The sequence below is a fragment of the Homarus americanus genome, unplaced genomic scaffold (genome assembly GCF_018991925.1).
Source record: "Homarus americanus isolate GMGI-L3 unplaced genomic scaffold, GMGI_Hamer_2.0 scaffold3384, whole genome shotgun sequence".
Classification (NCBI taxonomy): domain Eukaryota; kingdom Metazoa; phylum Arthropoda; class Malacostraca; order Decapoda; family Nephropidae; genus Homarus; species Homarus americanus.
Genome location: NW_024741581.1, coordinates 128057 through 181870, shown reverse-complemented (window position 1 = coordinate 181870; position 53814 = coordinate 128057). Strand labels below are relative to the sequence as shown.

The 53814-nt window shown below is 40.4% G+C and overlaps 4 protein-coding genes across 29 annotated transcripts; 1 reads left to right on the top strand and 3 right to left on the bottom strand.

The window, feature by feature from the left end:
- Nucleotides 1-2830: 2830 nt before the first annotated feature.
- LOC121875942 (probable serine/threonine-protein kinase clkA) lies at nt 2831-18586 on the bottom strand. Of its 11 annotated transcripts, none has more exons than XM_042380725.1 (5): nt 18451-18586; nt 17586-17692; nt 17473-17512; nt 16193-17375; nt 2831-3324 (listed from the first exon to the last, which is right to left on the bottom strand). In XM_042380725.1, the coding sequence occupies exons 1-5, from the start codon at nt 18479-18481 to the stop codon at nt 2949-2951; spliced, it is 1737 nt and encodes a 578-aa protein (XP_042236659.1). In that variant the 5' UTR covers nt 18482-18586; the 3' UTR covers nt 2831-2948. The 11 variants fall into 11 exon arrangements, with proteins under 11 accessions (XP_042236659.1, XP_042236662.1, XP_042236663.1 ...); XM_042380728.1 differs by having other exon boundaries at nt 17601-17692; XM_042380729.1 differs by lacking the exon at nt 17473-17512 and having other exon boundaries at nt 16193-16520; nt 16602-17467; nt 17602-17692.
- Nucleotides 18587-25638: 7052 nt separating this feature from the next.
- On the top strand, nt 25639-29241 carry LOC121875944 (insoluble matrix shell protein 4-like). Its single transcript, XM_042380735.1, has 3 exons — nt 25639-25769; nt 26247-26893; nt 27689-29241. The coding sequence occupies exons 1-3, from the start codon at nt 25736-25738 to the stop codon at nt 28442-28444; spliced, it is 1437 nt and encodes a 478-aa protein (XP_042236669.1). The 5' UTR covers nt 25639-25735; the 3' UTR covers nt 28445-29241.
- A 1922-nt stretch (nt 29242-31163) lies between these two features.
- LOC121875940 (loricrin-like) lies at nt 31164-35892 on the bottom strand. Of its 14 annotated transcripts, XM_042380718.1 has the most exons (5): nt 35733-35892; nt 34374-34679; nt 34209-34268; nt 33715-34166; nt 31164-32813 (listed from the first exon to the last, which is right to left on the bottom strand). In XM_042380718.1, the coding sequence occupies exons 1-5, from the start codon at nt 35764-35766 to the stop codon at nt 31941-31943; spliced, it is 1725 nt and encodes a 574-aa protein (XP_042236652.1). In that variant the 5' UTR covers nt 35767-35892; the 3' UTR covers nt 31164-31940. The 14 variants fall into 14 exon arrangements, with proteins under 14 accessions (XP_042236652.1, XP_042236648.1, XP_042236644.1 ...); XM_042380714.1 differs by having other exon boundaries at nt 31164-32195; nt 32286-32813; nt 33715-34679; XM_042380710.1 differs by having other exon boundaries at nt 33715-34082; nt 34125-34679.
- A 4315-nt stretch (nt 35893-40207) lies between these two features.
- Nucleotides 40208-47153, bottom strand: LOC121875957 (glycine-rich cell wall structural protein 1.8-like). 3 transcript variants are annotated; one of them, XM_042380771.1, is made up of 4 exons: nt 46979-47153; nt 43390-43935; nt 42950-43290; nt 40208-42237 (listed from the first exon to the last, which is right to left on the bottom strand). In XM_042380771.1, the coding sequence occupies exons 1-4, from the start codon at nt 47010-47012 to the stop codon at nt 41116-41118; spliced, it is 2043 nt and encodes a 680-aa protein (XP_042236705.1). In that variant the 5' UTR covers nt 47013-47153; the 3' UTR covers nt 40208-41115. The 3 variants fall into 3 exon arrangements, with proteins under 3 accessions (XP_042236705.1, XP_042236706.1, XP_042236704.1); XM_042380772.1 differs by having other exon boundaries at nt 42950-43395; nt 43540-43935; XM_042380770.1 differs by having other exon boundaries at nt 42950-43935.
- Between the last annotated feature and the right edge of the window lie 6661 nt (nt 47154-53814).

Sequence of the window (53814 nt, the reverse complement as noted above, 5' to 3'; positions counted from 1 at the left end):
GCAAACTTTCTCTTTTATATTGTTAATGTTTTATTATTTTCTACGATAAGAATGTGTCTATATTATTACTGCTCTTAAGTGTAATTATCTTAGAGTATAATGAACAATACGTGGAAGTCTCTGAGCCATTGTGTACACCAACACCCACCAGCTGATAGTCCGACCTCCACTATCTTCCTCATTATCTCTCTTCGTATCAATTATTCTTAAACGGAAACACTAGCGAAATAAGTGAGATAAATTGTCAGTAAGTCGTCAGTGTTGTTGACATTAATATATAAAGGAGTCACTTCACTTCCACACTTTACTCGTGTTGCTAAATATTTGTCATGTTTCTTAACAATATTGATCACTAAACAGAACAGATGTAGATGCAGTTCAGTCACCCAGCCGCCACTTGCTCATCCTAACACGATAATTGTCAGTATTGGAAAGCTCTGATATGTAAGCTTCCTGGTGGGTCGTGTGTGTGTGTGTGTGTGTGTGGGTCATTGCTGGATTACTTTGGGAGTCAGCCAAATGTTTAAGAACTTTAAATATAAAACAGACACTCAATCAAAGCCTCTTAATCACATCTAAAGTATAAGAATTCACACTTGTGGCTACATACAGAATATCAACCGAGCTCTGATTGGTCTAACAGGAAGGTGAACTTAAACGCTGATGGCCTGAATATTTAAAGTGGCAAACAGGAAGTAAATAACATGACCTGTATATAAGGACAGTGTTTAGTTTTATATTGTCTACTCTGTGATGTATATTTCTAAATCCATAAATACCACAACAAATTACTTCTCTTCATATTTTTTCACAAATTTTCTTTAATACAAAACCATAAATAATATAAAATTTCCTTTTCCTTTTGCTGGACCCAAACATTCTTCTTCAATACTCTATAATTTTAGTATAATTTCCTCGACAACATTTATGACAAACACGTTCCCTGACACACACAAGAGACTTATTCCTCTTATTTACGTGTCTTCTTGAACATATTTATCTATTTATAGAGGAACTATGGTATGGAACCTTTCATTCTCTACAACACAACCTCTACGCTGCCTCCTGTCTTCCTTAACGCTTCCATCCAGTCTTGTTTTTTTTTTGTTTTTTTTTAACATTCTTGATCGTCCTCAGAGCCAATCTCACCTCTTCTTCCCTGATGATTTTGCCCAATTTGTTTTAACATTTGGTCTCTCACGTTCTTAGGATAATAATTCTGCCTCTCTCTCATATGTTGTTTAAGTATTCTCTCCCTATTTCTCTTCTATTTCATTTTTTTTCTACTCTGTTTTCACTCTTTTATTGTTATTTGTTGATCCCATTTGTTTGGTCCGTTTACCCTATTCACTTCCTTCCAGACCAGTATCTTACCTAACCTTCCTCATCATCCATCTCCTCTTTGTGTATTCTCATTATTTGATTTAATTTCCTTCTAACAATACTATTCCTTCCTCCTGCGTCACTTTTCTGCACTTTGTCTCATTAGGAAATAGAGTCATATGAAGTCTTCTAAACACATCTATACAGGAGTTCTGTTTCGGATAAAAGTGTTGACCTTTAGAGCTTCCTATGTGCCCCACCAACCATCAGGGTGTGAGAGACTTGTCAATACACAATCACGAGACTTCCAGAACACATTAGGCGAAAACAAAATATAAAATCTTGGTACACTCTCCCCCAAAAAGTATCGGCACCCCTGGGCCTCATGTATTTAGAAATGAACACAGTAACACGTGCATATCAGTCGCGGTTTGGTTAGTATTTCTGTTTGTGAGTTGAACCTTTCGTTCTTTCTTCTTGCACCTCATAATCACCATGGTAGCTGCAGTATACCACGTGTTCTCTACATAATGTAATGAAATAGGATGACTTGTGATACCACATGCAAAACCAATAACGTCATGAGGAACCCCGCTGATTTATGCACCTTAGATACTATTTCAGCCCCAGGGGATGGGTTGTCAAATAGGAATATAACGTTACTATGTTTTCACGAACCGAAGTTGGAGTGTAATCGCTTCGAACGAAATATGAAACACAATGATCCAATATTACATTCATTTATAAATATAGCAATTACAGGTGTACTATGATGCCATATCCAATTACAATGATATTATGATTTACTGAGTTTCGATATTATTTCTAAATGAATTGATGAAGTAACAATTATGAATATAACGTATCATCTCATGATTCGTGCTGGCAACGGAACATTATCTGATACACACTACGAGACAATGTCCGTCGGTACAAGCTGTGTTTTCCAATGAGTCTCGGCTACTAGTGTTGGTCATGGATTCCCAGCAGAAAACACCCACTATTTCACCGTTGATATATTTTCTCTACATTAATATCATTATATTAGTCTACTCAAGATGGAGCACGGTGATTCACCATAATTACAACTAATGCCAGAAATAATAACTGGCAGCCTCACAGATACTAGGAAGACAGGCCTACCAACATAATGCAGGAATCACAATTAGTGATCGGAAATATTCGTCCATTGTGACACACACTGTATCGATGAGGAAAGGGGCCGATATTTTGGGGGGAGAGTGGAATTTTTTGTATTTTATAGTCTAAATTCTGTTCCATCAACCATATATGAATTTTGTTCGACACTATCTGAAGAAACTTATATGACGTTCATACAAGAAAGACATTTATGTTGTTTAATGAAAATCAGTCAGTAAGAGAAGAGAAACTTGTTCAGAAATATGACCCGAACACCACCGGTGGGACGACGATATAAACTGGTACAAGTCATTGCATTGATTTTCTGAACTCAATAAAACAGGAAAAATAAGAAAAAATTATATACGTGAATCATTTTTATTGACGAACATACAGACATTGAAATCAACTAAGAAGAAAAACTGATACTTAACTTACATAAGAAATATTAAATACCAAAGACATTAAATTATGATATTAAAAAGTCAGTTTGCAATAAATACGAGTGTTATATATGTAGAGTGTCGCTGCAGTGAATACATAGCCATAACAGGGTATACATACATGTGGCAGGTATACATACATACACAGGGGAGGTGTGTAGCATCAGTATACAACATGTAGCCTGCAGGGTGTGGTGGCTGAGTGTGTTTACTAGGCTGGCGTCTGGTAGAGCCCGGAGGGTGTGGCTGGCACAGGGATGGTAAACCCGTTGGCTCCGTTACCGTTGGTGTGCCGTTGACACCATTACCGTTGACGCCGTTACCGTTGGTGTACCCGTTGACTCCATTACCGTTGACGCCGTTACCGTTGGTGTGCCCGTTGGCTCCATTACCGTTGACGCCGTTACCGTTGGTGTACCCGTTGACTCCATTACCGTTGACGCCGTTACCGTTGGTGTCCCGTTGACTCCATTACCGTTGACGCCGTTACCGTTGGTGTACCCGTTGACACGTACCGTTGACGCCGTTACCGTGTGGTGTACCCGTTGACTCCATTACCGTTGACGCCGTTACCGTTGGTGTGCCCGTTGGCTCCATTACCGTTGGTGTACCGTTGACACCATTACCGTTGACGCCGTTACCGTTGGTGTGCCCGTTGGTGTATCCGGTGACACCATTACCGTTGGTGTATCCGTTGACTCCGTTACCGTTGGTGTACCCGTTGGCTCCATTACCGTTGGTATATCCGTTGGCTCCATTACCGTTGGTGTACCCTTGACACCTTACCGTTGACTCCGTTACCGTTGGTGTGCCCGTTGACTCCATTACCGTTGGTATAACCGTTGACACCATTACCATTGGTGTACCCGTTGACACCATTACCATTGGTATACCCATTGACACCATTACCGTTGGTGTACCCGTTGACTCCATTACCGTTGGTGTACCCGTTGACTCCATTGCCGTTGGTGTACCCGTTGACTCCATTACCGTTGGTATATCCGTTTACTCCATTGCCGTTGGTGTATCCGTTGACACCATTACCATTGCCATTGGTGTGCCCGTTGACACCATTACCGTTGAATCCGTTACCGTTAGTGTGCCCATTACCATTAAGAATGACACCATTGCCATTAACTCCATATCTGTAACCATTTCCATTTACTCTTCCGTTGCCATTCTTATAACCGTTGCCGTTGCCGTTCCTGTAGCCATTTCTATATCCTTTACCATTAGTGTAACCGTTGGTATACCCATTACCGTTCACAATGCCATTTCCGTTTCCATTAACAAGTCCGTTCCCATTTCCATTCCCGTAAACACCGTTGCCATTCACTATGGCACCATTACCATTGTATCCATTACCATTTCCATTTCCAACACCATAGGTATAGCCACCGTTGCCATTACCATTACCGTTGAGAATAACTCCGTTGCCATTCACTCCATTGCCATTGATTCCGTTGCCGTTAACTCCATTGCCATTGACATAGCCACCATTTCCATTAACTCCGTTGCCATTGACATAGGCACCATTGCCATTAACTCCGTTGCCGTACTCCATTGCCATTGACATAGGCACCATTACCGTTAACTCCGTTGCCATTGACATAGGCACCATACTTAACTCCATTGCCATTAACCCCGTTGCCATTGACATAGACACCATTACCATTAACTCCGTTGCCATTAACCCCATTGCCATTGATCCCGTTGCCATTGATCCCGTTGCCGTTGCCGTTGTAACCATTAGTCGGGGGCAGGTAGCCGAGTCTGGACGAGAGAGTCGACCCAATGACCACTGTTGAGAAAGAATATAATATTTATATGCATGTTTATATATGTACAGCCGCCTGCACTTACACCTGGTACAGTGGCTAGTGCGTTTTGTGAGACGTGGCAACTCTGTGTTTGTTTACAATGTATTAGAACTCCCGGAATGGCCCTAAGGAACGTCACCAATAGTAGCTAGACTAAGGATGCTAGACAAACATTCCACAGAGTTGCCACATCTAACAAAACACTCCAGCCACTGTACCAGGTGTAGTGCAGGCGGCTGTACGTGAATATCTATATAGACAAGCACATGTGTATTCAATATCCTTCTTAAACACCTCAGTTAGCAAGTGGGTTGATGTCAAATGAGGGAAAAGTTTCTTAAATTTCTTATTTCTGTTCAAAACCATAAATTATGATAAAATGGGGTTAATTTTTTATTATAATTCAAACAATTTCTAATGACTCTACGTTGGTGAGCTTATGGCTGCTCTCTTCTCTACTTTTCTTTAGCTTAGAACTATTATAACTTACCGGTAAATATAAGGTGGGATAAGATCTTCATGTTGGATAAGTTTTATGGATTACAAGGCAGCTGTTGTTGGTCTCTGAGTCAGTTGTATCAGCTTCAACAGACTAGCTGACGAAGACCAGAGGAGGAGGAGGAGGAGAGAGTTGTGATGCTGGGTCCAACTGGCGCCGCTTTATATACGTGGTCGGAAGGCAGACACTCCGGGGGGGCTCAAGGTCGGAGAGCAATAGACGCTACCTGGATCACTTATATGTCCCATATTAGGCACAATGTTGAAGGTCAGGTCAAAGGTCGTAAGTTAGAACACTGCTGACCACTCAGATATATATGAGAAAGTAACAGAAACAATTTCAGAGTAAATTTCTTTTTATTATAATCTTATCTACTCCGATGGTCTATTGTTTCTATAGAATGAAAATTTGTATATATGAAAATGTATCACTGAAATAATGATCTATATGTTGACCGCATTTATATCAAGTCTCACACACTTTGATGTATAACTTAACTTTGAGTTGCTTGAGGGTAAGTGTTTTAGGTTTAGTAGGACAGTCTCTTGTTGTTAGTATTATTCACTTGTTTTATGAGTCATATAGAGGCAGTTAAGCACAGTAGAAGTGTGTTACAACAAAATAATACACAGTGTAGAGTTTCTGCAAACAGTGAGACCTCACCTGACCTGGAAGGTGTTGGTGAAGTAAGTTGGAAGGTCAGTATGTCAGGTTACAATCCCAGCCTTCCGGAAATCTCTTTAAAACATAAGAATGGAGGAAATTGCAGCGGGCCTATTGGCCCATACTAGGCAGCCCCGTTTACACCTAACCCCTATCGCTCATATATCCATCCAACCTATATGAAGCTTCCCAGTGTGTTCGAGTTAATAATGGAATTTGGTAACTTGTTTCACTTTTCCACTTCTCTATTTCCAACCAGCGTTTACCTATCTCGCGCTTAAATCTAAATTTGTCTAATTTAAAACCATTGCTACGAGTTCGCTCCTGGTTGGATAGTTTAAGTACCTTTGTTATATCATCTTTGATTTACCCTGACTTCCATTTTTACACCTCGATCATATCGCCCCTCACTCTACGTCTCTCGAGGTAGTGCAAATTCAGATGCGTTAATCTGTCTCTATACTCTGAATGCTTTCTAGGGATTCTATATCCATTCTGTAGTACTGTGACCTTCTAAACACTTAATTGATATTCAAATTACTATTTCAGTGTTTCTAATATTACACTAAGTTTAAATGCATTTCCATCAGTAAACAAGTGACGTGAAACTAGGGAACAACTTATTCCAGTCGCTCGGGTGATGATGGCACCTCACTCTTGTCCACAACATATTATAATTGTAGCTTGATTCTGATTACTAAATTCTTTCCATTTTGTCCACTACACAACACCTTGTCCTGTGTACGTGTTATCTGGTACAGACGCACATAAGAACATAAGAACATAACATAAGAATGGAGGAAACTGCAACGGGCCTATTGTCCCATAATGGGCAGTCCCATGTACACCCAACCCCTATCGCTCATATATCCATCCAACCTATGTTTGAAGCTATCCAACGTATTCGAGTTAATGATGATGTTCGGTAACTTGTTCCACTCATCCACTACTCTATTTCCAAACCAATGTTTACCTATCTCGTGCCTAAATCTAAAATTTTCTAATTTAAAACCATTGCTACGAGTTCGCTCCTGGTTGGATAGTTTGAGTACCTTTGTTATATCACCTTTGTTTAACCCTCACAAAGAAGCAACTAGATGCTTGTATATCCATTCTTGCAAAGTTTCCACCAGATGATCATGTGAAGGAACTAACAAAGTTTTTGAGACCTAATGTGATCCGCTAAAAAACCAAGATGCACATTATTCCTAACACTCAGCAAGTCACTTGTGGCAAGAGTGAGGGAGAATTTAATGCAACAGACATATACTGTACAACAAGGGACCTGAGACTGACCTTCATCAGACCAGTGTCTTTCAAGTCTCAGGTAAGTTAGTTTTGAGAAAGTCATTCGAAGGAAAATTTCTAAACTTGTGGAAGGCGGTGGATTACTATCACGTTGTCAACATTGATCTACTGAAGGTAAACGTTACTGAACTAATATAAGAGAAATAACGGAGAAACGGACGCCATATTAAGATGAGACTTTACCCTTCATGTAGTGTTACTGGACCTCAATAAACATTCATAAGAACATAAGAAAATAAAGGTCTGCAATAGGCCGATTGGCCTGTGCATAGCAGCTCCTGTCGAGAGTTACTACCACTCTCTATCATCCATGAATCTATCTAGCCTCCTTTTAAAACTTTCCAGCGTTCCAGTACTTACTACAAAGTTGCTAAGCTTGTTCCACTCGTCTTCCACCTATTTGTGAACCAGTTCCTCCTATCTCCTCCTAAACCTAAACTTATCCAACTAAAATCTGTTGCTCGAGTCCTATCTTGCTCGAATATTATGAAGAACTTTATCTATATCACCTTTATTGATTCCTTTCACCCACTTAAATACTTCTATCATATCTCCCTGCACTCTTCGTCTTTCTTGGGAATGCAAGTTTAGTTTCTTTAATCTAACTTGATATGGAAGGTTTCTAAGTCCCGGAATAATTTTCGTCATTCTTCGCTGCACCGACTCCAGTGAATTGATATCCATTCTATAATAAAGGCACCAGAACTGAACAGCATAATTCGGTTGTGTCCTCCAGCAGTTGTTATTACTTGACTTATGGGACCACAGATCATACTCTGAGACAGAATGACAATTTTATCGTTGGCCGGGAGAATATATTTTACCTTATGGTGACGTGAAGTGAATCGATGACCTAAATAAGTTATGTTTAGGGTCAGGAGCAGTGGTAACTGATTAACGAAAAAAGTGCAGAGTTGTGTACAGTGGTGACAACAACCAGACTGTTCTTGACACCCTCACATGGAGTGAAGGTTCCTGGAATGATAAAAGTATACAGTCACACAGCCTATTGACTCTTGAAGGAAGAGAATGATGTAGGAAAGTGTATGAGGCTTTAAACACAATTCACATCACAATAATACTCAGTCTCACCAGAAAATGTTAACCAACAATTGTTTCCGCCAAGGTGAAAACTTGAACCGGACGGGAAAGTTAAACTCCTGCAATTGGCGTCGGGGAGCATAAGAAGAAAGGCTACAAATTTTACGTAATCTAATAACATATGGAGTGACGACCCATAACTAGCCAGTACACGTAAGGAGTCAAAACCACCAGCTACACTCACTCTGTCTCTCCACACACCGTCCTTCTCACATGTTAATTAATTGTCTTCAGGTAGTCGACGTCACGAGGCCCAGGTCTCTGTAGCCTCGCTGTAATAGATGCACCAGAGAAACTAGACATTCAGGTCAGGGCTGTAGAGCGACCCTGGACATCCGCTACTCAGGAGGGAGAGAGTGATGTTGATATTAAGATGTATTACTGTTTCAACAATTAATGTGTTAAGGAGCAATTTATTCAGTAGACATCAATAATTAAAGAGGAAAGGTCTTTTCTACTGCCACTGAAGACAAATGTTTGATGTGTGTAGACAATGGAGTCGTACAACCAGCAGCATCAAGGGTTTGTTTGCGGTAAAAAATTGTCCTTTGTCTTGTTTCGATCATTGTTTACTGTCGTCTACACCGTCCCGACACTTGGAAGAACATTACTGGAAAGACTGATGATGAGGTTTTCTGTCTCCTAAATTCCCATGTTGACTAAAGCGACCGAACAAAAGAAAATATGTTACATCCAATAACAGAGTTGAATCTTAATCGAAAATATCTGAGTTTGTAAATAAAAAAAAAAACCTCTTTAGCTCAGTTTCCGATCATATACTCCTGAAGAACGTGAATGGTAATGTCACTATCGACTCACATCAACAGACCGTCCCTGCGTGTTGACCAAAGACGAACTATAAACTCGTGAGAACTTATTTGTTGTGATCGACTTATTCTTTCAGGAGTCCAGACATGTTTTCCACCTCTCTACTTCTCTGTATTCAATATTTTTTTTATTTCTTGTTTATTCACCTCACGGGGACCCAAGATAACAAGAACCTCATAACGTAGGGAAAGATTATCTCCTTCAGGTGTTTTTTATTAAAGTCAGGTATCTTAAACAACTGAACATAACTCTTCACTGTAATTATATTCACTTACGACACTAAAAGCTCATAAATAACAATAACAACGAGAGAACAATGAGAGAACAGCGAGAGGAGACCACCAGAGAGAACAATTAAAGCACCTGGAGTGTAATAATTAAACACACTTCCTGTTCTCACCTGTTCTATACCTCACAGTGGTTGAGTCTCTCTCTCTCTCTCTCTCTCTCTCTTTTGTGCTGATTTTTCTCTTCATATCTCTGGATCACTTTCCCAGCCACCTTCGAGATCCTCCAAGGAACTCTCCGCGTTGCCTTCCTTTACCTAACCTAATCCAACCCCCCCTCGATCCCCACTGCTATAATTGGGGTTTCTTTTGAGGGTAAACGACGTCTTAAATGAAAAAAAATAATAATTCCCTTTTACGAATAATTTCCTTGAAGTTGAAGTAATAACAAAGAATGATATATTTAACTAAAACAAAAGAGCATCAGCGTATATATTAAAATAGATGAAGAAAGTTTGTCTGTTACTTTCACATCTATATTTGTCCGGTCAGTTGTGTTTTATCTCACGACCTTTTGACCTGATCTTCGATATTATGTTTGATATAGGTCAGACAGGTGATCCAGGTAAGGTCTATTGCTCTCCTCCGACCTTGAGCCCCCCGGAGTGTCTGCCTTCCGACCACGTATATAAAGCGGCGCCAGTTGGATCCAGCATCACAACTCTCTCCTCCTCCTCCTCTGGTCTTCGTCAGCTAGTCTGTTGAAGCTGATACAACTGACTCAAGAGACCAACAACAGCTGCCTTGTAATCCATATAACTTATCCAACATGAAGATCTTATCCCACCTTATCTTCATCGGTAAGTTACAACGCTATTATTATTATCACTACATAATTGATATGTTGGAATTTAATCTTTAAAAAAATCACGTTTGTTAGATTCTAGATATAGAGAATCTATCATTATCCTGTGTATTTAAGGTTAGGTTAAGTTTTCATAGAGAACATCACGTAAGGTCACCTGGGTCAATGCTGATACGGTTAATTTTGTATCCAATTAGTTTTGTCATAAATATTTAGCAAACCAAAGGTATAATTTTTAGAATAATTAACTATTCGTTGTTATTTAAGATCACGAGAAGTTTACAAATGTTCTTATATTTTCTTAAATAATGAAGAAAATTGTACTAATAAATTGGCAACTCACTTACAACCACAGCTGCCACAAGATTCTCATATCCAATTTTCTTCATTATTTAACCAATTGTAAGAACATTTGTAAACTTCTCATGATCTTAAATAACAATGAATAGTTTATTATTAAAAAAATCCTACCTTTGGATTGTTTAATATTTATCCTGACAGTCATACAGCCGAAAATAGATCCACCAATCACAATCGTCTTTACATACAGACTTCCTTCACCAAGTATTACCAGATAAAATTGTGAGTACGAGAGCCAGTTCAGGTATACAAACAATTTACATAAACTATTCAGGTGTACAAACAATACAGGTAAACAATCAATAGAAAACAGCACGGTAAACAATTTTATCTTCTCTCAGGTGACAATCATTAAGTAACGTAATGTGACTGTAGTGTAGTTCCTAAGTCACTTAACACTTAACCACTACTATTAAGTAAGTCTCCTCTGAAGATGTGTGATAAAGTTCCGTTTTCTCTCTCTCTCTCAACAGCTCTCCTTGGCTCCTGTGTCTCGTCTCGACTTGGCCACAGTCATCATACTAATGGGCACAACGGCCACAGGGTTAATGGCAACGGAAATGGCAACGGTGGCTATACCTATGGGGTTAATGGCAACGGGGTTAATGGAAACGGTGTCAATGGTGTCAATGGCAATGGAGTTAATGGCAATGGTGTCAATGGCAATGGTATCAATGGTAATGGAGTTAATGGCAACGGTGTCATTGTCAACGGCAACGGAAATGGAAATGGTGTTAATGGAAATGGTGGTTATTCGTATGGAGTTGGAAACGGGAATGGTAATGGGTACAATGGTAATGGTGTCATAGTAAATGGCAACGGCGTTTACAGAAATGGTAATGGTCATTCTAATGGGAATGGATATAGAAATGGGTATAGGAATGGCAACGGCAATGGAAAAGTAAACGGAAACGGAAATGGTTACAGATATGGTGTTAATGGCAATGGTGCCCTCGTTAATGGTAATGGTTACACCAATGGCAACGGTAACGGAGTCAACGGCAACGGATACACCAACGGTAACGGAGTCAATGGCAATGGATACACCAATGGTAATGGAGTCAACGGCAACGGATACACCAACGGTAACGGAGTCAATGGCAATGGATACACCAATGGTAATGGAGTCAACGGCAACGGATACACCAACGGTAATGGAGTCAACGGCAACGGATACACCAACGGTAACGGAGTCAACGCTTGTGATAACAGGTCAACAGTAACAGTAACGGGGTCAACGGCAATGGTAACAGAGTCAATGGCAGCAAATTAACAGCAGCAACGGATACCAACGGCAACGGATACACCAACGGTAACGGAGTCAATAGCAACGGTAACGGTCAACGGCAACGGATACACCAGTAACAGGTCAACGGTAACGGGTACACAAACGGTAACGGAGTCAACACGGCAACGGATACACCAACAGTAACAGGTCAATAGCAACGGCAGGTCAGCAACAACGGATACACCAACGGTAACAGGTCAGCGGTAACGGGTACACAAACGGTAACGAGTCAACGCGGCAATGTGAAGTAGCGGTCAATGGCAACGGGTACACCAATGGTAATGGAGTCAACGGTAACGGTGCTAATGGGTACGTCTACGGAATCGGAGTCAATGGTAACGGGTACACTAATGGTAACGGAGTCAACGGCAATGGATACACCAACGGTAACGGTAACGGAGTCAATGGCAACGGTAACGGAGTCAATGGCAACGGCAACGGAGTCAATGGCAACGGGTACACCAATGGTAATGGAGTCAACGGTAACGGATACACCAACGGTAACGGAGTCAATGGCAACGGATACACCAACGGTAACGGAGTCAATGGCAATGGATACACCAACGGTAACGGAGTCAACGGTAATGGTGTCAACGGCCTCACGAACGGTAACGGATACACTAATGGTGTCAACGGGTACACCAACGGTAATGGTGTCAATGGGTACACCAACGGTAACGGTGTCAATGGGTACACCAACGGTAATGGTGTCAATGGGTACACCAACGGTAACGGTGTCAATGGGTACACCAACGGTAATGGTGTCAACGGTAACGGTGTCAACGGTAATGGAGCCAATGGGTACACCAACGGTAACGGAGTCAACGGTAATGGTGTCAACGGGTACACCAACGGTAATGGAGCCAACGGATACACCAATGGTAACGGTGTCAACGGTAACGGTGTCAACGGTAACGGTGTCAACGGTAACGGTGTCAACGGTAACGGAGCCAACGGTTTGACCATCCCTGTGCCAGCCACACCCTCCAGACTCTACCGGACGCCAGCCTAGTAAACACACTCAGCCACCACACCCTGCAGGCTACATGTTGTATACTGATGCTACACACCTCCCCTGTGTATGTATGTATACCCTGCTACATTTATGTATACCCTGCTATGTGCATGTATACTCTTGTGTGTACAGTATATATACATGTATAATCTGTAATGGCAACACATTGTATACGTGTGAGCTTTCCTGCCTGTAAACTCTTTTTAATTATTATTTATTATTTCCTTATTTATTATTTCATAGTTTATTGAGCATCAGTGTTCCTCCATAGACGGCTTCAATGTGCTTATGCTTGTCTCTGTCAATATTTCTTGTATTTATGAAAACACAATAAAATAAGTTTCATCTATGTTATTGTTTGTTCTAATATTTCCTCGTTTATTCAGTTTAGTTCTTTAGTTTTTACTTTCTTCAAAATCTGACCGAATGAAAGTTGCTACGGGTACATGTGAGGTACAGAACAGTTGTGGATAAATTTCTCTTGACACTTCTGGCAATATTTGGCATCTACTCGTGGGTCATATAAGTAACTGGTTTATATAATAGAGTGAAATTTTCATTGTAAGTTATTTTTGGAACAGTAAAAAATATTATAGATTTTATAATTTCAGTCGTTCCTTTCCTACGTAACCACCATTTTCTTTTTGCTTAAGTAATTGCCAGATTTCCCCAGAAGCATCCAACTAATTTTATCTTTGTACTTGGACTTTTGAGTCACTGAGGAGAGGATTCAGGGGAACTAGCAGGAGGTGAGAGTTTGTGTAGCAATGATTTAGGTCAGATATCCTTGCGGAGGTGCGTGCGTCTGTGGCGTTTTCACAAATTGTAAATACTTTTATATGCCTAGGATCTTAAGTGTTGCCTGGCCATTGTGTACGTGTTGATGGGAGCACAGGGTAATAATGGTTGAGACTCGGTTGTGTGAAACATGGAAGAGGAGGTTTTATGGTGTTTAAAAGATTTATATAGCCGGTCGTTCCTGTGTCGTGTTTTTTTTTTTTTTAGATAATAACAAGTGACGAAGATGTTGTTGCAGGAGCAGGATGTACGACACTCACTGGTTACTTCTTGTAGGGGTTTAAGGTGGCTGAGAGGAAGACGTCTAGTCATGGGGTACTGTATGTAAGATGAGGTTGATCGCATTTAGTGGGCTATTTCGGTCAAGTTTATAGATTACTTGACCGAGCAGAATTTTTTGAACTGACTGACAATAACCCTGTAAAACCTTCTTCATGCAGCTAAGATAGTAACAGTGAAGAGTTGTTCGTTGACTGATGTGTGGAGATTCAGGTTTAATTTACAGTGTCAGCCAGTTGAGGAGAACCTGAGGGCAGATAGATTGTCGAGAAGACCTCAGAACGCTGACAGGAGAATAGAGGGTGGAAAGTCATGGGAAGCATCAGAGAAACAGGCGATACAAAACCTTCTGGTATCAGTTTAAGTATTGTGCGTTGTGGTCTAGAAAAAGTATTCAGGAGGCAACAGAACTACATAAGGTACAGCCCGATACTGCAATGGATGAGGAGGGAGCTGCCAGAGTAGCGGTGGAGACGAGTGTGGGAGGAGGAGCACGAGTTTCGATAGTGATGCTTCTGGTGGTTTATTTACTCGTTCACAAAATATATGAGGAAATTCCAACTCGTAATCAAGCTGCTACATCGGTGATAGTGGCTAATGGTGGACGAGGTGTGTTTTTAGGTCTAGACTCTGGACAAGAACCATAGTGGTCATGGGAAAACATTGAGATTGTTCTGTCTGAAGGAATCTACAAGTCCCACTACACTAAGAGAAACGGAACATCGGAAAAATTGACTCGTACTTTTCACGAGCTGCTGAAAATATTCCCTTCTGTCATACACAACTTCTTCGTTGTTATTGTACTTTGTCTATCTCTGCTTCACCTCCTTCATGTCCTTCTTCATGTCCCCGTCTTTATCATCGAGCCAAAGTATATAAGCCCTTTTTACTTGCGACAGTTCCTCATTTCTCTTATCGACAATCCTTTATTCTGTCTCTTCCCGTCTTGTTACAGCTCCTGCCTCTGGACAGTCCTGTTATTGTAACTTTTTTCAACTTATTCTCCGTCTTTGCTGTTATCCCAAGATCAGCCACACACAAACGCTCCCACAACCACCAGCACGTGATGTTCTTACTCTGTACAGCCAGTCATGATCACGAAGAGTTACTGACTTAATATTATACTGAACCTTCATGAGGATTAAAGTCAACTTTCTCTTCAAATTACTGTGAGTCTTCGCAGGCCTTTGTTACTATATTTTCAGCTCGACCTACGTGCATCCTTGGTGGATGGTGGAGGATAAATTCTCACCACCTTAACTTAGTACCACTCCACGTTCATGGCTGTTCTCGGTGTGTCAACTTGCTACTCTGGACTGGGTCTGTCCTGCAGGTCATAGATGTTTAATCTCCCTCTCGACCTCTAGTCTTCTGTCTGCTCCGGTGTCTTCCTGAGACATACATAAGGATAAATGACTTCATGACCATCGCGTCAATACCCCATAGTTTCAGAGTTATAACACATAACAGTTGAGTGTTGGAACGTGACAAAATCTACGGATAATAAATGATATATCCAGAGTTGCTAGTACGATTTATTTATAATTATATGTGATCCTGATGTGGATTTTGCAGCAAGTGTTCAAAGTTCCAGCCCTCGATCGTTTAAAAAGCTCCTGCATTGTTCTTGATATTTCCAGACACTATGCTTTTGATTCACTTTCTTCTAAAACATTAAGATATTTTGGTATTGTACTTAACCTTTTTATGGCAAATATGTGAATTAATAAAAAAAAATGTCTTTCCAACTCTACATGGAAGAATAACTTTTTAACACAATATGAGGTGAAACAACAGGAAAACATCATATACGTGAGTCTTTTTTATTAAATGTTCATAAATACAGGAAATATTGACAACTATTAACATAACCAAGTTGAAGCAATCTAAGAAGGAACACTGAGCCTCTTTTTACATAAGAAATATTAAATAGGGAAATTTTTAAATAATAATAATAGTATTGAAACAGTAGAGCCGAAAGTATGGTAAGCCTACACATGTATACACTGTATTTTGTAAGTAGAGTGTAACTTTCATGTGTACATACGCGTAGCAGAGTATACATACACAGAGGAGTGTAGCCTGCAGGGTGTGGTGGCTGAGTGTGTTTACTAGGCTGGCGTCTGGTAGAGTCCGGAGGGTGTGGCTGGAACAGGGATGGTAAACCCGTTGGCTCCGTTACCGTTGGTGTACCCGTTGGCACCATTACCGTTGACGCCGTTACCGTTGGTGTACCCGTTGACTCCATTACCGTTGACGCCGTTTCCGTTGGTGTACCCGTTGACTCCATTACCGTTGGTGTACCCGTTGACTCCATTACCGTTGGTGTACCCGTTGGCTCCATTACCGTTCACTCCGTTACCGTTGACGCCGTTACCGTTGGAGTACCCGTTGACGCCATTTCCGTTGGTATGCCCATTACCATTGACTCCTTTACCGTTGCCATTGGTATAACCATTACCGTTACCGTTGGTGTACCCATTTCCATTACCGTTGACTCCTTTGCCATTGGTGTAGCCGTTGCCATTACCGTTGACTCCGTTGCCATTGGCATAACCATTACCATTACCGTTGGTGTAACCATTGCCATTACCGTTGACTCCATTGCCATTGGTGTAACCATTACCATTGGTGTATCCATTACCATTACCGTTGGTGTAGCCGTTACCATTGCCGTTGGTGTAGCCGTTGCCATTGCCGTTGACTCCGTTGCCGTTACCATTACCGTTGGTGTAGCCGTTGCCATTACCGTTGGTGTAGCCGTTGCCATTACCGTTGACTCCATTGCCATTGGTGTAACCATTACCGTTGGAATAGCCGTTGCCATTACCGTTGACTCCGTTGCCGTTGGTGTAGCCATTACCATTACCGTTGACTCCATTGCCATTGGTGTAACCATTACCGTTGGAATAGCCGTTGCCATTACCGTTGACTCCGTTGCCGTTGGTGTAACCGTTGCCGTTTGTGTAGCCATTACCATTACCATTGGTGTAGCCGTTGCCATTACCGTTGACACCATTGCCATTAACACCATATCTGTAACCATTTCCATTTACTTTTCCATTGCCATTTTTATTACCGTTACCGTTGCCGTTCCTATAACCGTTACCGTTGCCGTTCCTGTAACCGTTACCGTTGCCGTTCCTGTAACCGTTACCGTTGCCGTTCCTGTAACCGTTACCGTTGCCGTTCCTGTAACCGTTACCGTTGCCGTTCCTGTAACCGTTACCGTTGCCATTCCTGTAACCGTTGCCGTTTACGGCTCCGTTTCCGTTTATTTTACCGTTTCCATTGCCGTTAGCTTTGGCACCATTACCATTGTATCCATTACCATTTCCGTTTCCAACGCCATAGGTATAGCCACCGTTGCCATTGACTCCGTTGCCATTGACCCCGTTGCCATTGACTCCGTTGCCATTTGTATATCCACCGTTGCCATTGACTCCGTTGCCATTTGTATATCCACCATTGCCATTAACCCCGTTGCCATTGACTCCGTTGCCATTGACTGCTATTGACTCCGTTGCCATTAGTATATCCACCGTTGCCATTTACCTGCTATTGACCTGCTGCTATTAGTATATCCACTGTGCTGTTGCCATTGTGCTGCCATTGATTTGACCCCATTTACGTTGCCATTGACTCCGTTGCCATTGGTATATCCACCGTTGCCATTTCCATTAGGTGGAGGAGGTAAGTAACCGAGTCTTGACGAGAAGCAGGAACCGATGACCACTGTTGAGAGAGAGAGAGAGAGAGTGAGAGAGAGAGAGACAGAGAGAGAGAAAGTTTGCTACATATCACACACACACACACACACACACAGGTCCTACATATGTAAACATACTCTCTGTGTTTCGTCTGTCACTTTGGATCTACGAGGCATTAGAACTATCTGTGGAAATTCACATCGTTTCCTCTGTTTTTAAAGCTCTTGTTAGTTTTAAATGTAGTATTAAAAGTTTTACTCAAAGCTCATAAGCTTTTTTACAGTTTTAGGTGAGATTCGATAGAGCTGTAGAGGGAAATATTGCACTGACGTATGAGTAAAGTGAAAGCTGAAAGTGTAATGGTTCTGTAAATAGTTTATGGTGTTACGTGTAAATAATCAACAGTGTATTGGTGAGATCAGAGAGGGGCGGTCTGGCACAACAAGAGATATTCATACTAAGACTTATTGTATTAATCATCCTAGTTTATTTTACGAATCAAATGATGCCGTTGAGGGTAAACTAATATAGTGTCATATTAATTCCCTACAGGAGACTACTACTACACCTGACCTCCTGTAGCAGGTAACGGGATGTGGGCCCAACCCTCTAAGATGAATCATTATCACAAGAGTTGTTTATTATGATCTATTAAGAGATACTCACGACAATAACTGCACGTAAATGTATTAACTTCCAATAACTATGGTTCCACTATCTGTATAACCCGTCACTTGAGGATGATTATATACACAAGAACAAAATAAAAGCCTTATAACTTACCGATGAAGATAAGGTGGGATAAGATCTTCATGTTGGATATGTTTTATGGATTACAAGGCAGCTGTTGTTGGTCTCTGAGTCAGTTGTATCAGCTTCAACAGACCAGCTGACGAAGACCAGAGGAGAAGGAGGAGGCGAGAGTTGTGATGTTGGATCCAACTGGCGCCGCTTTATATACGTGGTCGGAAGGTAGACACTCCGGGGGGCTCAAGGTCGGAGGAGAGTAATAGACGCTACCTGGATTACCTTTGTGTCCGGTATTAATGATCTTCAACACAGGTGGGCGAGAAAAATCGTGACTTATTATTTTACACAGTATAACCTTAGGTGCGTCGAATAATAACACACACACACACACACACACACACACACACACACACACACACATGAGTTATATATGTACAAGTATATATAATTTGTATGAAAATCTCCAAATTATCGAACAAATTTAAAAAAAAAAAAAAAAAAAAAAAAAAACATTAAATTAGGTAAGCAAGCAGAGGGAGTAATAGTAGTGAGATAGTAAATGAGGCCAGGTGTTACACAAGGCAGGTTAAGGTGTTGTGAGAGACGATGAACCGTACCTCAGGGGGAGACACAGACACCCCTGCTAAATTCCGATGGTTGGGTCGTCTGGAGAGTTAGTACTGATTTATAAGTTAATGAAGGTAAATGACAACTGAAGATGTATAATTGATGAGAAAAATAAAAAAAAATAAAATAAAAACTCAATCATCTTCACTACTACACTTATGTAACAAAAGACAATAATACTAAAATCAGTTTGCTCTGCTTCCCGCTACCCTCAGTCACCCACCAGTCATTTGTCTGCAGGAAGTGAAAGTCTCGTCAGTCTGAAAGTATAATTATTACTTAGTGGCAATTACCGTATAACTTTGATCTAATTTCTACCATCACTGAGGAAACCGATGGAAAAGGTTAAAACCATTTTGGATGTGGGTCTGACTATACCAGCCCCAGTCAGTCAGCCCCCCGTCAGCACCCCGTCAGCCCCCCGTCAGCACCCCGTCAGCACCCCGTCAGCGCCCCCGTCAGTCCTCAGTTAACTGGTCGTCGTTTGTCTTGTTTTAATCTACTTTATTTATTGTCTATGGGTGTTTCCTTACTCTCAGTCTAAGCATTTCTCTCCATCAGTAGTAAATACCTTCCATCTCCAAACTCTTCAGCTGAAATTATAATGGTAAACTTTGTGTCTCTCATAAATGCCTTCAATATTTTTTTTCCACAATGAATCTGAAGGAACAAGGGAAAATAATAATCTCCACCAAAGTATTATATTTAGGGTAGTTTGGGGTAGTTTTAGTATTAGGCATTTACAGTGTGTTGGGTATTTTCCTCTTGGGGTGAAGCTGGCGAATCAGAAGGAAAGAATTTCTTCATCATAACTTAGCTCAAGAAGGTCGTCCATGAACTTACCTTGATCCCTTCTTAACCACTCACTCACTCACTCACCTAACCTCTTACGCCATAGCTAGTCTTCTCTCCACCTTTAGCATCTTATCATTATCGCCTTGTTTGTTCATCCTACTTTCTACAACGTGATCGCAACCGTTTCTTCCCACTCGAATCCCACCGCCGTCTTGTGAGTGAGTGAGTGAGTGGGTGAGTGAGTGAGTGAGTGAGAGAGTGATGGATGTTGTATCAGAACCTCATTATTGAAGTTTCCACCAGGGCGAGAGTCTCTTTTTCTTAGGTTCCATCTAGTCAAATTCTTCCTTTCTATAAAATTTACAAAATCTTTTCCTCCAAGGTCAACCTATCGTAATACAAAGACAAACAGACTAATTAAATTTCATACAAAGACCGGAAAGACGCATATCGTTAGCTATGGCGGTCACGGGATACAGAGTACAACACACACCACTACAAACGAACACAAAATAAACACATAGCAAAACAGAAAGTGCTATTACATATTTTCTTCATAATATAATGGATAACATTCTCTTTCCAGTCCTATTATTTTATTTATCACTTAACCTTTATCACTAATATATTTAAATGTCACGGAATGAAAATGTAAATCTCAATGTCTTCGTCTCTTCGTCTCTTCGTCTCTTCGTCTCTATCGTCTCCATCATTCGTCTTCATTCTGTCAGCCATAAACCTTTCGTCCTCAACTAAAATTTATGTTCGAATTATTTTGTCTGGTTCTAATACTAAAACCCAGTGTGTGTGTGTGTGTGTGTGTGTGTGTGTGTGTGTGTGTGTGTGTGTGTGTGTGTGTGTGTGTGTGTGTGTATCTGTGAACATATTATAAAGTTAACAGAAAAGTAAATATTCTTTAAAAAAAAATAAGTAATTACGATCTCAGGTAAGATTGTGAGACTCTACAGGTTATGACTTAAAGAAAGAAGGAAGGAATAAAAGGAATGAATGAAGGAAGGAAGGAAGGAAGGAAGGAAGGAAGGAAGGCAGATCAGATTAAAGAGGTTTCTGAGACTAATGATGTATATTAGATGAGACGTAAGTGACTATTGTGTTAATGGTTGAAGAGATGTTTGGTAGAATGATGAGGAGAGGATGTTGGGTAATACCTCTTGTTAATGTTATCTAAGAAAGAATGTTAATTTTAGTTTAGGTTTGAATGTTAAAGTTGATGTTTTGTGGTGAATGTATACGAATGTTAATGTTAGTTTAGGTTTGAATGTTAAAGTTGATGTTTTGTGGTGAATGTATAAGAATGTTAATGTTAGTTTAGGTTTGAATGTTAAAGTTGATGTTTTGTGGTGAATGTATAAGAATGTTAATGTTAGTTTAGGTTTGAATGTTAAAGTTGATGTTTTGTGGTGAATGTATAAGAATGTTAATGTTAGTTTAGGTTTGAATGTTAAAGTTGATGTTTTGTGGTGAATGTATACGAATGTTAATGTTAGTTTAGAGTGAATGTTAGTTTGTTGTTTTATAGTGAATGAAGTGTCTATAAAGAAAAAAAAAACATGATAATAAACATGAATGAACTGAAGGAAATATATGAATGTGTTATGTGAACGTATATTAAGTTAAAGGAGTTCTGTTTTTAATATATTTTTAGTAGCTGGATGAGAGAATAAGTCATTGAGGAAGGGTACCATGTAAAGCTAAGATTCCTGTGTTTTGGTTTGGTTCAAGAGCTTTATTTATGGTGAAATATTTATGGGTTTCCTCCATTCTTATCTTCTAATGTTCTTATAGATGTGGGGCGTAACCAAGGGATTTGACTCACTCATCTTCTGATCGATCATTACTACCATAAGCGAACAATTGGCCAAAAGCAGATAGGTGATGTGGCCCATAGCAATACAAACGGATGTCATATACGAGGGAACTGCACAGTATTAGAATTGACCTAAGGTGAAATGCTCTTACATAGTAGTGACAAGATAGAGAGTGAAATTTAATGATTCGGTAAAATTTTCAAAAATTTCTGGGGATGGGGGGGAGGGGGGTGGGGGGGGGGGAATTACAACGCCTCCCCTTCCCCCCCATAACATAATTCCTGGATACGGCCTTGGACTGGATACATTAACAAACTCTGTATTCTTTGTTTAAATGGGGAGAAACTACGTGTTATAAAAGAGATTTCAACATTCGGGGTAAAAGTTCACTAAAACACAACAATGGGGGAAGGAATAAGTAGGAGAACTTGATTAGTAATAGCGTGAGAAACAGATTATCATTGTCTGTTGTACGTAAGCATTCATCCCACCTCCTCAAGTATGGATAAGACAGCGAAGTACAGAAATATTTATAGTACTCAAGAAGTGGTTATTCTTTACCCCTGACCGAAGATATTGACATTGATGGCTGATATAATGTTGGTGTTAATTACTTACACTCGAGGCTAGTGATGATCTTGTTGACGACAGAAGTAAGAAGCTAAGTATTGGTGGTACAGGTATATTTGTGACCAACTGATTAGCTGTAGTATATTTAGGTAGATTGGTTGGGAAGCTTGAATGAGTAAATGTGGATATTAGAGTGGTATTTTTTTAGCTCTGTGGATGTTATTGTTACTGCTAAAGGAACATGTGGTGTTGTAGAGAATGGAGAGGTCATTAATGCAGACTGAAAAGATAATGGAAGGAGCAAGAACTGTGACTTTAGGAACTCCAGCGTTGATAGGAACCTAAACTGGGTGTTAACTGTTCACAACTGGGTGTTAACTGTTCACAACTGGGTGTTAACTGTCCACAACTGGGTGTTAACTGTCCACAACTGGGTGTTAACTGTCCACAACTGGGTGTTAACTGTCCACAGCTGGGTGTTACCTGTTCACAACTTTACGGATGTGACGGCTAGAGAGAAGAGACACAGAGGACAAGAATTAAGAACACCAAAAGATGGAAGTTTGTCAAGATCACCAGCTGTCAGACCTCGCCATAAGCTTTTGATGAAATGAAAGACAACGAGACAAACTTCGCTAAGTCAAAGTTGAGAGGCAGTAAGTCTGAAATGGGACTTATGTTGCAGAAGCCATATTGAGCATCACGATAAAGTTGGTGTTCCTCAGTGTGTTTGCACAGTGTTTGAGACAGATCGCCTTGACTTGAGAGATGATAAACGAAAGATATGTCGATGGTTGGAGGAGAGGACGAGTCACCTTTTCTCCAATGGACTAAACATTGGCTAATACCCCAGACCTTTTAGTATCACCACTACACGATCCAGAAACAACATTTTTGAAACCAATCCTGAGAAGAACACACTAGCAACTCACGACCTAAGAAAACAAAAGTAGGTCACAGCGCTAGGAAGGTAAATCGTTTCATCTTTATCGTTAACCAAAGAATAAATTGGAAGGTTATGGGTGATTACTTATCCCATGTGGAAAGTACTGATGTTACGTTTTCTGTATTGCCGTACTTGACGTGGGAAGACCGCCTGCCTGACCACCACCGGGTTTATAGGAGCGTTCATTCACCACCACAACTCTTCCTCACCCTTCTTATCGCCACAGATTTTACCAAACGTTTTTCAATAACAAATAAACTAGCTTGTTTTTATAATGAATTTATCAAGTAAGATACACAAAGGAATAATACGCTAATAATCCTGGAAAGTATAGAAATAAAATCTAGCCGATATAAACCTACGCTGAAGAATGAAATAGGAATAAATACAAGTGTAATAAGTTATCAAGGGAGGCACAGTATTACTGATATAAAGACATAACATCCCTGGAAAAAGTGCAACACAGAGATACTAAAATTATTTCCGTTCTTAACCATCTCGGTTACCCAAGTAGACTGGGACTTAGGGCTGACAACTAGGACGAACATAATGATATACTGGACTTCACAGTGAGGGCGGTAGATCTGTGGAACAGTCTACCAGCAAAAGCCGTGGAAGAAAGATCAGTACTGGGCTTCAACATATCCTTTGACACAGCTATCAAGAGCAATGGGGAGATCCTACACAAGCAGATGGCCTTCCTCGGGCATGGCCACCTCTAGTTGGTCTGGCCATTTGGCAAATAAGGAAGGTTAATGCACGACTAGAGTAATTACAAGCAGTATACAGAGCAGAGTGGCAGAATGTTGGAACAATGTTTTTATCTTACTTATTTCAAAAATGAGAAGCAAACAGACTTAAAAACTCAAGGCCAAGTAATTTACTTAAAATGACACACAATATTTGTATAAAAATACTAACTATGGGCTAACAACACTTGATTATCGGTTATATAAGAGAACAAGTTGAGTTAAGATGAAATTACAGAACCATAAAAGATTTACAGCTTGTACAGGAAGTGTTTGGAAGATGTAATGGTGAGAGGGGTTATGGGAAGTCTTTTGGCTCTGTATTACTCTGTAAAGGGGAAGAATAATTTTGAAACTATTTAGAGAAGCTTTCAAGTCACTCAACGGATATGCAATTAGATCAGGATATCACTGGTGCTTGTTTGACAGACCATCAAATACTTGGTATCTAGAAGCAAAATGCACACCAGACTACTCATGGAAGCAGGGAAAGATGCAGCTTAGGAATAAAAACTAAAAAAAAAGCAAAGGAATGGGTGAGACACTGACTTAAGAATTAATGGTTTAAGGTGAGAGGGACACACTGCCAGAAGAACACACTATCGTGATCCTGGACTGCTGGGTGGCGCCAGAGAACACGAGGAAGACCAACTATCATCTAGACCCCTGAAGTAAGATAAAGGTTGGAGGAACACAACGACTGAACACCGTAGATTGTGAAAGTATATGAGGGAGGCCTTCAGCCACCAGTAGACTGCAGGAGGCAACCCGCTCATGTTGCTCAAATATCTTTTATCTTACACACGGGTCAACGATCACCCTTCAGGAGTCTACAGGGACAAGTTACCTAAGAATTACATCTTCAAGTTGTTATGACTAATAATTTACTCCTTGTATCACCTCAAACACGTGACAGATCCTGATACTTAGTGATAACAATTAGGAAACTGTTTGTAAACCAAGTCATGAGTGACAAGACATTTTAGGGTCATCTCAAAGGTCAGAGTTCACCTAAATAAAGTAGTAACCAATTTTTGGTTTAGAGTAAGGTATAGCACTAGAAAGCCATTGATGAAGTTGTAGATCATATTAAGCTATAGAGGTCAGAGGTAAACTGCTGAGGTCAAAGGTCAGGTGTGAGTGGAAATTCTTGAGTACAATATATCTGAAGACTGGAAGGTTATACTGACACTCTTGGCCAAGTTCAAAGACTTGCCGAGTTCTAGAGGCCATGAGTCAATAGTTATTACAGTACAGTATATATCAAATCCCGAACCCCGAACCTTGTTGGGTTTAGGAGTTCATAGATCAAAGGTCAAAGGTCAAGAGTACCTGAAAATTGTAATGTACGTACAGGATGTCTGTAAACTGGATGGCCGGTTATTAATCATACGTACACGAAAGAAACTCCACATGAAATTCAAGGATTAATTAGGTGTAGGTAACTGGTAAAGGTGTTGGGGTTCCTAAAACTAAAGTGCCTTAATTACTGGCCAGTGCTGACTCACTCCCTGTTAGTAAGGATTCATCAGGTCAGATTTCTAATTCGTGATAAAAACCTCGTAGGTGGTGGACCAGAAACACACAAGTAGTTCTCCCTTGATGTTACGTTTTCCTTGTTGCCGTCCTTGACGCGGGAGGACCGCCTGCCTGACCACCACCAGGTATATAAGACGCCGCACCGTCTACCCACCATCACATCTCCCCCTCATCTTCTACCACCTCCCTGCTACCTCTCAGTCTCACTTGTTAAGAAGAACTTGTTTCACTCTTCTCATTTCACTTGCTTTCTGGGAGCTGTCATGACTAGAATGATGAGGAGTCTTCTATGTCTCGGTGAGATAATTTTGCTTATTTGTGGTATTTTGATAATCGTGTTGACGTCCTCTGATAATGTCATGAATCAAATTATATGACTTAAGTGTCAAATTTTATTGTCTTCAGCCCTTAATATTACAGATTATATAGTTATATGTAATGTATATATTTTATTTTCAATTTACAAACGAAGTATCCCGGAACATGCCTTTAAAGTATAATAGATAACCGCATGTGTTTGATAAATAACAGTTTAATACTTTTCATACTAAATTCACCGAGTCCTGTAACAACTAATTACTCTTTCATCATAAGCCACCTAGCAGTCTTAGTTGTTGAAGCACAATATAACATCACCATCATATAACTAACTTAATTTCCTCACAAGATCACGTAAGAGGTATTATGTGACCCAGACTTAACACGGATATTGCTGCTCTGTGATGTACTTTACTCTGGCCACCAGTAATGTCGGTGTTGTTTCCTCAACAACAGGTGTGATAGGCGTGTGTCTGGCTCAGCAACAGACTTACCTGGCGCCTACTAATGGCTTCAATGGTAACGGTGGCATTGCTAATGGAAATGGCAATGGTAATGGTAATGGCGTAAATGGTAATGGTGTTTACACTAATGGCAATGGTAACGGAGTAAACGGAAATGGTAATGCTGTAAATGGAAATGGCAATGGAGTAAATGGAAATGGTGCATATACTAATGGAATTGGTAATGGTGTAAATGGAAATGGTAATGGTGTAAATGGAAATGGTGCATATACTAATGGAAATGGTAATGGTGTAAATGGAAATGGTAATGGATTCGTCAATGGCAACGGTGCTGTTAACGGGAACGGATACGCCAATGGAAATGGTAATGGTGTAGTCAACGGCAACGGTGCTGTTAACGGGAACGGATACGCCAATGGAAATGGTAACGGATTTGTCAACGGCAACGGCGCTGTTAACGGAAACGGGTACTACAACGGCATCGTGGACCCTATCAGCGCCCTTGCTGATGCTATTGGAGGTGGCGGCGTCCCCGGCGTGGACTATCCCATCCTGGCTTCTGTCCCCTTCACTGGATTCTCCTGCGGCGGACTAATACCCGGATACTACGCTGACACTGCCCCCGAGGCCGGCTGTCAGGTGAGTCTTATACTGCCCCCGAGGCCGGCTGTCAACTGAGTCTTATACTGCCCCGAGATCGGCTGTCAGGTGAGTTTTATACTGCCCCGGAGGCCGGCTGTCAGGTGAGTCTTATACTGCCCCGGAGGCCGGCTGTCAGGTGAGTCTTATACTGCCCCCGAGGCCGGCTGTCAGCTAAGTCTTATACTGCCCCCGAGGCCGGCTGTCAGCTGAGTCTTATGCTGCCCCTGAGGCCAGCTGTCAGCTGAGTCTTATGCTGCCCCCGAGGCCGGCTGTCAGCTGAGTCTTATGCTGCCCCTGAGGCCGGCTGTCAATCGAGTCTTTCTGCAATTCCTGAGTCTGGTAAGTCTAATTAAAACTGAACTTTTGATGAGAGTGAATATTGAGTCACTTCCTCAAAACTACAACATAATTTTTTCCAAGTGCTTATTAGTGTCATTCAATAGTCTTTTTTTTTCGTCTTCCTATATGTTTAAATAATTATTTTTTTCATTCAGTCATCACTATTGTTTGTTTCTAAGTTTCAGTTATAAATATGGTCACTCTCACACTCGGAGTATCAGTATAAAGTAACGTCTTTGAACTATTTGTTAACGATCACAGCTCTCTGCCCGTCACTGTCCACGGATGATATCCTCTTTTAAAACGATCTGTATTCTCAAAATTAACATCAATCAACTCTAGAAATATATCACATACATGTATATTTTAAATATCCCTCGGCTCAGCAGATGTTCTCCATGAGCAAAATGTTATACAGTAACTTAACATCTCTGATTATGTTGTCCTCGACAGGTGTTCCACATCTGTCAAGCAGATGGCAGGAGCGACTCCTTCCTGTGTCCCAACGGCACCATCTTCAACCAGCAGTACTTCGTGTGCGACTGGTGGTACAACTTCGACTGTTCCACCGCCTCACAGTTCTACGACCTCAATGCTTTGATCGGAGTGGTCAACGGTAATGGCAACGGGTACACTTATGGTGTAAACGGTGTTAACGGTGCTTCCAACGGTAATGGGAATGGCTATACCAATGGTAATGGCAACGGGCTCACCAATGGTAATGGTAACGGCCTCACCAATGGTAATGGTAATGGCAATGGATATACCAATGGCAAAGGTAATGGAAATGGCCTCACCAATGGTAATGGCAACGGCCTCACCAATGGTAATGGCTATACCAATGGTAATGGTAACGGCCTCGCCAATGGTAATGGCTATACCAATGGTAATGGTAACGGCCTCGCCAATGGTAATGGAAACGGCCTTACCAATGGCAATGGCTACACCAATGGTAATGGCAATGGCATCACCAATGGTAATGGCAACGGCCTCGCCAATGGTAATGGCAACGGCTTTACCAATGGCAATGGCCTCACCAATGGTAATGGCAACGGTCTCACCAATGGAAATGGCTATACCAATGGTAATGGCAATGGCTATACCAATGGTAATGGCAATGGTATCATCAATGGTAATGGTAATGGCATCACCAATGGTAATGGTAATGGGTCTTCTCCTAATGGACTGTACCAAACGCCCACCTTGTAATCGTCACACCTTAACCTGGTCGTCGTCTCTTTAAGTTACACAGAACTGTAATGTGTTGACCTTCACCTGCTGTCTGACTCAACAGGTGTGAAGTGAGTCTCAACAGGTAGAGGTGATCAAGGCCGCAGTACTTGTAATAACTTTTCCTGTTGTCACCCTCACTGACTCACCTGTTGCTCTGTTTAATAGTAATTTGGCTTCTCTTTGATCTCACAACTTTATTTATTCTTTCTCACACCAACAAACTTTATGCATAATAATGTAAGAGAAATAACTGGGATGTTTGTTTACAATGATGGTAAACATTAGCCAATTACCTGCCTTGTGTTACTGTTGTCTCTGTCTCAAACATTTTAGTTTTCTTTTAACTTAACATTTCTGTCAACATCAGTTTCTTGTTCATATTCTTCAGTCATTCTCATGTGCCGGAAAACCTCTTATATGGCTACAGTTCTCTAATACTTCTGTTTCCTATTGAATCAACTATTAACTATTATTATATTATTTCTTCTTGTGTTTGTCTATTGACTTTACAGTTACTGATGTTAATTTGACGATACAAATTGGTTGTATTTTAACTAGAGTTTTGGTAACTTCCAATTTGTAACGACTTCTGCCTTATATGTTAATCAGTTCTGTGGTAAATTATTCTTACTTCCTTATTTTCTTATAGTATTTGATATAGTGATAACTCTCGTGCCATATGCCTTCCCTATAAGGCAATAAACCTGATGTTAACTTATTCAATTTGTAAATGGTAATATATATGGATGTATATATTAAAGGTACTTGCATTATAAAATATATTATTATCCAACTATATTCAGAACTGTTATCAGTACAATGCCAGCAAAACAATATATTCTAAAGTCTAAGTGTGTGTGTGTGTGTGTGTGTGTGTGTGTGTATAAAATAATAATAATAAGCAGTTTATTAACAGAGTTGCAGCCAGTGGCTGAAAATATACAGACTTACATTTGATTTAGACATAATGATATAATATGCATTGAATACATTTAGGGCTGTACAGTACATAAATCAGGGAGTTGTTTATTATTTTTAACACTAGATGGGATGGTGCTGTTCTTATATCTGGCGGTGCGAACTGCTATGCATTTGAATTTGTTGTAGTGTCGGACTGCTCCTATAGGTGGGTGGGGGCTGCCGGTGGTGGCAGGGAGGTGCTGATGACAGAAGAGGTGGTGCATTGATTGGCTGCTAATCCTTTTCAGTGTGTGTGTGTGTGTGTGTGTGTGTGTGTGTGTGTGTGTGTGTATGTGTGTGCTTCCTGGATGTCTCTCTTCCACCCATTCACCTATCCACCATCTCCTTCACTCCATCCTTCTCTTACTCGCACCATCCACCTGTGATCATCAACTCTCAACATGCACATAACACCCCATCTGGCCTTGGTAGGTTCCACTAATGTCTGCCTTCACTTACACAATGTCCCTTTTTTCCTTTTATATTTTCTTATTCTTTTTTGCTCAATTTACTCTTAACGTTGCTCTCAAGTGTATCATTACCGTCACTTTATGTTACTTACACACCACTTTATCTTCTCGACTCGTTCATTATTTCCTTAACTCTCTCTCTCTCTCTCTCTCTCTCTCTCTCTCTCTCTCTCTCTCTCTCTCTCTGTTTCTCTCTCTCTCTCTCTCTCTCTCTCTCTCTCTCTCTCTCTCTCTCTCTGCTCCTCCTTCTCTACATGACGTCACTACTTTACTATTGTCCACGTTCTCTGATAAAGTTCTCTAGCAACACACTCTTCTAAATCTATTAATAAAATTTTTTTAACTCTTCTCTCGTCGTCTGAAAACAACAGATGATGTGTGTCCCGTTACAAGTATTAATCATTCCTGTATATCAAACTATCTATCATAATTAATATCAATAGTTCCTACGTCGCATTTTTTTCGAGTTAGTCATGTATGTGTTTTAACAGATCTATAAAATTAAAGAAAGATTTTTTAATTTTTTTTTTCACTAATTAATTTTTCCTCAATCCAATGAACCTGATTCACACTGTTTCACGCCCCTTGTCTTGACCCCACACTATACAGGACATCTGCCCTTTTCGTTTACAATTATTAGGTTTATTCATATCGTCTATTGCTGTATGTAGTAATAGATGAACTACAGTATACACGATGCTATGTTAGTCATCTGATACTCTTCTCTCTGTCTTTCCTGCCTTCTACACTTCTGTCCTCCGTGTTATCACCTTTCTTCCCCTCCACGTCTTAACATTCGTCTAGTAATATCACTAACAACTGACGCTATAATATTCTTAAATTAACTTGTCACTTTTTTCCATTTTTCTTCTCACTTTATATACGGTAAACTGTGTATGGGAGGAAAACTGATGTATATTGTATAGTTAATAATCAACCAGTGGCACTTGGAGTTGTTTCCCCCCTCATGAGACTCCAGTGTTTTGTGAGGCGGTATGTGAACAGTGGGAGAATTGGAAGATAAATATTGGTAAAAGAAGAGAAATAAACGGAAGAAAATGGGTGAGAGAAGCAAGAGGGGATACTGAAGAGGAAGTAAAAAGATTGAGTGATAGAACTGGTGAATGGGAGATGGGTAGCGTGTCAGTGTGTATGAGTTATTGCTGGAAATGTTTGTGATGGGTGAGGTAACATTTTTAGAGCGTATTATTTTACTGACAATAGATTGATAATATATCTGAATATAGGAGGATAAATGATATATATTTTATAATGCAAGCATCTTTAATATATAAATTCATAAATATATATATATTCTCATTTATAAATTCTCTAAGATAAGATCAGGTAAGCTGCCTTATATGGAAGACTTATGGCACCATGATTCTCACTATATCACATACTATAGAATCTGTGTTAAGAAACAACCATAACATATTGGATACACAAACATTATGTCTAGTTAAAATACATCCAAATTGTATCGTCAAATTAACATCAGTAACTGTAAAATCATTAGACAAACACAAGAAGAAATAATATAATAATAGTTAATAGTTGATTCATTAGGAAACAGAAGTATTAGAGAACTGTAGCCATATAAGAGGTTTTCCGGCACATGAGAATGACTGAAGAATATGAACAAGAAACTGATGTTGACAGAAATGTTAAAGTTAAAAGAAAACTAAAATGTTTGAGACAGAGACAACAGTAACACAAGGCAGGTAATTGGCTAATATTTACCATCATTGTAAACAAACATTCCAGTTATTTCTCTTACATTGTTATGCATAAAGTTTGTTGGTGTGAGAAAGAATAAATAAAGTTGTGAGATCAAAGAGAAGCCAAATTACTATTAAACAGAACAACAGGTGAGTCAGTGAGGGTGACAACAGGTAAAGTTATTACAAGTACTGCGGCCTTGATCACCTCTACCTGTTGAGACTCACTTCACACCTGTTGAGTCAGACAGCAGGTGAAGGTCAACACATTACAGCTTCTGTGTAACTTAAAGAGACGACGACCAGGTTAAGGTGTGACGATTACAAGGTGGGCGTTTGGTACAGTCCATTAGGAGAAGACCCATTACCATTACCATTGGTGATGCCATTGCCATTACCATTGGTATAGCCATTTCCATTGGTGAGACCGTTGCCATTACCATTGGTGAGGCCATTGCCATTACCATTGGCAATGCCATTACCATTACCATTGGTATAGCCATTACCATTGGTGATCCCGTTGCCATTACCATTGGTGAGGCCATTGCCATTACCATTGGTATAGCCATTACCATTGGTAAGACCGTTGCCATTACCATTGGTGAGGCCATTGCCATTACCATTGGTATAGCCATTACCATTGGTAAGACCGTTGCCATTCCCATTAGTAAGGCCGTTGCCATTACCGTTTCCGTTGGTATATCCATTGCCATTACCATTGGTGACACCGTTGCCATTACCATTTGTGAGACCGTTGCCATTACCGTTTCCGTTGGTATATCCATTGCCATTACCATTGGTGAGGCCATTGCCATTACCATTGGTATAGCCATTGCCATTACCATTGGTATAGCCATTACCATTGGTGAGACCGTTGCCATTACCGTTGCCATTGGTATATCCATTGCCATTACCATTGCCATTGGTGAGGCCGTTACCATTACCATTGGTATAGCCATTCCCATTACCGTTGGAAGCACCGTTAACACCGTTAACACCGTTTACACCATAAGTGTATCCGTTGCCATTACCGTTGACCACTCCGATCAAAGCATTGAGGTCGTAGAACTGCGGGGCGGTGGAACAGTCGAAGTTGTACCACCAGTCACACACGAAGTACTGCTGGTTGAAGATGGTGCCGTTGGGACACAGGAAGGAGTCGTTCCTGCCATCTGCTTGACAGATGTGGAACACCTGTCGAGGATAACATAGAGAAAACTTCTTTGATACATTTTCAAGAGAAGATGAACGTTGACTTAGAGATCCTGTTTTTATAGTGAAAATATACATCTTAATAACAACATAGACAAATAATTCAGAGTAAATACTGATATTTGAGAATTTGAAGAATAAAAATTATTTTGAGGTCATTAGGACAAAAAGTTAACTAAGAATACTAGTTTGTGTCTCATGAAGTATAACACAATCGATCATCCAGTGTTGGTGATGGAGGAGCTTCAGTTAATGTGTTACGTAAACTCTGCAGTGAAGAACATATCGGTAAACCCATGAACTGAGGACAAATCAACTGAACTTCCTTAAGATAGGCCTTTAATATCTCTCTTGTTTAAACAGTATAAGACCTTCAAGAACCCGTTTCGAAGACCAGTTAAAAATAATCAATAATTCTCTTGAAATAACAAAAAACTAATAAGAAGGGTTTTAAAAGACTGGAAAACACGAATTAAAAATGTGTTCTACGTTCAACTAAAACTTTCAGTAAAGAAAGAAGAGTGTCGTTGAGTCTGAGAGTCTCTTGCTTGTTTGGGAAAGTGATATGATACTTTATAGTGTAAGTCTATGTAAGGTTTAACTGTTCCTATTATACAATATAACCATTAATGTGTGGAAGAAATGTTTACATCTATTCGTCAAAGTTTTGCCAATATTAGTATACATATGATTACTCTAAAGAGACTCAGCTGACAGCCGGCCTCGGGGGCAGTATAAGACTCACCTGACAGCCGGCCTCGGGGCAGTATAAGACTCACCTGACAGCCGGCCTCGGGGCAGTATAAGACTCAGCTGACAGCCGGCCTCGGGGGCAGTGTAAGATTCACCTGACAGCCGGCCTCGGGGGCAGTATAAGACTCACCTGACAGCCGGCCTCGGGGGCAGTGTCAGCGTAGTATCCGGGTATTAGTCCGCCGCAGGAGAATCCAGTGAAGGGGACAGAAGCCAGGATGGGATAGTCCACGCCGGGGACGCCGCCACCTCCAATAGCATCAGCAAGGGCGCTGATGGGGTCCACGATGCCGTTGTAGTACCCGTTCCCGTTAACAGCGCCGTTGCCGTTGGTGTAACCACCGTTACCGTTTATTCCATTACCATTGGAATATCCACCATTGCCGTTACCATTGACTCCATTGCCGTTTCCTCCATTGCCGTTGGTGTAAACACCATTGCCATTTACTCCGTTACCATTTCCATTAGTATATGCACCATTGCCATTTACTCCATTACCATTTCCATTAGTATATGCACCATTGCCATTTACTCCATTACCATTGCCATTAGTATATGCACCATTTCCATTTACTCCATTACCATTAACTCCATTACCATTTCCATTAGTATATGCACCATTACCATTTACTCCGTTACCATTGCCATTAGTATATGCACCATTTCCATTTACTCCATTACCATTTCCATTAGTATATGCACCATTGCCATTTACTCCGTTACCATTTCCATTTACTCCATTACCATTTACTCCATTACCATTTCCATTAGTATATGCGCCATTTCCATTTACTCCGTTACCATTTCCATTAGTATATGCACCATTACCATTTACTCCGTTACCATTTCCATTTACTCCATTACCATTTACTCCATTACCATTTCCATTAGTATATGCGCCATTTCCATTTACTCCATTGCCATTTACTCCGTTACCATTGCCGTTAGTATATGCACCATTACCATTTACACCATTGCCATTTGCGCCATTACCATTACCATTGCCATTTCCATTAGCAATGCCACCGTTACCATTGAAGCCATTAGTTGGCGCCAGGTAAGTCTGTTGCTGAGCCAGACACACGCCTATCACACCTGTTGTTGAGGAAACAACACCGACATTACTGGTGGCCAGAGTAAAGTACATCACAGAGCAGCAATATCCGTGTTAAGTCTGGGTCACATAATACCTCTTACGAGATCTTGTGAGGAAATTAAGTTAGTTATATGATGGTGATGTTATATTGTGCTTCAACAACTAAGACTGCTAGGTGGCTTATGATGAAAGAGTAATTAGTTGTTAGAGGACTCGGTGAAGACCTGAGTGTAGGTGAGGTGGATTCGTTATCTACACCTTCCATGAGTGATGATTCTACCTGCCCTGAACCCTTTCTGCTTCTTAACACCTGTCTACACCTACACGGTACCTCATACAAGCTTCAAACTCCGCCACCAATAGGCAGAAAATCGTCATAATTCCAGTGAACTAATTAAGATAATGTTTTTACTTTATTTGATGCTGTATATAGAAAATAATAATGTTTTCTTAATACAATGCAGACTAAGAAGAAATGGCATCTTTGTAATCAAACACATGACAATGGAAAAAAACTCACTAAACATTTAAGTTTCGATGTTTACTGACGTCCCCAATGTTCCTCTTTCTATCTTCCTAACAACTAAAGTGGATGTCGAGGTATAACGAAGCCTTATTGTTTTAATATGTTGTACTTTTACTATGGAGAGAATTACAGTGAACCCTGAGTGATGGAACTACCTGTATGTGACGCTTTTCTTCCTACTCGGGGTCAGCAAACTCAAATATTGCTATCATGAGAGTTAATATACATTTATTTGTTATAAAATCTCACGGAGCTCAAGACCATACAGTGTATTAAAGGTAGTTTCTCTTTAATAGAATTTGAAAATCGAATTATGTGTTTCTTATAGCCATATATTACTCGACTTTAATAGCTGAAGGGAAAAGGGTGAAACTTAAGCCATATGAATTAATTAATGAGAATTTCAAGAAGGAAATTAAAATGTCTGAGTTAATAGGCATAAAGGATATACGAAACGTAATTACATTCACATTAAATAAACAAACACGATCATCAAAACACCTGAGAAGAGTATAAAGTAACTTACCTAGACATAGAAGGCTTCTCATTATTCTAGTCATGCTTCAGGTCCCAGAAAGCAAATTAATAGAAAATAGAAAAGCAAGTTTCCTTAGCTTGCTTCTGAAAAAGTGAGACTGAGAGTAAAAGTTGGGAGAGGTAGCAGGGAGGTGGTAGAAGATGAGGGGGAGATGTGATGGTGGGTAGACGGCGCGGCGTCTTATATACCTGGTGGTGGTCAGGCAGGCGGTCCTCCCGCGTCAAGGACGGCAACAAGGAAAACGTAACATCAAGGGAGAACTACTTGTGTGTTTCTGGTCCACCACCTACGAGGTTTTTATCACGAATTAGAAATCTGACCTGATGAATCCTTACTAACAGGGAGAGAGTCAGCACTGGCCAGTAATTAAGGCACTTTAGTTTTAGGAACCCAAAACATCTTGGTCTCCGGCACCATATATTGTCCAAAACTACAGATTTAGTGACTATTGTGTACGGTCATTATACAACCCTCCACTCTTATGACATCTTAAACATAATAATTGCACTGTACTCATGACCCTCGACCTAAATATTTGCCTAATGACCTCACTAACCTAAGATATTCCTGAACGTCACGTATAAAGTATGTTTTGTCTATTGGCAGTACCCAACCATCAAAACTTGATATACTATGAACAATTTCCACTCACCCCTGACCTTTGACCTCAGCAATTTACCTCTGACCTCTATAACTTAATATGGTGTATAACTTCATCAATCGTTTTCTAGTGCTATAAAACCCAAATATCGACCCCAAGTTGTCTGATACAAAAATTGGTTACTACTATATTTAGATGAACTTTGACCCTCTAATGACTTGGTTTACTAACAGTTTCCTAATTGTTATCACTAAGTATCAGGATCTGTCACGTGTTTGAGGTGATAGAAGGAGTAAATTATTAATTATAACAACTTGTAGATGTAATTCTTAGGTAACTTGTCCCTGTAGACTCCTGAAGGGTGATCGTTGACCCGTGTTTAAGATAAAAGATATTTGAGCAACATGAGCGGGTTGCCTCCTGCAGTCTACTGGTGGCTGAAGGCCTCCCTCGTATACTTTCACAATCTACGGTGTTCAGTCGTTGTGTTCCTCCAACCTTTATCTTACTTCAGGGGTCTAGATGATTTTTTTTGCCACTTATTCTTTGTTTGTTAGTTGTGCCATTTTTAAGGTGCCATTTTTCCCTGTATATCAGACATACTACTATCCTAATGTAAATGTTACGCCGCTTCCCGTCTATATACTATGCTTGCCGTTTTCCCACGATTGAAATGAAACTCGTAGATTATTACACTGCGTCACTGTGTGGGTGCTTGGTCGAGGCTAACTAGGGCAGGGCTGTAGATTAAGGAGTGTATTTTAGTTATGATATAATTTTATGTCCTTTTATCTATCAATAAGAACTGACCTTTCACACTTAATCTGTAAGAGCTCTACTGATAGACCCATTTACTGTAACATGATACATTAATACTGCCAACATGATATTGCAATGTCTGTGTTTTATTTATCTAGTCGTCTACACATGATCTCGTTTATAGATAATTTATATCTTGATAAAGTAGTCCGTGATAGGCTGGCTCTACCCTCGCCCGGGTCTCTCTCGAGCTGCCGATATTTCCACGTGATGTAGTCGCTCGCTAAGTAAATCAGAGGAATATCGAAGTCACTACAGTAGTCTTACAGTACAGTCAGGATGGTATAGACTTTGAGAGAACATGTTATGGTGGTGGTGTACCGGCTAGCACATAGCAGGTCACCTTTCATACTTGATTTCGCATTAATTAACAAAACATCCAATATGATTAGGTTATATACACATATAAAATGTTAATCTGCGTCATGCTGAATCTTAGTAGCAATTGTAGGGGGCAGCACTCAGGACTCCGTGGACCTTCCCCTCAGACAGGTTAAAGCCTATTATTGTAGTATGTGGTATGATTTATATTCCCGTCATATTATAAGGATAATCAGATAACACATAATTTAGTTTACTTTTATTCTGAATGTTAATAGTATGCCCTTCCATCCTCCTTCTCAATCACTGGCCGTAGTCTCTCCAGCATAGAGGCGACAGGGTTCCAGACGAGCTGTGACTTGTTGCAGATCCTACTGGACATGAGTATGGACCATAAGTTCCCTTGGTGTCTGTTGTCTCTCTGGCGCTCTAAGGTTCATATATTATTATCTCACTCCTTTGGTCTGTAACTCAGCAGCCACGGGTCGTCTCTGTCTCCTAAACATTACTGGACTACTCGGGCTGTGTGGATGGTGTAGTGGTCGTGGACAAAGATTACGGGGCCTGCAAGGATTGGATAGTTCTGTTCCTGAAATGAAGGGAGGAAAAATTCTTGTAAAATATCCATGTATCCTGTAGAAGTAAACCTCTCCTCAATCCAGGTTACGTCACCCATACCGTGGATAGAGACCCGTCCCCATAAGGAAGAAGAAATAATTATCTATATTTAAGCTAAGGTTAATAATGATAGTTTACTAGATTTGTCATCATCAATAAATTATCTGGTAGACTATATCATACAACTCATCACATATATCGTAAAGGGGGTGTCAGAACGGGTTACTCTGTGGACGTGGATTGAAACTAAATGAATCAGGTAGTAAGTGTAGTAAACAAAAGGTGATTTGGTTTGAGTATAAAGTCAAGCGTCGTTTACAGATCTCATGGATTAAAACTGAATATTATGAGAAAGTTCAAATGTAGATCTTATATCCTAAGTTCAATTGAAATATTGTAATAATATTCAATGAGTGAGCTGCCATAGAGATACACAGTTAGCATTAAAAGCACAGCAATAAAAACTTTAAGCACAAACAAATGAAGCAGCGGTTCAATAATGGTTCACTCTAGGTCTCGACTCATTGATGTATAGCGACCCAAACATCCTCAAATTTACCAAAAATACGTTTTTTAATGATTATCTGATCCTCCATACTTAAATAATGTCTAAGATTCCCTAAAGTTCCCTAATTATAGAGTTTGAAGGTAATGATCTCAACTTCTCGTAAATTCTCATCCTAAAATTTCGAATCGGACTTCCAAAGTATCTGAGACCTTCACGGAGACCAAGTAATTGTATACACTGTAGGTTAGGTTAGGTTAGGTTGAGAAAAGTACAGTATGAAGACATGGATTAGGAGAAATTATGCCAAAAACTATCTCAGACTCAATGGTAAACCGCTACCTAACGCCTGTGTTATGTGTTGTGGTGGTGGACGGCAGAGGTGAGTGAACGTTGTGGTAGTGTATGATATCTTCAGTTTAATGAGTATAATGACTTAGACCCTTGAGTATAATGTAAGTAGACCCTTGAGTATAATGACTTAGACCCATTAGTATGATGACTTAGACCCTTGAGTATAATGACTAAGACCCATTAGTACACTGACTTAGACCCTTGAGTATAATGTAACTAGACCCTTGAGTATAATGACTTAGACCCATTAGTATAATGACATATACCATTGAGTATAATGACTTAGATCCTTGAGTATAATGACTTAGACCCTTGAGTATAATGACTTAGACCCTTAAGTATAATGTAACTAGACCCTTGAGTATAATGACTTAGACCCATTAGTAATACTAGACTAATGACTTAGACCCTTGAGTATAATGACTTATACCCTTGAGTATAATGACTTCCTTGAGTATAATGACTTAGATCCTTGAGTATAATGACTTAGACCCTTGAGTATAATGACTGAGACCCTCGAGTACGGCATTCTAACCCTTTGATTACGATATAGTTCTCAGGAGGTAAAAAGTAATCATACTCAAGGGATTAAGGCATCGTACTCAGGGAATTAAGTCAACTTACTCAGAATGTTAAGGCATCCTACTCAGGGAATTAAGTCAAGTGTACTCAGGGTGCTAAGGCATCGTACTCAGGGAATTATGACAACGTACTCAATGCGTTAAGTCATCGTCTCAGGGAATTAAGTCAAGTGTACTCAGGGTGCTAAGGCATCGTACTCAGGGAATTTAGTCAACTTACTCAGAATGTTAAGGCATCGTACTCAGGGAATTAAGACAACGGACTCAATGCGTTAAGTCATCGTACTCAGGGAATTAAGTCAACTTACTAAAGATGTTAAGTTATCCTACTAAAGTAATTAAGTCATCATACTCAAGGGGTAAACTTATTATTTTACAAGACTAAAAAGTTACTACCTACAAATTAATTTTTTGCTATATGAAAATCTATAGTTGTAGTGAAATTTTAATGTACGTGTGATTCTTATTAGCAATGACCATCTATTGCACAAAAATTTACTGGTGTTTATTATAAGAACAAAAGAGGGTTATGTGTTTTAAATGACGAATCGAATATTGTATGTGGATTCATGAGGCAGGTGATGAGGTGTTTTAGTGTTTGATTCTTAAACAGTGGCATCCTGTCATTTAACTCTGTACAATAAAAGAGGATAGTGAAAAAACCTTTAAAATTCAAGTATTTATATTATATATCTTTTTTATATATTAATTACACAAAAAATAGAGAATATATTGCAAGTTAGCATATACATGAGAAATATATGGCACAAGTATTGTTAGTACTTTATATGCTGTAAAGAAAAATCATAAAAAAATAATTTATTACTTAATCTGTGAACTTTTACCTTTGGTACTTTGTGGTACTTAACCTACAAGTCTCAGATAAGAAATTTTTGAACAGGTATTTCCACTAACAATGATAAACAAACTGACCAGGAGACGAGGAACCATCAGTATGTTGAGGTAGTGAAAATATTATTGTTGATGAAGAGATTACAGACCTAAAATAAGTCTTATGAACTTTGAGATATTCTTTATATTAAATGTAAGCTGTAGAAGATATAAGCATGGACTATGAGGAACTTGATTACCATATAAACATTGCAAGAGAAGAAAGAATAATGAAATTCCTGGGGTATGCTAATCCAATGACAGTTCTGATCCAGGAATATCATTGAGAATTCTTTTACAATTTGAATTAATGTTTGTAAAAAAATAATTTCAAGATGAAGATATAATTCCTAAACTGTTGAAACTGTATCCTCTTAATTATGTACGAGAATACAGTGTAATAGTTAAAGTAGAGAAGATTTTAACACTTACTTATAAAATATAACTAGAGGTAAACACACTACACGGTATCCCCTATGACTGTGTCCTGGGGTCGAAAGAGTGTGTTTCAGGGTCAGTGACTTAAACTTACTCGTGGTAGCTGCATGTTGTCCAGAAACACTCGTGGTCTCTCCTTACAGCTGTTGAAGAGAGATCAGAGTGGTGGAAAGAGCGTTGCAGCTTCATCGTCGGTTGAGAGAGAGAGAGAGAGAAAGAGAGGTATGAGGAACGTTCTTAGTCTTATACGTTAGGCGTCTGGTATAATCCGTTGGGGGACGAGGCAGCGGCGTAGTTGTAACCGTTGCCATTACCGTTGCCATTGCCGTTTCCATTACCGTTGCCATTGCCGTTTCCATTACCGTTGCCATTACCGTTTCCAGTGCCGTTACCGTTGCTGTAGCCATTTCCACTGCCATTGCCATTACCGTTACCGTTGATAATACCATTACCATTGCCGTTTCCGTTCCCATTACCATTGTTGTAATTGTAGCCATTTCCATTTCCGTTTCCATTTCCAACACCATTGCCGTTGGCAGCCCCATTGCCATTACCATTGGTGTATCCGTTTCCGTTGCCATTTGAATAGCCATTTCCGTTTCCATTTCCAACACCATTACCGTTGGCAGCCCCAATGCCATTACCATTGGTGTATCCGTTACCGTTGCCATTTGAATAGCCATTTCCGTTTCCATTTCCAACACCATTGCCGTTGGCAGCCCCATTGCCATTACCATTGGTGTATCCGTTACCGTTGCCATTTGAATAGCCATTTCCGTTTCCATTTCCAACACCATTGCCGTTGGCAGCCCCATTGCCATTACCATTGGTGTATCCGTTTCCGTTGCCATTTGAATAGCCATTTCCGTTTCCATTTCCAACACCATTGCCGTTGGCAGCCCCATTGCCATTACCATTGGTGTATCCGTTACCGTTGCCATTTGAATAGCCATTTCCGTTTCCATTTCCAACACCATTGCCGTTGGCAGCCCCATTGCCATTACCATTGGTGTATCCGTTACCGTTGCCATTTGAGTAGCCATTTCCGTTTCCATTTCCAACACCATTGCCATTTCCGTTTCCATTTCCATTAGAATATCCATTACCATTTGCATACCCGTTTCCGTTACCATTTCCATTGCCATTTCCGTTGCCATTACCATTTCCGTTTCCATTGGAATAACCATTGCCATATCCGTTACCGTTGATAACTCCAATCAGAGCGTTGAGTTCGTAGAATTGTTCAGCGGTGGAACAGTCGAAGTTGTACCACCAGTCACACACGAAGTACTGCTGGTTGAAGATGGTGCCGTTGGGACACAGGAAGGAGTCGATCCTGCCATCTGCTTGACAGATGTGGAACACCTGTCGAGGACAAGAGACGAAGACACAGCTGTAGTGGTTGGGACTGTTCAACACGAGGGTCATCTGGTTGACTAACATGGCACAGGGAGGATGATCAGATGGGGTAAGAGTGAACAATAGCATGTGGGTCACTAATGAATCTCAAGCTAGAATTAATCTCAAGTTACTAACAAAATGACAAACAAAATTTGTTCAGTATCTTTCACAAATTTTAAGCAGCAAAAATATGAATAGATTCTAACTCCAACAATCAACTAACAACCCAGGATACTGAACCTCTTGAACAAGGTCGTACACAAGTCATTTTCCCAAAGACAACATTATACACTCGTGGTGGTGTTGTGGCGACTGTTAGTGTTCAGCTTGACGACACTGACACAAGTGAAACAAAATAATAATAGTAATTGGCTAAAGGTTGTAACATGAAATAGGGAACAATCTCAGAGTAGGGGAGGGTATAACAGTACTATACTGTATTTATTTGTGGTAAAAAGTTGATTAATTGTTATTCATTTACTTATTATTATATAACTATAAACACTTAAGAAATGATAAGTGAACTTGACTGTTACTTTCCATTATCTTAAAAGTGAAAAGAAAATGGTCAAAATAACTCCACAGTGGACAATGTTTACCTGGGCTTTAAGAGAATGAGTCACTTATCACAAACCCTAAGTGTGGAAATACAAGGAACTTGGTTGACATAACTCACCTGACAGCCGGCCTCGGGGGCAGTGTCAGCATAGTATCCGGGTATTTGTCCGTCACACAGGAAGCCGGTCTCTGGGACAGAAGCCAGGATGGGATAGTCCACGCCGGGGACGCCGCCACCTCCAATAGCATCAGTAAGAGCGGTGATGGGGTCCACGATGCCGTTGACATTTCCGTTACCGTTGGTATAGCCACCATTGCCATTTCCATTACCGTTGCCATTACCATTAGTGTAGCCACCATTGCCATTTCCATTGCCATTACCATTACCGTTGGTATAGCCACCATTACCATTTCCATTGCCATTACCATTAGTGTAGCCACCATTACCATTGCCATTACCATTGGTGTAGCCACCATTGCCATTTCCGTTACCATTACCGTTGGTATAGCCACCACTGCCATTACCATTACCGTTGGTAGCGCCACCATTGCCATTACCATTACCATTGGTGTAGCCACCATTGCCATTTCCATTGCCATTACCATTACCATTAGTGTAACCACCATTGCCATTTCCGTTACCATTACCGTTGGTATAGCCACCGCTGCCATTTCCATTACCGTTGGTAGAGCCACCATTGCCATTACCATTACCATTAGTGTAACCACCATTGCCATTTCCATTACCGTTGGTAAGACCACCATTACCATTTCCAATACCATTTCCATTTATTCCGTATGAATAGCCTCCGTTGCCGTTTCCATTACCATTTACTGCACCATTCCCGTTACCATTACCATTAACTGCACCATTGCCATTTCCATTACCGTAGGAATAACCCCCATTTCCATTACCATTACCATTTACTGCACCATTCCCATTCACACCATTTCCATTAGCCCCGTAAGAGTATCCTCCATTTCCATTGGTAGCAATTCCATTTCCGTTTCCATTACCATTCCCGTTGCCATTTCCATTACCGTTACCTCCGTTTGTCGGGGCAAGGTAGCTTCTCTGTTGTGCCAAACAGACGCCGACCAAAGCTGTGGAGAAGAGGAGGATGATAAGTGTGTTACAAGGGCGATAAGTGCGTGTTACAAGGATGATAAGTGTGTGTTACAAGGATGATAAGTGTGTGTTATAAGGGCGATAAGTGCGTTTTACAAGGATGATAAGTGTGTGTTACAAGGGATGATAAGTGTGTGTTACAAGGATGATAAGTGTGTGTTACAAGGATGATAAGTGTGTGTTACAAGGGATGATACGTGTGTGTTACAAGGATGATAAGTGTGTGTTACAAGGATGATAAGTGTGTGTTACAAGGATGATAAGTGTGTTACAAGGGATGATAAGTGTGTTACAAGGATGATAAGTGTGTTTTACAAGGGATGATAAGTGTGTTACAAGGATGATAAGTGTGTGTTACAAGGATGATAAGTGTGTTACAAGGATGATAAGTGTGTGTTACAAGGATGATAAGTGTGTGTTACAAGGGATGATAAGTGTGTTACAAGGATGCTAAGTGTGTGTTACAAGGATGATAAGTGTGTTACAAGGATGATAAGTGTGTGTTACAAGGATGATAAGTGTGTGTTACAAGGATGATAAGTGTGTGTTACAAGGGATGATAAGTGTGTGTTACAAGGATGATAAGTGTGTGTTACAAGGGATGATAAGTGTTGTAAGTGGAGGGAATCTTCTTCAAGGGTTAAGTCTCGGTCTTCCCTCCTCACCCCTTCCCCTCATCCTTCCCCTCCTCCTCCCCTTCCCCTCCTCTTCCCCTACCCTACTACCCCCCTCCTCGTACTACTTATAATGACCTGTTGTTGTTTTAAACTTTCGAGATAAGTGATGGTTCATGACCGGATAACTTCCTTTGGTCTCTCTCTCTCTCTCTCTCTCTCACCCATTTAACTTCGTACCAATTTCGTATTCAAGGATAATATTAATACTAAGAACACTATGAACGAAGTCTAAATGATGTTAATAATTCTTGTTAGTTATGGTAAATGATAATCTATCCTGGAAAATTATCAAAGCGTCTTAAGAATAATAATCGGGGTCTTTAATTAGGCAGGTGACTGGGACTATGAGTTAGACTGGATGAGTGGTAGATTATAACTGGTGACTGGAGCGACGTTTGAGCCAAGGTCAGACACACTTTGGTCAAACTCATGAGGTAGAATGAGGAGACGATCTTAATAAATGAGGGAAGGTGTGTAGTTCAAGGCAGGTGTGTGTGTGTGTGTGTGTGGTAAAGAAGGAAACACGGTTGAGGGAAGATGTGTATAATTAGAGGCAGGTGTGCTGGTAAGACAGGTGTGTAACTTACGGCGTGTGGGACTGGCGGTCAGCTTGTTGACGTGGGAGAAGTGTTAGTTGTTGTTGTTGTGGTAGTGAGAGTTACTGTGTTATATATGACAGCATAATGTGAATGTACAGTTATGAAGGGAAAGTTAAATGGATGACAGTCTGGAGTGTTTATCATAAGAGAAGGATGAATTAAGTCTGTCTCAAGAAAAAAAAAAGTAGATTAATGACCTAACCTAACCTAACCTAACCTAACTGAACTGAGTAATGTTTTTTTTTTTTTTTACGTTGCTTACGACTGGTTCTGAGACGTGTTCAATTTCTAGTGAGGTGAGGAAGCGGTGACCACCATAACACCGTCTATTATAACATGAATCTCAGAGGTGATAAAGAGTAAAGCTAAGTGAACACGTCTTACGGTGGTGTTGTCTGACGGGCCAATAGTCTCATCATGTGATCATTTACAATATTTAGCTGGAGGCGTTGCGGTCAGCTACTGGCAAGCAGAGTGAAAATACGACGCTGTTGATTACCCAAGTTGGAGTGGATAAAATTTTTACCCTCGTGATAATAAAATGAATCATGTGACAGCAGTGACAAAAGGAATGAATTTAACTCAGATAATACCCAAGCTTTTGGTTCTCTCTCTTAACAAACTACTGTAAGAAAGTTTCTATTGCTTCAAGAAATTCACTACCAACACTCATGTATTGGGAGACATTCTACATATCTGCAACAGCTATTATTTGGCGCCCAATTTGTCGACAGTTTCAGTATATCATCCATGTCAAGGCAGCTGGAGCCTGCAGCCTGGCCACGGGAGGGAAGGACCGCTTACCATCCTCCTCCAGCATGTCAGGCCGCCACACTGACTGGTTAGTACCCGGGGCCGGGAGACGTGAGCAAGTTCATAGCTCCTCCGTCCTTGCTCCCGTAGCGATGGTCAGTTGCCACGCACCATTTTATTTAACTGTTTTTTGTAGATACATTTCTAAACTATAAAAAAGTCTGAGTAATGCAGCTTTACCCTGTTTATGAAAGTTTAATGTAAAGTAAAGCAAAAGTGAATTTACAGGACGAGAAAGTCAGTGGGGAACTGTCACGTAATACACACTTGTGGGAACTCTGTGTAACGTCACGTTTACATTCACCAAAAAGCTCTATATTTCGTGTCTTCGTGCACCTTAACGTGGATGAGTTATGTGTCTCATTCTCTCAGACATACTGTAATCCTTATATGGGTTGGTATAGCAACAAGCCGAGAGAACAAGAAGAGAAAAAGACGTCACAATACATCGACTCCACTGCCTGAAACAAGATGAACTGACCTGGGCGCGTCTCGTTTCTTTACTGCCCCGGTACCGCCCCATCACACACACTCTCATTATATTCTTTAACTAACTCAATCCATTCCTTCTTCTATCCCTCACATAAGGTCTATTTTATTTATTATTTATCCTATCAGTTCTCTTAACCTCTTAATACTTTCGCTCTGTGTAATCGGTAGGTTTTAGCCACACATTCCTTCAGGCATTACTCTCACACAGAAAGCTGTATAGACAAACGTGAATTATATGCACAGACATCACTAATGACCCCTGGGAGGTTCGAACCCACGACTCTCAGAAGACAATCGTGGGCGTTACAAACTGTCAGACCGAAATCACTCTAAGCCATTCCCGGTACAGTTGGTAATGCCCACTCTTGCCAACTGAGTGTCGAGGGATCAAGACACTCTGTAGCCTGAGTAACTAACTTCCCACAACAATACTTTACCGGCAAATATTATATTCCTCGTGATCTTCGTCATCGTAAATGGAAAGATCCTGAAGATCCTCACACGGGAAGGAACAAAGTTTTAGCTGGTGGATCACTCAAGGTTGTGGCAGAAGACTCGGTGGAGGGAAAGTCCCGGTGGGAAGAGGAGTAGAAGGCGACGACGGGCCGAGAGCGAGAGTTGTGTGGCTGTCAGCACGGGTCTGCTCTTATATACACCGTCGCCAGTTTTGCAATCATCCCAGGGCTATGGCGGAAGAAGGGGGGCAGACGGAGAAGAAGGGCCTCGTCAGGGTCATAGCCGAGACCTCTGCTACACATCCCACGCTCGGGCTCAGGGCTCCCGGGGGGCACAACCCGGCCTACTCGACCTCGTCAAAGGGTAGACTATCATAGACGCTAAAATTCATGTCTTCTTCTTTTACCTTCTCTTTATTCTCCTTCCTTCATTATTTTCTTCTTTATTACTATTAGTTATGTCATTAACAAGATCATAGTGACATAAAGTGTCATTATGAGTAGTAGTTACCTATAAACTTAATAATAATGGCGCCGGTGGTTGGGAAATATAACTATATGATTATTGATGTTATTGTTATGGATATTGTAACTATTGACTTTACAGGTGTTGTTATTATTATTATTATTATTATTATTATTATTATTATTATTATTATTATTATTATTATTATTGTATTGTATTATTTTAGTAGTAGTAATAGATCTGCGGCTCAACTAACTCAACACAGCTAAGATAGCTACTTATGTATTAGGATATTTAATTTTAAGGTAATAAAATGGTGGCGAAGGTATGGCTATCAGGGAGGATGGAGGCCATTAGAAAAATAAATAAATAGTAGTAGTAGTAACACACAACTTCCGCTCTTTTATCAAATGTTCACTTCCATGAGATTGTCAGGTGTGGTGGAGGACGAAGCTCATGTAAAGTGCCTGTGTGTGTGTGTCAACCCTGCGGCGGGCCCATCAAGGACTCGTGTTTATAGCTCAAAATAACCTCAGAATATGACTCTAATAGTGTGTTATCACGTCATAACTCCTGCATTGTTTATCATACTTCCTGAAGGACAGTGAAGATAATGATGCCCTCCCAAAAACCTACTTATTTACATATTTCTAAGCTCAAGGGTCGTCCACCGCGAGTCTTGCGTGAATACTATGAACAAATGGCGTGGATTGGTCGTAGTAGTAGTAGTAGTAGTAGTAGTAGTAGTAGTAGTAGTAGTAGTAGTGGTAGTAGTAGTAGTAGTAGTAGTAATAGTCGTAGTAGTTTTTTGTTGTATTAGTACCAGTAGTAGTAGTAATCGTGGGATCAATAATAGTAGTAGTAGTAGTAGTAGTAGTAGTAGTAGTACTACAAGTAGTAGTAGTAGTACTACAAGTAGTAGTAGTAGTAATCGTGGGATCAATAGTAAAAGTAATAGTAGTAGTAGTAGTAGTAGTAGCGACGATGATGATGATGATGATGATGATGATGATGATGATGGTAAAAGTAGCAGTCGTATTCATCAGAAAAGTAAGGCTACCAATTCATGAAATTTGTGAGTCACTTAACATTTTATCTACTAAGAGGGTGGAGTGAGACTAAACCGTGACGAATCACTAATAAAGCAAGTGTAAGTGAAGGGAAAGGGAAGGAGAAATTGGGAGGGGTGATGAGTGGGTAGGAGTGGGGTGATGAGTGGGTGGGAGAGAGGGTGAAAGAGGAAAGGAGGTGGTACTGAAATGCTCTGAGGTAATTCGTAACGTATACAGGTAAAATTCTTAAACCTTTCATCTGATGGCAGGTAAGACTGTCATTATTTACAACTTACATTTTTGTCGTGTTTTCGTTAACGTATTTACCTGATTGATGTAACTTACTCCAGCCTTTCACATCCTCATCAGTATGCAATATACAGTCCTGAGTGGTATAACGCTTTAACGACTCTTACGTGTATGTCCATAGCTCAATGTTATGTTATGGATAAAGTGTTTATAATCCCTCACAGGTAACTCTTAATCACTGCATCACACTGATTATGTCCGTGTGTGTATAAGTTGCGTAAAAAAATCAAGTCATATTTGAATGTAACGTTACAAGTGTATTGTAAAAAGAACTGATGTTATTTACTCTACAACTCTGGTGGGCTGCTGACTGGCCATGGAACATCTTAACATCGTGAAATGAGATGATGTAGCAACAGGTGTGATAATGAAGGTGCAGTGTTGGCAGGTGACCCGTCCTAATGAGCCAGGTGAAGAGAAGTGCCCGTGACAGTAAGTAGCTGGTGTGTGTGTGTGTGTGTGTGTGTGTGTGTGTGTGTGTGTGTGTGTGTGTGTGTGTCATGCTATTAAAGAAATCCCACGACATAGCTTCAGGAATCAAAGAACCCTAAATGTTGTTGAGAATTTCTATACAGAGGAAGCAGTTCATGGGTGAGAGTGAATGATATTATCAGTCAGCGGCGGCGGGAGATAGGTGAGAGAGTGCGTCAGGGCTGTGTAACACCACCGTGACTGTTCAGTATACCTCTGGATGGGTCAGTGTGTCAGGATGAGGAATGCTGACGTAAAATAGACGCTGCCAGTTACTGTATGGCAATGGCGCTGTAACGTGAGATGAAGGATGTAAGTAGTGTGTGTGTGTGTGTGTGTGTGTTGAAAGAGTAATGTTTTTAGTCTATGGGTAAAGTTATCGTACAAGAGCGAGAGAAACTATTTCATTGTAGCTTAAACAGTACAGGTGACACACAGATAAGAACTGGGACCATTTCTGTATTACCACAACCATCATCACCATTACCATTCATGCCCTCACTACCACCATCACCATTGCTACTGACGGTGTGGGAGTCCGGTGGTGTGTGTGTACTGTTCCTCCGTGTTCCTCCCTCAGGTCTTGCAACATTAGCTGGTGGGAAGCTGCTCTGAATGACTAATGTGGGGGGGGGGGGGCTAAGGGGGTCTGGAAGTTTACCTGTGTACTGCTAAACGCTACTCTGGTGAAAGTAAACACACGCTACAGACGCTCTCCTTGTGGTACCCAGACCTCAGAGTTGAGATACAAGACCTTTGTGTTTTGGTTAATTTCGTTGGATCACTTGGTTAAGAATAACTGTTATTAATTATTAACAAGAGTTTAAGGTTTACGCCAGAAATCCACCATAATTTTGTTAAGATGCTCCAGTTCTTTTATTTACTTCTGTTCATTCTGCAGGAAACTTTTTTTTTACTTCAATTGTCATTCTGGTGTTGTGAATGTTTGAGTCTGGTATAGAAGCCTGAGGGTAAACATTCCTGAACTATAACAGGTGTGAATGTAACTATTATCAGAACATTTAATATAAGTAGAGACAGACGAGAAAGCGAGAAATTAATGAAGACAATTTTACTATTTACACATTTGCTGCATCAGGTGAGGGAGCAACAGATACCCGAGAGGTGTGAGGGAAACAGGTGACAGAGGTAGAGGTATATACCCATCCTTCATCTGTCTCGAGGACCTTTGATGCTAGGATCCAACCAGATGAATAAAACAAAATACTATCGACTAGGAAAACTCTTGTTGGTATGTAGAGCGGGAGCCGGGCTGCTTCGGTTGTACTGGCGCTGCGTATATAACATAAAGTTACTCAACAGCCTCTCGTGTCGCCACCTTGAACCAGCACCGTTGATTCATAAGCAGTCAACAGCAATCATACGTGTGAATAGACCTTACATCATGGACTTCCTTGTACTAAAAGACAACGATGGGCAAATCCAGAGAGGTACGAAGCTGGTGGAGGTGAGAAGGTGAGGGGGCGAGGAGGTGTATAGAGACGGGGCGCTCTGACTTTCTACACGACCTCTCAGCTGGGTGATAGGCTGCTGACGACGAATGGTACGATATCACCCAGTTATTCCAGATAGACAAGAAGATTGATTCTCTACCTCGTGTTTGTATTGTTCACGGTGATTTCGTCTGATACATCTCTCAATACATTAAATTATTCCCTCTCTTCAGTATCTAGATTAGTGGACATATTAACTAACTTTATCAGTGTATCTACTTTGCCACAACCTTCTTCTGTCTCCTCTTAGATGTCGCCATTAAACAACTACGAACACCGAGAATCAAAACAAAATACTAACTAACTTACTGACAATTTTACACGAGTTATTGATTTTATATGACATTAAAGAAATAAACTTTAGTTATAGGTAGAAGAGATAGATGAGTGTACACAGTGAGGCGCATCAGGGGAAGGTTAGTTGGTGAGGATGGCCAACGTCAGCTGTAAAAGTTATATATAGAGGCAGTGAGACGAGCACAAGGCGGCAGTGAATCATGAACTTGAAGGAGGAAAGAGTGGGCTTGAGATGACCTTGTTTGTGTGTGCCAATAACCTTGTTCCTCTATACCTTGTAAAGTGTATCATCATGCCAGTGCTTCTCTAGACCTTCCCGTCCACCTCCCTATATTAATAATGAATATATAAACCATTTCCCTACACACACACACACACACACACACACACACAACACTCCTCTATGTTACAACACCACATCCATCCTGCCAAAGTTTTCAGGAAGATTAAGTAATCATATCTATCCTTTTTTCCATATCAAAATAAAGTTTCCCTCACGTTCACTCGAGGCACTAGTCAGTCATCCCTCTTCCTGCACCCATAGCCATGCAGCACCTTCACCACGACGGCCATAAGACGTGGAAAATCAATACTGAGGACTTCCTTGTCTTGCCTTATTAGTGACCCTCGTGCTCTTTATTATTGCTTACACTCATCTAGACATTCACAGTCCTCTCACAGCGTCATGCAACTCCTAATGCCTTACCGCGTGTGTCATACGTAGAGGATTATCTTTTGTTGTCTAATGTTTGGTATTCGTCGTCTCAGTCCGCTGTGGGTGGAAAGAAAACAAAAGAAAACACATATAAATGTTTTAGTTGATTTAGTTGGTGAGTGTTAAGCTCGGCAGCCACTAGTGAGGTGATCGAGGCTAAAGGAGAATAACAGTAGGAGGTGTGGGCGAGCTGTATGACGGCGGTGGTTGAGGTACTGCAATATGTTCCCCGTAAAAGATTAGGATTTGGGGAGCTGAAAGTGCGAGGTTATCAAGGCATGTGAGAGAGAGAGAGAGAGAGAGAGAGAGAGAGACTATACTGTGATCATACCGTAATTCAAACGCTTCAGTTCCCTTTACTCTAATATAACAAGATCACACAGCAGATTAACGGGTAAAAAAAACAACCTCGTCATCTGAAGCGCATAAAAAAACCGAGTCTCTTTTGTTCTTTATATAACTAATTCCTCTGAAACATATCGTTGGAAGTGAATGACAACTACTCGAGGAAGACTTGGCCATGGTGGAAACAAGAGGACAACTGGAGGTGGATCTTTAACCTGGTAGGAACTCAATAACACAGAAGAACCACAGGAAGGAGGCGACGAGGAAGGAGGCGACGATAACGTATGCGAATCATTACAACAACAACAACACTCTAGAGTTTATAAAAATTCCCCTTGTATTTCGAAACGTTTATCCAGGAGAACTATGACTACGGTTAATTAATTGTTTGGTCATTTCTTAAACTCAGAAAAAACTCAGTCCAGGAAGGGGTGTGGTTGGTAGCCCTGTCTCACTGCTAAGGTCTACAGTTGGTATGCTAGGGTCTACAAGTAGTCTGTTTCCATTTCGGGGTGGGTGTGAGGACAGTGACAGGCCAAATGGTAGTGCAAAGAACAAAATTGGAACGTTCCATTTTAAAAACACTAACGGAGGAAAGAAAAGGTCTCCTCTTTGATAACAATCGTGGGTTTATAGCGATCAACAAGCTGCAACAGGATTGACAAGCAGTGACGGGGGGAAGGGGGGGAGGGGGACTTCAATGCAGCTGACAGTAGACCATCCAGAACAAACCTTCAGCTCCGTACAATATTGGAACATACAAACTGTGGGTATGTATTAAAATTACATTGACTTAAATTATGAAGCCTGGTCTCCAAATACCGTAATGTATCCTGGTAAATACTAAAGTAGGTATGTCACTTAGAGAGAGTAGTTCCCTACACCTGAAATGCATTGTATTCAACTCAGCTTGGATATAAAAGGTATATTTACCTCTCAAAATATTGTTGGGTTATGTAGTAACTTTTATTTGTGTTAATTGTTAGGTTTCATTAGGTAAGTTTGGTTCTTCTTTTATTTCAAATAATATAGATTTTCTACTGGTAATAAAGCCTTAATTTAAGTACAGTGGCAACCGACCATCATAGAGAAATATGTTTGTTTGTTTGGTGTAATAAAGAAAAACAACACCAAGTTTATTTTTTTAGGAACATTAATTTTTAGTTGAGGGAAATTGTGGTGTAAAATATGCGTACAAACTACCATATACCTGTATAAGGGGTTACAGGTAAATCTAGTTAGGAATGTATTTAATCTTAAGCTACCTGTAATATGGCGTCATTATCGTATACGCTCCTATATTAATTGGCGTAATAAATGATTGTGTTGGTTAATATAATACATCAATAGCGTCTGATTTATTTACGTGAGTTTAATTACCTGTAAGTGTGGTTGATAAGGTGATGTGGTTGATAAGGTGATGTGGTTGATAAGGTGATGTGGTCGATAAGGTGATGTGGTTGATAAGGTGATGTGGTTGATAAGGTGATGTGGTTGATAAGGTGATGTGGTTGATAAGGTGATGTGGTTGATAAGGTGATGTGGTTGATGAGGTGATGTGGTTGATAAGGTGATGTGGTTGATAAGGTGATGTGGTTGATGAGGTGATGTGGTTGATAAGGTGATGTGGTTGATGAGGTGATGTGGTT

Coding starts and splice junctions, on each gene's coding strand:
- LOC121875944 (XM_042380735.1), top strand. CDS start 25,736: ATGACTAGAATGATGAGGAGTCTTCTATGTCTCG. Junction 25,770..26,246: donor GAGGAGTCTTCTATGTCTCG/GTGAGATAATTT, acceptor CCTCAACAACAG/GTGTGATAGGCGTGTGTCTG. Junction 26,894..27,688: donor CCCCCGAGGCCGGCTGTCAG/GTGAGTCTTATA, acceptor TGTCCTCGACAG/GTGTTCCACATCTGTCAAGC.
- LOC121875957 (XM_042380770.1), bottom strand. CDS start 47,012: ATGACGAAGATCACGAGGAATATAATATTTGCCG. Junction 43,936..46,978: donor GAGGAATATAATATTTGCCG/GTAAAGTATTGT, acceptor TCTTCTCCACAG/CTTTGGTCGGCGTCTGTTTG. Junction 42,238..42,949: donor CCCCCGAGGCCGGCTGTCAG/GTGAGTTATGTC, acceptor TGTCCTCGACAG/GTGTTCCACATCTGTCAAGC.
- LOC121875940 (XM_042380709.1), bottom strand. CDS start 35,766: ATGACTAGAATAATGAGAAGCCTTCTATGTCTAG. Junction 34,680..35,732: donor GAGAAGCCTTCTATGTCTAG/GTAAGTTACTTT, acceptor CCTCAACAACAG/GTGTGATAGGCGTGTGTCTG. Junction 32,814..33,714: donor CCCCCGAGGCCGGCTGTCAG/GTGAGTCTTATA, acceptor TATCCTCGACAG/GTGTTCCACATCTGTCAAGC.
- LOC121875942 (XM_042380724.1), bottom strand. CDS start 18,481: ATGAAGATCTTATCCCACCTTATCTTCATCG. Junction 17,693..18,450: donor ATCCCACCTTATCTTCATCG/GTAAGTTATAAG, acceptor CTCTCTCAACAG/TGGTCATCGGTTCCTGCTTC. Junction 17,468..17,601: donor GGATATACCAATGGCAACGG/AGTCAATGGCAA, acceptor GGAGTCAATAGC/AGTCAATGGCAACGGAGTCA.